Here is a 65,275-nt window from a genome sequence, read left to right on the forward strand (position 1 = left end):
ATTTCATCTCTGCCCAGTCCAGTTCCACAAATCGACTACTCAGTACTCAAGCTTCAAGTTCCAACTGAAGGCCACGGACGCGTGAATCTCCTTTGAGGTATGATAGTTCCCAGAATGGTACCGGGAGGATTCGGATGTCGACACTGCACAGCCTGCAGGTTCCTTGGTTTCTGTCAACGGAGAGAGCATCTCCAGGAATGAACATCACCGATGGCGGGCCTTTGTCCAGGAGAGATTAGTTGAGGTGCAAGGAAATAAGCGAGTATCACAACGGCATCTTCCTGATTATAGCGCGAGGAATGCTAAATTGTATGACTTATCCGATCTACCAGCATGCACTTGCTTCCGAAACGGACATTGTATCGCTATAGGACTGTCAGAGAGTATGGATATCCTAGAACAACAGAGCATCAATCGTCGTCTCCCAGAGACAGCAGACTACCACGCGCTCCTGATATCATATCGCCCCATGTCCCTGACAAAACCGTAACGGCGGTCATTACAACAATGGTCCTCCGAGCTTTCAATATCTGGCTTCGCCAAATTCGGCTACCCAGGCGTCATTTATGCACAAGGAATTCGTTGCAAACGCCAAATCTATGCCGTAGCTGGTACTAAGAGTGCGATTCGCGGAACCCATAGATCTGGCCAACGACGAGCATTATCAGAGTTGGGCTGAGTTTCAGAAGGCCGGAGAAGTCGTGGAAGAGATAAGAAGACACGGGACAGACGAATATATCATAGAGATGGGTCTTGGAAGCTCGGCTTCCCGATGAACCAACATGCTGTGCACGGGTGAAGAGCACTTCCGTCGCGGTACATCCTTCATTTAGCGGGCTGTGAAAACTGCTGAGGATATACATAGAGCAAGGAGGCTAGGCAGGATGCATCGGTGGTCCTGATTCAGGTACATTTGGTAAGTTATAACCTGTCCTATCGTATGCATGACCGTCGTTAACGTATCTTCAGACATGGAAATACCAGCTGTCGCAGTGGCACAGCATACGGCAGGGTCCAGAACTGAGCAGATCCGCAAAAAGATACTCGCCCATTCACTGTTGGCGTTTGTGTGACCGTCAGTTTGGTCATTAAGACTACGTCGTCAAAATACCTCTGTGGTGCAAGGGATTCTCCTCTGACTATGTCACGGGGGTGTCATGTACTAAATGCGGTGCAAAACAGCCGTATAGCTAGCCTATACAGTGCCGGTTACGTGGATGCTCGTGGTTGTGACGTTTTGATCACCCTGGTACGACAGTTTTTCTCCACGTATAGATTGTCTTTCGCAAAAACCTTTTGTAAATTTCCTACAGACTTCCTTAAGGGGTTGGCTCTGGATGAACTTGGATGCGTAAGGAGCAGCAACATTAAAAAAAATGGTACTATGGGGCCCACATACTAAGCTTTCGCTGACTTGGACGACTGACCTCGAGATTTATGGATAAGACACCACATTGACTTGACGTTTTGCAATCTCAATCTGATTGTCTGCTTTGAACTTCGTTGCCGTTTCATTAACCTTACCCGGACTGAATTTCTTAAAAATTATACATAGGACGCCAAGCTTCCATCAAGGCATACTTTGCGTTAGTGAGTTTTCTTATCAAATTTTATTGATTTCCGTTTGACTATTGTTCTGTTAATGGGGCCGTGGGGGTGGCTGAGTGCATGTTTTCAGGCTTTCGAGATGTATCATATAGTGACCAAATGCATATGCCTGACACTGACTAACCGATAACTACATCAACTTGTGAAGACGAAGGGTGGTACATTGGGAAGTGACGAGACTTAGAGCTCAAGTTGAATCCGAGCACCAAATGCATGCAGATAGGTGATGAGCCTGAGCGTAGTCTAGTGGTATCGGACGTGGAAATGCTGCAGATAGGTCACCACGGTCTGCTTGAAAGGAAACCATAGTCCAATACAAATACACACGCATGTAGTATGATATACGAAAGTACCAGTGAAAACCGCTCAGATCCCTAATCTTCAAAGGAAATTGCATCTACAGTATTTCAATCGTCCTGACGTCCATCAGGTCTCGGACAGAAGCCACATCTTTGACCTGCGCAATGATATCACCATCCGACGCGACCCTCTTGTATTCTCCGCCACGCTGCCGCGCGAGTAAAAATGCGCCAAAAGGCTGCCCAAGGCGAACAACCAACCGCAATGCTCGCGATTCTAGATCGTCCACCTCCTGTTTTAGGACAGAACGGCTAGGTGAGTCGTCAGATGGAGACGAGGGCGGCGTCCAATAATCCCCTTCGTTCTCCGTATCGTCTTGCAGATCTGTAAAGTCTGGTAGCTCGAGGAGAGACCGATCCCAGGGACGGACAAGGACAAAGGCTTGCTGAGTGGGCCTTGTCTGCGAGAACTGAACAATCGGCTGTGCAGTGGCGACCAACAGGTCACAAAGCCCGTCTGCCTTGACTTCATATCGAGTCTCCTGGGATGGATCGTAGCTTAGACCGACCTCTGTGACACGGAATGCCATGCAAGGCAGATGTAGTCTGCAGTTCGCGAAACGAGCAGCGCTCGTGTTATCAAGCCGGTCATAAAGTTTCAAAGCCAAATCCACAGCCATGGAATTTTCTCGCAGGGAAGAAATAGTTTTCTGAATCTGATCTTCGGGCAAGGATGGAAGGGTGCGTGGAGGAGTGGCGTAAGAAGTGATATAGGCCGGAAGACAGCTATTAAACTCGGAAGGTTGTCCGACCCAGTCGAGGACAGTGATGTCTCCCGACCGAGCCACGATCTCCTGCAGGAGCCGCCCGAGCGCATTCTGCTTCTTCTCGCCATACATGACGGGTAGGTGGACACCGAAGATACCAAACAATGAGTACGCGATGTCTTCTTGCAATGTGGTGACCCGAGATGACGCCCATTGAAGTCTCTGTCGAGCGTCGCTCATCCCAGGACGAAAGGAGATCAGAGCCCGTGCATCTATTCCCGTCGCATCCTGCAACTCCATCATGATTGCCGGGGACTCCTTGTGGTTGGAAGAGCGATCATCGAGATATAATGACCAATCATTCTGATAGAATAATACAACTTTCGGAGCGACGAACTCTTGAAAGGTCCATCCTCGCTGGTTCCAAACACTGCCTCGCCAAAGCACCGGGATCGGATGAAGGAGGCACATCGGATAGGTACACAATAGTGAGCGCTGAATGGCGGTACCAGACGAACATGGAGTTGACCGATTCTTGAACCTCGGTGTTGCTCCTCTTGTCGATGCAGCACGTGTCCATCCACGCCCAGCGATACCCAGAATTGCGAGCTACCACGCAGAACGACTGAAGTTTCGCGATCCCGCCAATTCCATTCACCTCGCGCACATCGGTATCCTGAATGTCGTGCAGCAGCACCTCCGTCTCTTCCCACCTGTGTGACAGCAAGACGCAGCGGAAGTATGCTGCTACCACTTGCTTGATGCGGTCCATTTCGAGGTCTGAATGCTCCATTGTGGATGCCAAAAGCGCCTTATACTCTGCACTCGTTTTGAAGGCGTATATTTGGGCTGCTCGATTGCACAAAATACCCGTGGAGGTATTAAGTAGACGCAACGGGGGTATATTCGAGTTCAATCCAAACTGTTCTTTGAATAGAGTCTTCTGCTTCCGATGGACAAACATACTGTTGACGCAGATCTACAGAACGAGATATGCATTTCGAGATCATGCAGGAGTTTTGACTTACCTCGTATCTGAACTTCGGGAGAATCGTCCAACTTGGACAACATGATTTTGAAGACCTCGATGGCTTCGTCGTAGCGTTGCGCGCCACGCAGCGCTGTATGCATCAGCTGGTATCCAATGTGAGATGAAGGATTGAGTTCGGTAGCCTATGCATGCATTGCCGAAGTCAACATGGGCCACGAAATCATGGATGCCATGTACCTTTTGCGCGTCGAGAAGCGCCTCCTCCCACAGCCTTTTCCCTAACTTTGCCCTGACTACATTTTGCAAAGACGACATCGGTTGCAGAATCCAGGTCGATCACCGCCGAGTACAAGTCAATCGCGCTGTCAAAATCACTTGCAGCGAGGGCAGCATCTCCGCCACTCAGAAGGGGCGCGCTGCATTTTCCCGTAAAAGCTAAGTGAAATGCGGGTGAGGATTGTAGCCTGCATGACATTGCAAACTCCAGACTTACCGTTGGACCATTCAAGGCAGATGGCCCTCGTTGTTTCGTCGATACTGTCCATCATGTATCGGTATGATCTCACAGCATCTTGAAGTTTGCCTGCCAGAAGGAGTGCATCGCAACGTTTCTGATGTGCAGTGAGCCACAAAGATTTGAGATCCCAGCCGAAGAGCTGAACAAGGCATTTGGTTATGAAAGCGTTTCAGGGTGTGTGTTGACGTACCACCACCAAATCCTCGTAAATTTCATGAATGTCCGATTTCGACGGTAAATTGCTGGAGTCAAGGGCGGCAGTGAAATGGACAGCGGCTTCGTCGTGACGTGCGCCACACAAGGCTTCGAGTCCAAATTGAACACGTGAATATGCCTAATATGCAAGTTGCAAAGATTAGCGTCGATGCAGATGACTCAGCGTGGCTGCGTGATGCCTACTTCCACGATACGACATGCGCGAGTGTCGGCATGTGGACAACCGGTAGTGAGTTCTTTGATGAGGAGGTTTGCCTCGTCATATTGATCTGCATTGAAGAGCGCGACGGCCTGAAATATGCGATGAAGCGGAGAGGGACGCGAGGCAAATGTAACATACTTTGATCAAGAGCAGAAAATGGAGGATTTGTAAATCTTGGTCCGTGTACATTGATGCAATATCAAATGCTGCCCTTGCATCCGGGACGCGACCTTTTCCGCAGAGGGCAATGCCCTTGGAGATATAGCCTGGCAACGAGGGCTCGATGTTGATGGACTGTGTCACCATCGAGTTAGCCATTCATAAGGGAGCGATGATTTGTTCAGCAAATCTTACATTCATTGCATCCCAAAGGGCACGGTCCCAGTCATGTTTTCGCGCCATAACAAATGAACGATGGGCGTAAGAAGTATGGTTGTTTGGATCGTTGTTGACATCTTGGGTTAGTAGATCTTCAGCAGTAGATAAGTCACCATCTATGCACGCTTTGCGGGCTGTCGTGATGGCTAGGATCTACACAAAACATGCTCGGATCGTGGTTTGTATGAGTGAAGGACAGAAACATGCCTTTGAGCGATGGGCATAGGAAGTAGTATGGTTGTTTGCATCCGTGGTGATATCTTGCGTGGGTAGTTCTTCGTCGGTAGATAAGTCTCCATCTATGTATGCATCGCGAGCTGTTGTGATGGCAATAGTCTGCAAGAAGCACGCTCGATTTGTGGTATATGAGTCAGGGACAGAAACATGCCTTTGGATGAGTACCCTGAGGTACTGCCCACTCTGAGATCATCTTATATTTACCTCCACTGAGGATGTGATTGCCGTCCACGGAAAAAGTGATGCATTGCGTGAGGTATGAGTGCTCAAAGACGGCAATGGTTCGTCGATCTGAGAGCTGCCAGAGACGAACATGGTTGTCATCAGATGCGGATGCGGCGAGTGTGCCAGCAGGATGAATGGCAATGGCATTGATGTGGTCAGTGTGGCCCGTCCAGGGATCACCGACCTGATTCCATGTTGTTGTATCCCATTCGCGTATGGTAGGATCGAGATCATTGCCGCTTGTGAGAAGGCGTGTGCCATCGGGCGTCCACAAGAGTGATAAGTTATCTCCTATGTGAGCCTTGAATGATGCGACGCGTTTCCTCGTGCCTGAATCGTAAATTTCGATATGTCTGTCTGTTGCGATGGCAAGAAGTTCTCCAGATGGTGAATACTGTGCGCAGTTGACAAATGCACCAGACTCGATTGGATTTCCTTGCTGCTGCCAGGTTTTAGTATTCCACAGTTTCGTCATTTTGCTGTCATATGAACCGGTGGCAAGCACTGTTCCATCAAGAGAAAAATCCAGCGAGGAGATACATTTGGAGTGTACTTCGATTTTGGCGAGTGATTCGCCAGTGTCTCCGTGCCAGGACGATGACCGTCTCCGCCTTCATCACCGCTTGCTATCAATTGTCCCATCTCGTGATACTGCCAATGCCGACACCACGTTGCGATGCCCTTCCATCGTCTTCAACACAACACCTGTCTTCATGTCCCATATACGAAGGGTTTTGTCATCCGAGCCCGTAACCATCCGTCGTTTATCGGGAAAAACTGCGACTACACTTATGCTGCCTCCGTGGCCATTGAACTCTTGCAGGGGTGTGGTGATTGAAATAATATTCGACATTTTACTGGATGTTGATGGTGTTGAGCACGGTCGAGATGGACATTGTGTCATTGTTTAAGCTATAGAGGGGCGTGTATTGTGCGTTTTATGGTGCTTCATTGCCTGGTTCCAATAGACGCCTAGGACCCTTAAGGCTGTTCACTTCCACACCTCCATTACTGTAATGCACCCTCAGATTGCCATACCCGCTGTCCTCGACGGTATGCCGTTCCAGCACTCCTGCAGTGCATACATGAGTCCCACTTTTGTCTTCAATGTTTGCAGAATGCATGTAGTACTTCACGGCGGTCTCAGTCCAACCCACGAATACCTCGACATCCTCTCCGAGCTTACGCGTCTCTTCGACGTACCTGTTATGTTTTATGATCAACTTGGCAATGGACGCTTTAGGCCACGCCTCTCCCAAAGAAGAATGGAAATGTGGACTTCCACACTGCGCAGCTCTTCGTTGACGAGCTACACAACCTCCACTTAAGCATCCATGACAACTATAACGTACTTGAACAGAGCTGGTGAGGGATGCTGGCATCAGAGTTTACAACGCGCCAACCAAAAGGCCTCGGGAAACTGGTGATTGCTGACTTGCCAGCGAGTATGGCGCTGTGGGTTAAGGCCGCAAATGAGTTGAGGAAGGGGTTGTCGCAGGAAGTACAGTATGCGTTGAATAAGCACGAGGCGGTGGATACAACAACGGATCCAGAGTATATTGCCGCGACGAACGAATTTTACAAGCGGCACTTGTATAGGCTCGACCCAATGCCTCAGTGCCTGATGGACAGGCTTGGGTGACGACATTGCTCATCAACGGAAGATACGATGAAGCACACGACATGATCGTGGAGCCCCTTTTTCAGCATATCCCGAAGGTACGGTGGGTACAATCCACGGACTCAGCACATGTCCCACAGCTGGAAGAGACATAAAGGTTTATGTAGGTGGTGTGCGCCTTCTTGCGTGACTGAAGCGACTGGAGGTATAGAGGTGGTGTAAAAGACATGAGGTGCACAGTGTATGATATAAGTCGATCATGAGCTTGTCATGAGCACAAGTAATATGAATGGATTGACATTGCAAGGCCTCCAAAGATGTGTGAGAACTATTATTAGGTGCAAACAGGACCAAAGTCTCAGAACAGATTCAACTGGTGAAATACATAGTCCCAACACAAATCAGTCCGTATCACCCCGAGCCATTGTACTGGTCCGGGTATCAAGTTGACCTGAACACTGATCGACAGAATTTAACCACGACGGTTATGATTTCTTTGCCATGCGTAGCTCCTCACAAATTTACGGATCCTGACATGGTTGCTGTCCAACGAGACGGTACAAACACAGAAGGTAGGGTTGGAAAATAAAAATGAAAATTTCTCAAGGGGCTCTCGCATTGGACGCCAGTTGCCCGGGACTCCGTCGTACGTTGATGTTGAAACAGACACCGCTGTCCCTGTGGCGAGCATTGCTAGCGTCAGGCTCATCTTATTCGGCTCATCACAAAACATCCAAACATTGGTGCCTGTAGAAACAAGGCAAGGACGCGAAAGTATACGAGGGATCCGTGAAGTACAGGGACGGTAGTATTGAACGGCGCTGGACGACGGATTGACCTGCACGGTAAGATTATGTCAGCGGATATCGTTGGTACAAAGTCACTGAGTTTATTCGCGTTTAGTCTATAGGCAGGGGCCCCAATACCCCGGGCTTCACAGATTTAAAGATTATTGGGGCAGACCATGTTGAATTTCAAACGGTAATGAAATGACACCCTGCATCTTGGCAAACCTTCAAAGTCATCATTCTGACTTAAATTTGTGATGCCTCACCCTGGCTTGGCCACGGCCCTTAGTTCCCTGTTCCTCCAGCACACTTTCCAGCATATCACAGTAGGGACATCACTAACCATTACTCCCCGCTTAGTGTCCCTGGCTATTTGACCATGTTCCTTAACTTGTGTCATCAGAGGTGATATTTGATGGGTATTATATCGTTTATTATGTCACAGCTAACATCATACCTTTTGTGCTACTGGTTCATGTGTGTCCATCTCGACCACGATGCTCCTGCCATAATCACCAGAGACGGCCCACCACCTTACCCTACTGAGCTCAGACGGGTTGAATAACCAATTTTGATCGATTTTCAACTTCCCAGCGAGGGAGTGTATGCTGAGCATAAGCCGAGATACCGCAACTGCACTGATCGCTAGCTGTGAGCTAAAGAATTACACTGCTTAGCAAACATTGATGAAACATGCGAGTGGAAAAATTCACTTTGACCAAGTTGCTGGCCCGTTGATCTGTAATCCCGGAGTATTAGGCGCCACGCAGGCCAAGAGAAAGATAGGTAACGTACGACAGGATCTTTGGTCAAACGAGCGCCGACTACGGAGAATGTGGCCGAGGCTGTGTTCTAATTAGCGCGCAGACGGGTGCATGAAATATTCATCATTCACCCATCGAGACGAAGAAGACAAGGCCACCACTGAATAATCGGTAAGTGGGCCGAGGATACTACTTACAGAATGGAACTCACTCTCGTACCAAACGTTGCATCAATTGATCCATCCGCAAGTCACGAGAGACCTTCAGAATTCGTGCGATCGTGAATCCAAACAAGATCATGTGGATGATGGTACTTGGAACGAAAACTGCCCATATTATCGATGGTGAAGGCGCAGAACATCCTGGAATGGTTGTTATCTGCCGCTGAAGCTGCAGAGATTCCGTGGTTGACCGCAGGAACGGGAGACTCAAGCCTGTCATTGTGATGGATGATACAACGCATGCTGCATAGCTGAAACATGCAACTGCTCGTGCAATGGCACTATGAGAGTACATGTACCACACACGGAGGAGGAGAATTCCTGTTATTGCAATGTTTTAGCCAATCTACGGTAACTTATATGAGACCACTAGGACCTTGGTTGACGCAGATTGCGAATATGGAAAGCTCAAATGCAGCGCGGATCCAATGAGTGCACCTTGAACAATGCAATGATTAGTTCATGTGCCATTTAGAAGGATAATTTTAGCCTTACGACTAAGAATCATTGATTGTGATGTGACTTGGTGAGCGCATTTAATGGTAAGAAACAAATTATCAAACCTGAGCTGGTATCCCGGTCCCAAACAGTGCTAAGACATTCGATCATTCATTGAAAAGTTGAAGCCAATAACCATAGTACTCACCAACATTCGTTGGTCTTCGATGTCCGAAACCAGATAAATGTCAGGACAACCCCTTGAGCGGCAACTGATTGTACTTACATCATGGCGACAAATGGAAGGTATCGGTTCTAAAGTAGCTCTGTCAGATAAGAGCTCACTTCACAGAAAGTACAGCCACAATGCTCACCAAGAAAAACAAAACACGGGATAAACTCCATGGACCGGACCAGAAATATTCAACCTGAGATGCAAAATTGATGGAGGGAAGTCCTGACAACGCTATGAGCCACCACACACCTCTTCTCCGAAGGTAGTCAGTAGATCGTAAACCAGAAGTGTGAAGCATGCTATTTCTAAATAATGAGCACTCTGGAATGCAAACAGCACACTCGTATTATCATCAATAAGATGAAACGGTGTACTAGTGGAGTTGTTCATGGTCGTGGGGCATCGAGAAGCTGTCCCATCTATCTTATGAGTATGAACCTTAGACGCCAAGCGATGCCGTTGACATGCCGATGCATTACTGGCACATTGCCATAGGAGATACGAGAAAGGAAACGAAATTTACTGATGGGCCAGTCACGCCGGTGACGATCAAATCGATCCTGTGCGTTGTTCAAAACCTTGTGAGATAAAAATAATGCTTATTGAGCGCCGATCAGGGAGCTGGTGAGGAGAGAATATCGTTATATAATGTAGGAAAGTATTTCGTCACATTGGATATGACCATGTAAAAGCACCGCAATCAGCATAACTTATTAACCGCAAACAAGAACTCACCTGGTCAGCGCTTACTGACACGTTCCACCTGTGTTCCCACTGGAGTTCACGCCTTCAGGTGGTTTTAAGATAGCCATTATGACCTGGAGATCCAGTAGAAACGGACTCGGCGCAATGCTAATGATAGTTCTCCAAAGAAGGGATCCCCGAGAGCCGAACCGAAGCTTTATCTTGTCCAGTCCTGTACTACCCTAAGTTTGAAAACACAGCGTTAGTTGACAGCTCCCATCTACTACTTAGTAAGTGCGGCACGCACCCTGTCTGGTTTAGGTAGTACTTGCGAAGTTGGCATGGACAGTGCGGCTGCGCCCTAGATAGCGATACCGACCTGCTCCTGGACCACAGTAGGCTCTAGAAGTTCGATTTCTCTGCATAGATGAGTGATTCATGAATGAGCAGAGCCATATACATCATCGTCAGTAGTAAGTATCATGATTGGTGTCAAGCATCGTGACTCAGGTCGGTGTTTGAAAATCACGGGTTCCGCGGGAGCATATCATATATAAGTATATCAGAGCACATCAACATCATGATATTGCTAATAGCTATACGCATGCCCGATCATCGAATCGATTATCTTCCATGTTATCAACACCTGATCAAAGCTTCGTTGTGGAGCTAACCGTATATGGCCAGCGCTCGAGTTTCCATGTGCAAACTTTGTGATATGTCTGGTCGTTGCTATAGTTGAGGACGTATCAGAACGTATCTAGCTGTGCCTTTAACGAGGTATGCTTTGGTCATTCTCACGTAGTATCAACGTGGCTTACAGCTAGGGTACTAGTACCTATTCCGATCCTTAGGCGCTTGTCAAACGGGTTACGGCTCGAGGAGTCGACATCGGTCACCGAGACCCTCAATCCGCTGGAACGATGACAATGATGATGGCAATTCACACGGATCTGTAAATGTGGAAGTAAGCAGGATATTGACTAGGCTGTCAGTTCGTGTTCGTTCATATTTGCTTTCCAGGCTGCATTCATGGCGCGAATATGCAAATGTTGACTACAGATGTTCATCTATGGTGTAAAAATTTGGGGTGAGTTCTTGCAAGTTGTTGAAATCCAGTGGAGTGCGACGTTCAACAACTCGTTCACAAAGTCTTCAAGTTACCGAAGAATGTTAGTATTTGTTCTTGTCCATACGTTATCTTTCGTCCAGCACACAACTTCAGGCTCGGTCCAGGTAACATCATTGATCAGTCGGTTATTCGTATGGAGTCTTGTAAAACTGAACAGCAACTCCATTATCTGGAATTTTCAGGTTTACTCGGTGTGTTTGAACAGGTAACTAGCGTGACGTACGGTGTTATCAAGAATCCAACTTTCTGAAAACATGAACATTCAGCTAATCATCGGCTTTCCCTATATGATGTCATTGATTTATATGAGCTAGTGCATTTGAGTCTTACATCTTAAGATACATCACTCTCATACCTTTTCTTTTACATACACAATTACTTCTCGTTACAATGTTGCCCCATACACGTTCACCTTTGAAATTTGATTCTCCGTCTTAACATATTAACACCTCTCCGCTCAAACAATATCTCTCATTCTTTTGATCCGAAACTGAGGTGAGTTTTCTTATTTACAGCCCTACGTACACTTTGCTGACTATTATCCTATCTAGTCTCTTTCTCGTTCCTAGTCCGAGCCTCTTCATTCGTGAGGTTGCGTCGAATTCATTACAACTTGAACTTGATACCGATGTCAGAAGCGCCTTCACTCCCTTCTCCGTCTGACGAACGGGCGTATATGTATGTATCTGTCTTCAAGGCGGGTTCTTGAGTGTCCCTTGGGATTCAATCGCGGCTGGCGATCAACTGGACGAACAAATGGTTTACCCCTCACTTCCTGCGTCACTCGAAGAACAGTAAGCGAGTCGTTTTCGTTTTCGACCTAGGAATTCACAAACATATGAAAGAATTCGCGCCTACTGCAACAAAGCAATTTTCACCTGACATGACGCAGACGGTGGCAGAGTCTTTGGAGTCTGGTGGAGTTACCCCTTCATCCGTTGACTTGGTAGTCCTGATCCACCTCAATTGGTGTCAGTGAGCCGTTCAGCGTCCGAGGTGATTCAAAACTTCTAATTCATCTTGCCTCAGTATCGGAGATCCCAGGATGCGTGTTGTGTCATCTCGTGATCGTCGTGACCTCCGTCCTAGGTTAGATGAGACTGTTGTTGAGGCACTCGTCCACGCTCTCGATGTAGGGAGATTCAAGAACTGGGTTGGGAGTAGGAGGACGAGAGACACCTGATGCTGTTCCGCGCAATCACAACCAACCGTACGAGTGAGCTTGAAGCGATTCTGCACCCCCATACCAAATGGCCCAGGGACTGGCCAAGGCTTGTCGCAATATTGCTAGAAAGAGAGAAACAGCCGCGCTGTAAGAAAAGCGCTCCTCTGTTTAGAATTGTTGATAAGTTTGAGATGCCAGAGGGGAGAAATTTGGTGCACAAGCAGGTCTTGAGAGTCGGTGGGATGAAGGGTGATATTTCAATAGGCTATCTGCATGCGTTCGAAGGAGTGACATGGCGATGTGCTGGAGTAGCTGTTCGATTCAGAAAAAAAATACAATGCAGGATAGATCTAGGAAGCACCGACTGCTCGATTAAATGCATCTTGCAAAAATCGAAGATAAGAGTGGGATGCATGTATGCACTGCAGGAGTGCTGGAACGACATACCGTTGAGGGCAGCGGGTATGGCAATTACAGTGATGGAGGCGTGGAAGCGAACAGCCTTAAGCGTCCTGGGCGTCTATTGAAACGCGGTGAAGCGCTATAAAACGCATCATACACGAACCTCTACAGCTTAGAGAAAGATACGGTCCGTCCAAAGTCCATCTCGACCGTGCTAAACACCATCAATATCCAGTAGAATGTCGAACATCAATTCAATCACCACTCCCCTGCGAGAGTTTAAAGGTCATCAAGAAGGCATAAATGCAGTTGCAGTTTTCCCCGATAAACGACGGATGGTTACGGGCTCGGGCGACAAGACGCTTCGTCTGTGGGACTTGAAGACAGGTGTTGTGTTGAAGAAGATGGAAGGGCATCGCAAACGTGTGCGGGCATTGGCAGTATCACGAGATGGACAATTGATAGCAAGCGGTGATGAAAGCGGAGAGGTCATCGTCTGGCACGGAGAAACTGGCGAATCACTCACCAAAATCGAAGCACACTCCTATTCGATCAACTCGCTAGATTTTTCTCCCGATGGAACAGTGCTTGCCACTGGTGCATATTGGGAAAAAACGACGAAACTGTGGAATACCGAAACCTGGGAGCTGCAAGGAAATCCAATCGAGTGTGATAATTTTGTCGAATGCGTACGGTATTCACCGTCTGGAGAACTTCTTGCCATCGCAACACTCGGCAATATCGAAATTTACAATTCAGGCACGAGGAAACGCGTCATATCATTCAAGGCTCACACATCATTGAACTTGTCACTCGCATGGACGCCCGATGGCACGCGCCTTCTCACAGGTGGCGATGAGGATGATCCTACCATACGTGAATGGGATACAACAACCTGGAAGCAGGTCGGGGATCCTTGGACAAGCCACACTGACCACATCAGTGCCATTGCCATTCATCCTGCTGGCACACTCCTCGCCACATCTAGTGACAGCCATGTTCGTCTCTGGCAGCTCTCAGATCGACGAACCATTGCCTTCTTCGAGCACTCATCCTACACCTTATGCGTCACTTTCTCCGTGGACGGCAACCACATCCTCAGCGGAGGCGTCGATAAGATGATCTCGGAGTGGGCAGTGGCTCAGGGTACTCGTCCAAAGGCATGTTTTCTCTCCTGACTCATATACCACAAATCGAGCGTGCGCCTTGCAGACTATCGCCATCCCAACAGTCCGCGATGCATACATAGATGGAGACTTATCTACTGACGAAGACCTGCTCATGCAAGATATCGATACCGATGGGAACAACCATACTCCCTACGTCCATCGCTCAAAGGCATGGTTCTGTCTTTGACTCATATATATCACAATTTGAGCATGTTTTGTGCAGATCCTAGGCATCACGACCTCCCGTATTGCATGTGTAAATGGCGACCTATCTACGGCCGAAGAACTACTCACCCAAGATATCAACACTGATCCCAACAACCATACTTCTTATGCCCATTGTTCATTCGTTATGGCGTGGAAACACGACTGGGACCGTGCTCTTCGGGATGCAATGAATGTGAGATTTGCTGACCCGTCACCGCTCCCTTATGAATGACTAATTGGATGGTGACAATGTCCATCAACATTGAGCCCTCGTTGATGGGCTATATCTCCAAGGGTATTGCCCTCTGCGGAAAAGGCCTCGTCCCAGATGTGAGGGCAGCATTTGATGTTGCATCGATGTACACGGACCAAGACTCACAAATCCTTCATTTTCTGCTCTTGATCAAAGTATGTTTGCAGTTGCCTTGCATACTCCCCGCTTCATCCCGTTTTTAGGCTATCACGCTCTTCAATGCAGATCAACATGACGAGGCAAACCTGCTCCTCAAAGAACTCACTACCGGTTGTCCACATGCCGACACTCTCGCACGTTGTGTTGTGCAAGTAAGTATCATCCATGCTTGGTCGTCAACAGTCATCTTTACAACTTGCACATCAGGCATATCTACACGTTCAACTCGGAATCAAAGCCTTGGGTGGTGCATGTCACAAAGAAGCCGCCGACCATTTCACTGCCGCTTTTGACTGCCGCGATTCATCATCGAAATTTAACATCCATGAAATATATCAGGATTTGGTGGTGGTACGTCAACACACGCCCGAACCACTTTCATAACAAAATCCCTTGTTTAGCTCTTCGGCTGGGATCTCAGATCGTTGTGGTCGACTGCACACCAGAAACGTTGCGATGCACTCCTTCGGGCGGGTAAACTTTAACATGCCGTGAGATCATATCAATACATGATGGACAATACCGACAAAACAACGAAGGCCAGCTGCCTTGAATGGTCCAAAGGCAAGTCTGGAGTTCTTAATGTTGCATGAGCTATAATTCTCGCCCCCATTTCACTCAGTGTTCATGGAAGAATGCAGTGCGCTCTGTCTTACAAGCGGAGACGCTGCCCTCGCTGCAAGCAAATATGACATGGCTATTGAGCTGTACTCGGCGGCGATCGACCTGGATTCTGGATCCTATGTTGCCTTCGCAAATCGCAGCAGGGCGAAGTTGGGAAAAATGCTATGGGAGGAGGCGCTTCTTGATGCGCAAAAGGTAGATGGCATCTATGATTTCGTAGCCCATGTTGACTTTGGCAATGCATGCATAGGCTACCGAACTCAATCCTTCATCTCACGTTGGATACGAGTTGATGCATACAGCGCTGCGTGGCGTGCAACGTTACGACGAAGCCATCAAGGCCTTCAAGATCATGTTGTCCAAGTTGGATGATTCTCCCGAAGCCCAGATGCGAGGTGAGCCATAGGAAACTCCTGCATGGTCTAGAAATGCCTATCTCGTTTTGCAGATCTGCGTCAGCAGTACGTTTGTACATCTGAAGCAGAAGACGCCATTCAAGGAGCAGTCTGGTCTGAACTCGAATATACTCCGCTGCGTCTACTTAATACCTCCACGGGTCTTTTGTGCGATCGGGCAGCCCAAATATACGCCTTCAAAACGAGTGCAGAGTATAAGGAGCTTTTGTCGTTCACAACGAAGCATTCAGACCTTGAAATGGACCGCATCAAGGAAGCGGTAGCAGCATACTTCCGCTGCGTCTTGCTATCACACAGGTGGGAAGAGACGGAGGTGCTGCTGCATGACATTCAGGATACCGATGTGCGCGAGTTGAAGGAACTTGGCGGGATCGTGAAATTGCAGTCGTTCTGCAAAGTCGCTCGTGATGCTGGGTATCGCTGGGCGTGGATGGACACGTGCTGCATCGACAAGAGGAGCAACACCGAGGTTCAAGAATCGGTGAACTCCATGTTCGTCTGGTACCGCCATTCAGCGCTCACTATTGTATACCTATCCGATGTGCCTCCTTCATCCGATCCCGGTGCTTTGGCGAGCAGTGTTTGGAACCTGCGAGGATGGACCTTTCAAGAGTTCGTCGCTCCGAAAGTTGTATTATTCTATCAGAATGATTGGTCATTATATCTGAATGATCGCTCTTCCAACCACAAAGAGTCCCCTGAAATCATGAAGGAGTTGGAGCATGCGACAGGAATAGATACACAGGCCCTGATTTTTTTTCGTCCTGGGATGAGCGACGCTCGACAGAGCCTTCAATGGGCGTCATCTCGGGTCACCACATTGCAAGAAGACATCGCGTACTCATTGTTTGGAATCTTCGGTGTCCACCTACCTGTAATCTACGGAGAGAAGAAGCAGAACGCGCTCAGGCGGCTCCTGCAGGAGATCGTGGCTCGGTCAGGAGACATCACTGTCCTCGACTGGGTCGGACAACCTTCCGAGTTTAATAGCTGTCTTCCGGCCTATATCACTTCTTACGCCACCCCTCCACGTGCCCTTCCATCTTTGTCCGAAGATCAAATTCAGACAAATATCTCTTCCCTGCGAGCTAATCCCATGGTTGTGGATTTGACCTCAGAACTTTACGACCGGCTTGACAACACGAGCACTGCTCGTTTCGCGAACTGCAGACTACATCTGCCTTGCATGGTATTCCGTGTCACACAAGTCCATCTGAGCTATAGTACATCGCAGGAGACTCAATATGGAGTCAAGGCAGACGGGCTTTATGACCTGCTGATCACCACCAAAAAGCCGATCGTCCAGTTCTTGCGGACAAGGCCCACTCAGCAAACCTTCATGCTTGTCCATCCCTGGGATCGGTCTCTCCTCGAGCTGCCAGACTGTGCAGATCTTCCAGACGATACAGATAGCGAAGGGGATGATTGGAAGCCGCCCTTGTCTCCGTCTGACGACTCACCTAGCGGTTCTATTGTAAATCAGGAGGTGGATAACCCAAATTCGCGAGCATTGTGGTTGGTTGTTTGCCTTGGGCAGCCTTTTGGGGCATTTTTACTAGCACGACAGCATGGTGGAGAATACAAGAGGGTCACATCGGATGGTGATATCATTGCGCAGGTCAAAGATGTGGCTTCTGTTTGAAACTTGATGGAAGTCAGGATGATAGAAATACTCTAGATGCGTGTTCTTCCCTGAAAATTAGAGATCCGAGCAGTTTTCATTGTTACTTTGTATATATCATACTACATGCATGTGTATTTGTACTAGGGGTTCGCTGTGCGAACTCATGACCTTACTCCGGACATTTTTTTATTCTTGGGAACTATACAGTCGGTTACAAGTCGGTTATGTTTTCTTCTGATAACAGTGTCGTTGTTTCCTCGAATATGTTTTGATTGTAAAGTTTATGGTATTTTTATTTACATAATGATTTTAGATAATTTCTTGCGTTGGCGTGATTGAACAAATGCATGCATGTCTGGTGACTGACATGTCGACAGATTATCGATTATCTTCCATATGATCTTGCTCCGCAAGGTAATTGGACTTTTTCAATGCAGACCGTGCAGACCTATCTGCATCACTTTTCTGTCCGATACCACTAGACTAATGCCCCATCATGCTCAGTACACCTACCTGCATGGGTGCTCGGGTTCAACTTATGCTGTTACCTCTTAATGTACCACCACCCTTCATCCTCTAGAATTCTTGGTGGTGACAAGTTGATGTGTGATCCGCAAATTGGGGTCAGGCAGGCTATGCATTCAAGTACAATCATTAGTAGCACGGCTCGAAAGCCTGACAAAATGCACTCGAGCACCTCCACGATCTCATTAATAGAAGAATAGTCAAACGAAAAGAAATAACATCCAATGAAAGAAAAACTCACAATGCCTGCAAAACTCAAATCATGCCTTGACGGAAGCTTGACCTTCAACGACTTGACCGTGATTTAAGATTCCTGGTCGAATTTTTCAGCCATGTCAGGGAATGCCAACACGGTGTAAGGAAGATGTATCCGGATTCCAGATAGCGCAGAGGATGATCCTCGCCCGCACCTGTGACTTCCACGTAAGGAGTCTAGTTGGAAGTGCTAATATCACCTCTAAAGTGACCCAAATACATCAGCCGCAAGCCTCCTTCAACATCTCCTCAATAAAGGGTTTATAACGGGAAATAGTAGTTGTATGTGGAAAGGCGGTATGGAACGTGGTTTAGGATGAAAGTGAGGTGAGTGATGTCTCTTGGCTGTCCAACTCGGCGCATCACTGATTTTGTTGATTCTCTCCACTGCGTATATCATATTCACATAGTTCTAAAAAACATCAACTCCCTGAGTGTCATTATCCATCAACCACGGAGCGTAATGTCGAATCAAAGATCAAGTAGTGATTCAGCGTGTTGATACGTTCGAAACACATACCCACTTTGGCGCTTCGAGCTTTACCTTCCATCTTTGCGGCCCAATTCGTCCTCGCCATCCCCTAACACAAACTAGTGCACAGTCGCATCAACCATGTGTACCAGTAGCGGCCACAGCTGTGTAGGACTATTAGACCTCGAAGATGCGTCAGTCCCCACTATCAGTGCTCTCCATGACTCGGCTAAATGTGTAGACCCGTATGGCTGTGGTGGATGCTGAAATGCGCTTTGTGATCTTCGTGACCTCCGTCCTGTGTTAGATGAGACCGTTGTGGAGACACTAGTCCACACTCTCGATAAGGGGAGGTTCCTGTTACGCACTCAAATAGATCTGTTAGGCAGAGCCCTAAGAGGGGCGTCGTCCGCTAACGTTCGTGACGTAACCGGAAGGATCCGGTATAGCAAGCGATACTGGTGACGACTAGTCGGCAGTGATCACAGTACGCGCGTGTCACGTGACTTGGTAGACGGATGTCTAAGAAGTCACTCAAGGTAAGGACTGTCTTGTCCGAACGATGAGGTCGATCGAGGTGGACTTAGTCGCGAGGAGCGACTAAGAAAAGATACTAGAGACTGAAGCTGAGGGGGCTTCAGAGGGAAGTATGTTCCAGGGAAGATTGAGTAGATTCAAGTTAGAGAATCTAGTACAGGGTGACCGACTACTTATACTAAGTGGAGAGGGTTAAGGGCAAGGTTACCGCACAGTAGGTAAGAGGTAAAGGGGATGCGAATATGGTATAGGTGCGTTGGCAACATAGCCGGATTAGTGATGGATGGTCGAATGTGGAATGAGACCGAGAAACGTTGGAACGGACCAACGGTAAGAATACAACGTGCGGGAATCCGCAGTCAGGGGAAACCGAAAGAGGAAGCCACATTGGTGGCACGAGTCAGACCGAGTCAGAGGTGTGGGACCACATTGGTGGTCGAATCAGAAGAGGAACGTGCAATGCACGTGCATAGTGGCGGATGATGCGAGGGACGGGAACGGTCCCGAGGATCCGGTCAACGGAAAGTCGGTAGAGGAGGAGGAGCCGGTAGGTGGTGAGGGCGAGGATGAGAGGAAAATGATAGGGGGGCCACGTGACCGATGTTACTTGTAACAGTTCCAGAGTTGAGGTTTAGAGTAAGAGGACGAGAGACGTGATGTTGTTCCTAGATTTGGATACGGGTGGTAATGAGGTCAAGTAAGGTAAACCCATTTTCTGCATCATTTTGGAATCTTGGGAAAGACGCATCCTTCAAATGTTTAAGTTAGGCAGAATTTGATTAAAGGATATCACCAACACTTCAATAATTTCCTCATCAAAAGCTAGCGCGATCACAACCGTACGTGTAAGCTGGAAGGGATTATCCAGCACCCCACCCAGTACCGAACGGCCCAAGGGTCTGGCTGCAGGAAAATATTGCGAGAAAAGAGCCGCGCTGGAAGAAAGCGCTCCTTCGTGTGACTGGAGGCGTGGAAACGAACAGCCAGGGGTCCTGGGCATCTATTGAAAGGAGGCACCATAAAACGCGTGATACACGCACCTCTGCTTAGACAAAGATACAGTCCGTCCAAAGTCCACCTCGAGACCATCAACATCCGGTAAAATGTCGGACATCATTCCAATTGCTACACCCCTATGAAAGTTCAAAGGCCATGAAAGAAGCGTAACGACAATCGCGGTTTTCCCTAATAAACGATGGATGGTTACGGGCTCGTACGACAACACGCTTCTTATGTGGGACTTGAAGACAGGTGTTGTGTTGAAGAAGATGGAAGGACATGACAATGTGGTGCAGGCATTGACTGTATCACGAGATGGACAATTGATAGCAAGCGGTGATAGAGGCGGAAAGGTCATCATCTGGCACGGAGAAACTGGCGAATCACTCACCAAAATCGAGGCCCACTCCCGTTATATCACCTCGCTGGATTTTTCTCCCGATGGAACAGTGCTTGCCACTTGTTCATATGACATAATGACGAAACTGTGGAATACCAAAACTTGGCAGCATCAAGGAGATCCAATAAAGTGTGGTGCATATGCCCGCTGCATACGGTATTCACCGTCTGGAGAACTTCTTGCCATCGCAACAAATTACATTATTGAAATTTACAATTCAGGCACGAGGAAATGCGTTGCAAAGTTCACGGGTCACACTTCATTCAACTTGTCACTCGCGTGGACGCCCGATGGCACACGCCTTCTCACAGGTGGCAAGGGTTCTGATCCTACCATACGTGAATGGGATACAACAACCTGGAAGCAGGTCGGTGATCCCTGGACGGGTCATTCTAATCATATCAATGCCATTGCCATTCATCCTGCTGGTATACTCATTGCATCCGCATCTAGTAATGAACATGTTCGTCTTTGGCAGCTCTCAGATCGACAAACCATTGCCATCCTCAAGTACTCATCCTGCATGGCATGCGTCACTTTCTCCGTGGACGGCAACCACATCCTCAGCGGACGTAAAGATAACACGATCTCGGAGTGGGCAGTACTTCAGGGTACTCATCCAAAGGCATGTCCTCGTCATTGACTCATATACCACAAATCGAGCGTGCTTCTTGCAGACTATTGCCATTACAACAGCCCGCGATGCATACATAGATGGTGACTTATCTACTGATGAAGAACTACCCACAGAAGATATTACCACCGATGCAAACAACCATACTCCCTCAGGCTATGCCCATCGTTCAAAGGCATGTTTCCGTCCTGGATTCATGTATATCACAATTCGAGCATGCTTCTTGCAGATCCTAGCCATCACGACCTCCCGTATTGCATGTGTAAATGGAGACTTATCCACCGCCGAAGAACTACTCACCCAAGATATCAACACCAATCCGAACAACCATACTTCCTACGCTCATCGTTCATTTGTTATGGCGCGAAAACACGATTGGGACCACGCCCTTTGGGATGCGATAAATGTCAGATTTGCTGACCCGTCACCGCTCCCTTATGAATGGCTAACTCAATGGCGACACAGTCCATCAACATTGAGCCCTCATTGACAGGCTACATCTACAAGGGTATTGCCCTCTGCGGAACAGGCCGCATCCCAGATGCGAGGGCAGCATTTGACGTTGCATCCATGTACACGGATGAAGATTCAGAAAACCTCCATTTGCTGCTGTTGATCAAAGTATGTTGCAGTTGCCTTGCATACTCTCCGCTTCATCGTGTTTTAGGCCATCACGCTCTTCAATGCAGATCAACATGACAAGGCAAACCTGCTCATCAAAGAACTCGCCACTGGTTGTCCGAATGCCGACACTGGCGCATGTCGTGTCGTGGAAGTAAGCATCGTGCAGCCACGCTGAGTCATCTGCATTGACGCTAATTTTTGTAACTTGCATATTAGGCATATCTTCGAGTTCAACTTGGACTTGAATCCTTGGATGGCACACGTCACGACGAAGCCGCTGTCCATTTTACTGCCGCTCTCGACTGCCGTGATTCATCATCGAAATCAGACATTCATGAAATTTACGAGGATTTGGTGGTGGTACGTCAACACACACCCGAAATGCTTTTATAACCAAATCCCTTGTTCAGCTCTTTGGCTGGGATCTCAAATCGTTGTGGTTGACTGCACACCAGAAACGTTGCGATGCACTCCTTCTGGCAGGTAAACTTCAAGACACTGTGAGATCATACCGATACATGATGGATGGTATCGACGAAACAACGAGGGCCATCTGCCTTGAATGGTCCAATGGTAAATCTGGAGTTTGCAATGACATGCAGGCTACAATCCTCACTCGCATTTCACTTAGCTTTTACGAAGAAATGCAGCGCACCCCTTCTTACCGGCGGGGATGCTGCCCTCGCTGCAAGCGATTTTGACAGGGCGATTGACTTGTACTCGGTGGTGATCGATCTGGATTCTGGATCCGATGTCGTCTTTGCAAAATGTAGTAAGGCAAAGTTGGGGAACAGGCTATGGGAGGAGGCGCTTCTCGACGCGCAAAAGGTACGATGGCATCCATGATTTCGTAGCCCATTTTGACTTCGGCAATGCATGCACAGGCTATCGAACTCAATCCTTCCTCTCACGTTGGATATGAGTTGACGCATACAGCGCTGCATGGCGCACAACGCTACGACGAAGCCATAGAGGCCTTCAAAATCATGTTGTCCAAGTTGGACGATTCTCCCGATGCTCAGATACGAGGTAAGCCATGGGAAACTTCTGCATGATCTCGAAATGCCTATCTCGTTCTGCAGATCTGCGTCAGCAGTATGTTTGTCCATCTGAAGCAGCAGATGCCATTCAAAGAGCAGTCTGGATCGAACTCGAATATGCCCCGTTGCGTCTACTCAATACTTCCACGGGTATTTTGTGCGATCGAGCAGCCCAAATATACGCCTTCAAAACGAGTGCAGAGTATAAGGAGCTTTTGGCATCCACAACGAGGCATTCAGACCTTCAAGTGGACTGCATCAAGCAAGTGGTAGCAGCATACTTCCGTTGTGTCCTGTTATCACACAGGTGGGAAGAGATGGAGGTGCTGCTGCACGACATTCAGGATAAAGATGTGCGCGAGTTGAAGGAATTTGGCGGGATCGCGAAATTGCAGTCGTTCTGCAAAGTCGCTCGCGATGCTGGGTATCGCTGGGCATGGATGGACACATGCTGCATCGACAAGAGGAGCAACACCGAGGTTCAAGAATCGGTGAACTCCATGTTCGTCTGGTACCGCCATTCAGCGCTTACCATCGTCTACCTATCCGATGTACCCTCTTCATCTGAACCCGGCGCATTAGCGAGGAGTGTCTGGAACCAGCGAGGATGGACCTTTCAAGAGTTCGTCGCTCCGAAAGTTGTATTATTCTATCAAAAGGATTGGTCATTATATCTGAATGATTGCTCTTCCAACCACAAAGAGTCCCCTGCAATCATGAAGGAGTTGGAGGATGCGACAGGAATAGATGCACGGGCCCTGATCTCCTTTCGTCCTGGGATGAGCGACGCTCGACAGAGACTTCAATGGGCGTCATCTCGCGTCACCACATTGCAAGAAGACGTCGCATACTCATTATTTGGGATCTTCAGTATCCACCTACCTGTAATCTATGGGGAGAAGAAGCAGAACGCGCTTGGGCGACTCTTGCAGGAGATCGTGGCTCGGTCAGGAGACATCACCGTCCTCGACTGGGTCGGACAACCTTCCGAGTTCAACAGCTGTCTTCCAGCCCATATCACTTCTTACGCCACTCCTCCACGCACCCTTCCATCCTTGTCCGAAGATGAGATCCAGACAACTATCTCTTCGTTGCGACCAAATCCCATGGCTGTGGAGCTTGCTTCAGAACTCTACCACCAGCTTGATAACACGAGCGCTGCTCGTTTTGCGAACTGCAGATTGCATCTGCCTTGCATAGTATTCCGTGTCACACAAGTCAGTCTGAGCTATAATACGTCCCAGGAGACTCGATATGAAGTCAAGGTAGACGGACTTAATGACCTGGTGATCACCACCCAAAAGCCGATCGTCCAGTCCTTGCGGATAAGGCCCACTCAGCAAACCTTCATGCTCGTCCGTCCCTGGGATCGGTCTCTCCTCGAGTTACAAGACGATGCAGAGAGCGAAGTGGGTGATTGGACGCCGCCCTCGTCTCCGTCTGACGACTCACCTAGCCGTTCTGTTGTAAATCAGGAGGTGGATAACCTAGATTCGCGAGCATTGCGGTTGGTTGTTCGCCTTGGGCAGCCTTTTGGGGCATTTTTACTGGCGCGGCAGCGTAGTGGAGAATACAAAAGGATCGGGTCGGATGGTGATATCATTGCGCAGGTCAAAGATGTGGCTTCTGTCCGAGACCTGATGGACGTCAGGACGATTGAAATACTGTAGATGCATTTTCCTGATTAGGGATCTGAGCGGTTTTCATTGGTACTTGTAAGCACGCTGGCTTACCTGAGTTCTCATAATCAGTACATATACCGTCGCTGATACTGAAACATAAGCTTTCAGTATTTCACCTTTTGGTGTAACGGTTGTGCGCGGCGGCGGTCTGACCATGTTACAGTACTTTCGTATATATCATACTGCATGCATGTGTATTGGACTATAGTTTCCTTTCAGAGCAGACCCTGGAGATGTATCAGATCTGCAACATTTCCACGTGCGATACCACTAGATTAATGTCTCATGCTCATCACCTACCTGCATGCATATTGGTGCTCGGATTCAACTTGCGCTCTAAGTCTCATGACTTCCCGATGTACCATTCTTCGTCTTCTAGAAGTGCGACAAGTTGATGTAGTTATCCGTACTAAGTCAGTGTCAGATGCATTTGATCATCACTAGTAGTAGTACTAATCTCGAAAGCCTGAAAACACGCACTCAGCCACCCCCATTAACGGAACAACAGTCAAACGGAAATCAATAAAATTCGATAAGAAAGAAAACTCACGAACGCAAATCATGCCTTGACAAAAGCTTGGCCGTCAACGTTTCAACTACTAAACCGTGATTTAAAATTCTTGGACAAACTTTTCAGCCTCTACGTCGCGGAATACCAACCCAGAAGATATATACAGATTCCATATCGCGGAGAGGATGATGCTCGTCTGGGATAGACCCAGTCCAGGTCTTAGTTGCACACGGTTTGGTATGGAGTAAAGAGGTTTTCTTACCCCACATAATACCGCCGCTCGTACAATGATGAAGGCAACATCTCATACATTTATTCAAATACAAGATGAGATATTCTCCACTACGTGGTTTACATTCAACCCACTACTACAGCTTTAAAATCTTAATCAAACACCACCACCTTGATCAACGAGTGCTATAAGAAATATCTGAAGCCTTTACGCAGCCCTAGAGCCTGCTCTTCGGCCTCAGCAGCTTCGTTGCACCGTGAAAGGTGCCTCCTGAATACCCAAAGCATCCCAATACACATGGTGGTTGTCAAGATGCATATGCCACATGAGTTCGCGTATGAAGGCCCCCAACGGGACGGCCAAAAGTACCTGCGACGCATCAGCGACACCAAAAAGTAAGAGTATGCCATGAACTAACGATGAACCGATATAACCAAGTGATGACATAGCATTGATTAATGCGATGGCCACAGCGCATTTCGACCGTGATTGGGAAAATGTGTTCATGACCCAGGTCAAAGACACAATATGTGCAACTGGGGCCTGAGCCATAAAGAATCTTCACAGAAAACGTCAAGGCTGTGGAATTGCAGAACGAGAAGATTCGTACAGAGACAGATATCGAACGGCCGCATTCATAGTAGAAATTGCGACCATGAACCCAACGATGGCGACAAATAGAGGACCAGCGGTATGCCAGAAGCGATCGCCGGTAGCATCGGAGTGCCTTGGCTATTGTTAATTCACTGATCAGGACTGGCAAGTAGATACTAACCTAGCCACAAGAAACAATGTTGCAGTTCCCAAAATCCACGGAGGTGCACAGAGCAAGAGGGTGATAGTCGAGTTGTAACCCATTGTAGCAGATAGTGTCGGAAAAAAAATGCGGAAAGATAAAGAAGCCTCCATCAGAATAAGAGCAGCACCGAGCCACCATACTCTCCAATCTGTAAGTGCATCAATAAGGCCAGACCAACCCTCCACGGGCGTGCCTTTGTGCTCATTCCTGACCGTAACTTCCTCCTCCATCCGTAGTCTGGCCAGGACCCGTTCATCAGGTAAAAGCCAAACACTCGACGATGACGGAAAGTCTGGCAAAATCCATATTGCAGACACTGCAACCACAACTGTCAAAATTCCTTCCACAAAGAAGAGCCACCTGCAGCACAGTCAGAGCAGTTCTACTTTGAGAGCATGCATATTTCGCCTCTGACCTCCAACCCGCAAAACCTAATGTACCATCTAGACTTGCCAAAATTCCCGACGCTGTAAGAGCACTGAAAGCATTACTAATTGGGCTACCGCAAGCCAGAAGTGCTGTGCGGTACCCCAGTTCATTTCGCTTGTACCTAGAGAATTTTCAGGATATATTGTTCGAAGGTATTGGGCAACTATACCATCGTGAAAGAAGGAAGATAGCTCCAGGAAAGAATGCCGCCTCAACAACTCCAACCATGAAGCGCAAGATAAGAATGTCATGATACCTAAAGCGACGTTAACTCCAGAGCGCCAAAAGTAATAGATACTAACGTTTGTGCTACGCCTTTTCATGACCCTCGTCAGGCAGTATTGATTAGGCGAATGATGCACGTACCGATAAACAGGGTGATAGCACCACATATTGCCATGCAGTTTGAGAGGTATAGCGATGGCCTTGTCATGCGAACTAAGAACATGTTGCTTTTGAATTCTCAGACGGGCCACAGAAAGGATAACGTGCTAGTACATACGAAGGAGTTTGTGTCAACAAATACCCCACGTAAAAGATGCTCATGAGTGTGTTAAACTGATTCCCCGTCATACCAAGGTCCTCCTCAAAACCACGCAACCTTGCTGCACTGTTTTGACCGAGAAGCAATTGAGCCACATTACTCCAATGGTGAGTTCGAAAGGCTACGTACGCTGCATTAGTACGGTCCATCTGTGCAATAAATTAATGCAATAGCGGAAACACTAGAAACACCAACTCACGCAGCTCATGATGTACATCAGAATCAGGAAGGCAAATCGAAGGTCTAACTTGCGGAGGAGCCTCGTCTCCACTGTCTGTCTGTTCTGTTCATCGTATTCAGAAAGTACCGGACTATCACTGCTTCTGTCAGAGGCACCGTAGTGGGAACTATTGTCTGTGCTGAGCAAAGGGCGATCTGACATTCCTATGGAGTATGGACAGAAGAGACCACAAATAGCAGATTCCCGCTAGCCCGTCAGCACACCGGAATCCGGATGCCTTCAGGTTCCGATTCATGACTACTTCGGAGCCTATGCGACTCTCGAACTAGTACATATACGGTGTCAATGAAAATAACCCATATTGATGGCGGCATCGGAAGCGAATACCATTTCTGGAACGTATGCTCGCCCTCGCTGACTAAGCCGCCCTGTCATTTATCATGGACATGGAGGCGAGGCAGAAAGGATGTCTACATGACTTCCAACTCGAGCAGATGACTATCATGATGACCTTTAGTATCATGAACAGTCAGAATTTTCATGATACGGTAACCCCTGCAGTAAAGGGGTATCACGTTATTTATTTTGAAATATTAATATTGGGAGGGACTCTGAGAGCCTTTGAATTCAACAAGCACAAACAACGCGTCGTTTGGAACCCTCATGTCCACAGCATACACCTTCCAGTCTCCGTCCGTCACGCTCGAAAAAGGCGCTTACCGGATGCGCGCACCACACAGCACGCGACCAGGTTCTTCTCTCAGCCAAAGCCTCATGACCGCCAAACAATCGCCATCCCATTCCCCAAACAGAAAGCTCGCGATCCTCGTCGCAGTACTAGCTTTCGCATCAGTAACATGCTTTTTCTTCGCGTATCATTTATTCACCACCAGGTTCGCTCCCTATGCACAACCGCACCCGCACCGCGCTGACGCCCTCCCAAAAGCAAACCCACCCGCTCCTGACACCAAATACCTCTCCTACTTCCCCCATAGCGGATTACACAACCAACGCATCGCACTCGAGAATGCCCTCGTACTCGCTAAAGCACTTAATCGCACTCTTCTTGTTCCTTTTCTAAGGCTTGGAAAACCAATTCGATACGTTTCATTTGAAAAACTAAGACGCTTCCTCGTGCTTGGGTCTAAAACTGGGCTTGAACACTGTCCACTGGTCCCTATCGGCATACCAGCCCCCGAAGAATGTTCAGGGTACGAAGAGTGGACTTCCGTCCCATGGGATCACTTCGTCGATCTACAAGGAATAGGAGAGAAAATCGGAGTAAGGATGATTCAATGGGACGGAAGCCCAGCAGCACAATATTTGAAAAAGTTTCATATCAATATCTTCGACGCGGATACGTTGACGTTGCAAGACTCCGGACCTTACGATTTTCGGTTCTTGGACACGCTTGATGATGTATCGCCTACGCGGGACAAGTATCTCTATTCCATCTACATTCCAACACTTGCTCAGGCGCCCGAGAGATTGGTGCAGATCGGAACGTTGTTCGGCTCGTCGAGGCTTAGGCTAAGACAGGATGCGAGTAAGAGCGTGCGGAAAGACGTAAGGAGCGGAATGGCGTTCACGAATTCACACCTGTCTCCTGTGGCCGATACGATATATGAAGCCTTAGGCACTGTCTATATTGGTGCCCATCTTCGTGTTGGGGACGGTCAGTTCGAACAACGAAGCACCGATAATGCAAGAACCATCTGGTGGAAACTCGTACACCTTGTTTGTGGACTAGATCTAGAAGAAACTCTGGCGCTCGAACAGCAGCTTAGTCCTTTCGACGAGGACCTCGATCCGCCGTTTATTCAACCGGATGTACCGAGTCTCAGGGTACCTCATCCGCCTTTGCCTCCTCTGCCACATACATTCAAACCCAAGATCCGATGTCGTGCACCTCTGCATACTTCAGCACCATTGCAAAGACTGAACGCTCCTCTGTACATTGCTACTGACTCCCCGAATCCTGCAGCAGACCCACTGTTTTCCATTTATCTTCAAACTTTCCCTTGTATATTCTTCCTGTCTGATTTTACATCCCGCTTGACTCCTCTCGACGCGTTAATCAATCCGTATGACCAGGTCTTGTTAAAGGGATTTTTGATGCCGGTGTTGGACGCGATGGTGTTAGCTAGAGCGAGAGAGGTCGTTATCACGGATGGAAGCACTTTTGGGGCGTTTGTGAAGGATGTGCTGTGGAGGCGGCATTGGGGATTTGAAATCGTGCAGAGGGGATGAGTATTAGTGCTAGAATGCACGTCGAACAAAACTGATCTAGTATTGTCCAGTCACGCACTTAGGTGCACGTCTCAGATATACCTTACCCCAAATCGTATCTCACCCGAATCCAACGTACTAGTGACTGGATAACTTCATGGTTCCTCGGTAATTTCAAGAAACAGAATATCAAGAGCATGACGCTACCCGCATAGATTGGTGCTACTGTTCTGATCAAAGATGCTCACCCCGGTCACCTTTCTTTGGCGCCGACGCCTGATCTCTGATAATACCTAGATTGGTACTAGTAGTACGAATCGGTCAAAGACTGTCTTCCTTCCATTCGAAGGTCGACTAAGGGGGTAAGCTAACATGAGGTTCCTGGACGGACGGATCCGTCGGAGATGTCACTAGCGCAGCGCTTTGCAAGGGGATAAGGACTGTATGTAATTGACGGTTGATTTGGGTATGAGTATGACATACGGGTACTTTTTGAACACCGCATCATGCATTGAACTACATAGCGGTCTTTAAATTTCACCCTCACATTTCTCAACTTATCTATATAATCAATCATCGATATCTCGCTTCACTGCTTATATTCTCACCATTGTCTTCACTCTGGACAGTCATTAGTACGCCCTTGTTGTTCGTGAGTCATGCACAGCCAGGGCGCACAAGTATCCTACTTTGTCGATAGTGCACAACGGACCCGGCTAGCGTGACTCCTTGTTGTCATGATTTGAACTTTGTGGAGTCATGGTCCTGCCGTTTGCTTTCCTCGCTTATATATAGGCACATTTGAATCTTGGTTCTGATTCACCCTTGAATTTGATACCAATGTCCACAGAGGCATGTTCACTCCCTCCTCCGTCCGATGAGCAAGCGTACATGTACGTATCTGCCCTTGAAGCCGGACACCTCATTGTTCCTTTGAGTCTAATGGTAGCTGATCAATCGGAGGATCCCATATCGTTTCCCTCACTCGCATTCCTACTGCGTCATTCGAAGAGCAATAAGCGAGTTGTTTTCGACCTAGGAATCCACAGGAACATCAAAGAATTTGCGCCTGCTGCAATATCAGTAGTGCCTGATGTGAAGCAGACCGCAGCAGAGTCTTTGGAGGCTGGTGGAGTCCCCCCTTCATCAGTTGACTTGGTAGTCCTGAGTCACCTCCATTGGGATCAGTGAGTAGCTCAGCGTCCGAGGTGGTATGAATTGCCTAACCTGTTCCCCAGCGTCGGAGATCCCTCCCCGTTTACGAGTGCTGAGTTTATCCTCGGGGAAGGATCGAAGCAAGCTTTTTTGGACCCTGGTTCCTGTCACAGTCCCATATCATTTTCATTCATTCGTCCACCAGAAGATCGTCTACGCTTCGTCACAGCTTCTGACCTAAACGTGGCAATCGGTCCCTACCCGCACGCAATGGACGTTTTCGGTGATGGCAGCATGTACATCGTTGATGCATCTGGTACTTCTTTACTGCATGCACAAGACTGGAAAAAAGTTACTTAGGCTTGTTTATTGCAGGGCACGCTGACGGGCATATCAACATCCTTGCGCGCACTTCCCCGGATGGCGCTTGGATCCTGTTAGGCGCAGATTCAGCTCACCACCCTGATTTGATCACTGGGAAGATGCAAATTGCGTGTCATGTCGATGCGAAAACGGGCGCGGTGACATGTTCCCACCAGTACAAGGAAGTCGCGGAGGAAAACATTCGCAGAATGAGGTCGTTGTTAGAGATCCCGAGGGTGCAGGTTCTGGTAGCACATGATATAGTTTGGTATGAAGAAAACAAGAGTAAAGAAGTTTTCTTACCACACACAATACCGCCACTCGTATAATGATGGATGCTATAGGAATCATGCCATGGTAGATGCCATGCATTTGTAAAGTACAAGCAATTGCATATATTCTCCACTACACGCAACGTAGTTGATAATCTGGAGGAGCGCAACTCGCATTAATGTATTTTGGTCGACTGTGTACATGTTAATAATCAGACCCGCTCCCATAATTTCACCCAACAAAGTATAACCGTTACTGAACCTGAGCAGCGACTCGAAGTGCTATAGGAGATATCTCAAACCCTTGGGCAGCCCCAGGGATTGCTCTTCAGCTTCAGCAGCTTCATTGCACCGGGAAAGGTGCACCCTAAATACCCATAACATCGCAATAGATACGATGCTTGCCAAGATACAAATGAGATACGAGTTCACGTATGAAGGTCCCCAACTAGATGGCCAGAAGTATCTGTGACGGCGTCAGCAGTAGCATATATCATGAGGTTACTGTAAACTGACGATGAAACGATCACGCCGCTTGATGCCATGGAGTTTATGAGTGCAATGGCTGCAGCGCGTTTAGACTGTGATTGGGAAAAGGTATTCATGATCCAGGTCAATGCGACAACATAGGCAACTGGGCCCTGAGTCATCAAGAATCTTATCGGTGCGCGTAAGTCACTAGAATCGCAGAACGTGGATGGAAGAGTTCGTACAAGGATATATATCGCAAAGTCGTATCCATGGTTGAAATTGCGAGTATAAATCCAGAGATGCTGACAAGTAGAGGACCAACAATGTGCCAGAATCGATCACCGGTTACATCGGAGTGCCTTGACTCAGTATTGTCAATTCACCTATCGGACCTGTGAAGCGAATACTGACCTGGCCACAACAAATGAGGTCGAAGTTCCCAAAATCCACGGAGGTGCACAGAGCAAGAGGCTCGTAGTCGCGTCGTAACCCATTGTAGCGGCTAGCGTCGGGAAGTAAATACTGAATGACATCGAGGAAACCATCACGCTAAGGGCAGCACCAACCCACCACACCCTCCAATCCATAAGAGCGTCGGCAAGACCAGAATAATCTCCTCCGGGTTCACTCTTGTGCTCATTTTTGGTCGCGACTTCCTCCTCCATCCGTTGCTTGGCCAGTATCTGTTCGTCAGGCAGAAGCCAGGCGCTCGGCGTTGAAGGAAAATCAGGTAAAATCCAGCCCGCAGACACCGCGACCACGATGGTCAACGCGCCTTCCACAAAAAAGAGCCACCTGCAGCAGGAAAATCAGAACAGTTTAACTTTTTGAAAGCACGCGCATCTCGACTCAGACCTCCAAGCCGTAAAACCTAGTGTACCGTCTAAGCATCCCAAGATCCCTGATGCGAAAAGAGCACCAAAAGCATTACTAATCGAGGCCCCGCAAGCAAGAAGTGCTGTACGCAACCCTAGTTCATTTTTCTTGTACCTGAAGAAATTTCAATATATGCTGTTCAGAGTCACTGGACAATTATACCATTGTGAAAGAAGAAATACAGCTCCGGGAAAGAATGCTGCCTCCACAAACCCAATAAAGAAGCGCAAAATAAGAGCCGCATGATATCTAGACCAGCGTTAAGAGAGGACAGCGGTAAAGATCTAGGTACCAACGTTTGTACCGCACCTTTCATGGCCCCTCATTAGCCAATGTCGATAAGGTGGACGTGTTACGTACCCATGAAGATTGTGAGAAAACCCCATATTGCCATGCAGCTCGAGAGGTATAGTGATGGCCTTTTCATGCGATGTAAGAGCATGTTGCTTTGGAATTATCAGATGGCGCAGAGTGATAAGGTGTCGAAACATACGAAGGAGCTTGCGTCAACAAATACCCCACATAAAGGATGCTGGTAAGTGTGTTAAATTGAGTCCCAACCATGCCAAGGTCCTCCTCGTAACCACGCAACCTCGCTGCACTTGCAAGTGGGCAGCTAAGTAACTCTACTCCACGCAATTTCGAAAGGTCACGTACGCTGCATTAGTACGGTCCATCTGTGAAGAGATTTTAGGTAGTTAAGGGAACACGAGGTACACCAACTCACATAGTTCATAATGTAAACCAGAACTAGGAAGGCTACCCGAAAGTCCAACTTACGGAGAAGCCTCTTCTCCACAAGTGAGCTGTCGATGTAATCCAAAACATTGTCATCACTGCTGCCAGAGAGATCGTATTGGGAACCGTAGTCGACCGCAGCAAGCAGGGGGCGGTATGACGCTCCTGATGATGATGGCTTCCATCTCTGCAACCAAGGATCGATATATGCGTAGAGTCTTCCGGGTTTAACCATGATAATATCGAGTTGGAGATTAATACCCGTACTTAAGCTTCCAAGTTGAACTTCGGAAAAATAACTTTACCACGTCATGACTTTACGGCAGTTAAGGGATGACGGTCGCTGAGTCCGCCGCGGCGCTGCCCCCGGAAGCAACTTTAATATCAAACGTCGATTACCGTAAGTTACTATGTAATATCTACGTTAGGGAAGTGCCAACGATTGCTTCCGACCTCGCTGCGTGCGAATCAGACCCTCTGCGAGTACTATGTATCTTGCATAGTACGCATCACGCTAACATGACTCTGCTTCACAACCTCAAGAGACAAAGGCTTCCCTTATCCATTGTCCCAGTTACTTCGCCGCTGGGTCCTCCGAGGCGGCGACGCCTTGATTCTCTCGTTTCTTGGACACACCTTCAAGTTTCCTCTGAGTACTTAAGCAGACTACTGTGTCATTCGTGATTCATTCCATTGTTGATACTGAAGTTGCTGATTGGTATCTCGAGGTCGGTGTCTTCTTTCTGTGCGACTGTAATTCTCGCCATCATGTACAGATCAGCGGGTCAACAGCAAGTCTTCTGCGCAATTCTCACATCAATCCGACCATAAAAGTCGATGCCATAAAACAAGTACCATCATCATCATGATAGAGCTCTCTATCGCCAATTTATGACTCGCCAAATAATATATTTTATTTGTGTGCCCTGGGGTCCATCCATCCATATTTAACTGACAGGATCCTACTATCAGTTGCCAACCATACCCTAGAGAAGATATCTAAAACCCTCAGGTAGCCCTAGAGCTTGCTCTTTGGCTTCCGCAACTTCATTACACCGGGAAAGGTGCTCCTTAAATACCCAGCACATCGCAATGGATACGATACCTGCCAAGATGCAGATGAGATACGAGTTCACATATGAAGGTCCCCAACTGGACGGCCAAAAGTATCTGCGACAGGGTCAGTACCAGCTACAGCACGAGGTTGATGTGAACTGACGATGAAGTAACGAAGCCAGTTGATGCCATTGTGCTTACTAGTGCTACGGCCGCAGCGCGTTTAGACTGTGATTGGGAAAAGGTATTCATGACCCAGGTCAAAGCGACAGCATAGGCCACTGGACTCTGAGTCATGAAGAATCTGCGTGGAGCCCGTAAGCCCCTGGAATCACAGAAGGAGGAAAGAAAGGTTCCCACAGTGACAAATATCGCATGCCCGTATTCATTGTAGAAATTGCAATAATATACCCAGCGATTCCAACGAGTAGAGGACCGACAATATGCCAGAAGCGATCACCAGTTACGTCGGAGTGCCTTGATTCACTATTGTTAATTCGCCTATCGGACCTGCTGAAGTAAATACTGACCTGGCCACGACAAATGAGGTTGCAGTTCCCACAATCCACGGAGGTGCGCAGAGAAAGAGGCTAGTCGTCGCGCTGTAACCCATTGTAGCGGATAACGTTGGGAAAAAATTGGTGAATGATGTCGAGGAAATGATCAAATGAAGAGTAACACCAAGCCACCATACCCTCCAATCCATAAGAGCCTCGGCAAGACCAGAGAAGTTCCTTTCGGGCTTGCCTTCGTACTCAATTCTAGTCACAACTTCTTCCTCCATCCGTTGCTTGGCCAGTGTTTGTTCTTCTGGCGAAAGCCAGAGGCTCGGCGTTGAAGGAAAATCGGGTAAGATCCAGATTGCAAACACTGCGATGGTGAAGGTCAAAGCGCCCTCCACGAAGAAGAGCCACCTGCAGCAGAAAAATCAGGACAAATTTACTTTTTGAAAAGCACGCGCATTTCGGCTCAGACCTCCAAGCCGGAAAACCTAGTACGCCGTCTAAGCTTGCTAAAATTCCTGACGCAATAAGAGCACTAAACGCATTACTGATGGAGTTGCCGCAAAAAAGAAACACCGTGCGCAACCCTAGTTCATTGCGCTTGTACCTAGGGAAATTCCAGTATAGCATAATGTTATGATGTATTGAGATATCATACCATCGTGACAGAATGAATATAGCTCCGGGAAAGAATGTCGCCTCCACAAATCCAATAAAGAAGCGCAAGATAACAGCCGCACGATATCTAGAGTGGTATTAACAATGGACAGGATTAAAAAATAGAGACCAACGTTTGTACCACACCTTTCATGATCCCTCGTCAGCCAATGTCGATCAAATGAAAGCTGTGCGACGTACTCATACACATGGTGATGGCAGCCCATGTCATCATACAGCTCGACAGGTATAGTGATGGCCTTTTCATGCGGTGTAAAATCATGTTACTTTCAAGTCACTTTTCAGATATGCGGCCGCAGGATGATAAGGTATTGGAACGTACGAAGGAGCCTGCGTTAACAAATAACCTACATAAAGGATACTGATAAGTGTATTAAATTGATTCCCAGTCATGCCAAGGTCCTCCTCGAAGCCTCGCAGCCTCGCCGCACTTGTAGATCACTAGGTGGTCAAGCCATTTGATGTTTTCGAAGGAACACTTACGCTACATTAGTACGGTCCATCTGCGCAGGGATTTGAGGTAGTTACAAACAGTAGGTGTACTCGCGACTCACGATGTTCATAATGTAAACCAGAACTAGGAAGGCTACTCGAAGGTCCAATTTGCGGAGAAGCCTCCTCTCCACGGTTGATCTGCCAATGTTATCTAGAGGAAGAGTTGGACCGTCATCACTGCTTCCGCTAGAGGTAGCATCGTAGCGGGGACTGCAGTCGACTGAACCAAGCAGGGGAAGATTTGACATTCCTGTGAATAAGAGAGATTCGGAGCTCCTAGATGTGTTAGCCTGCAGTTTTATGGTCGGTAACCGAGCAGTATAATGCAAACCCGCCGTGGTAAACACTAGACGAATCGGACAAATGGTAACAAAACAAACCCATAGATTTTACATAGAACATGATACAAATAACCAATGTAGTAGATAAGAAACCGCGGAGTCTGCGATAATCAAATGAGCAAAGCGGCCCGGGCATTACAATCCGAACAACCACGTGACCAAGTGCATACCAAGGCCGGCCGTTTCAGGAACGCCCTCATCTCACCCAAGTATTTTCTACTTCATCTGACGAGTTCTTTCTTTCCTGCATTTGTTGTTTCTTTTTCGTTTAATGTCTTCGAGTTTTTCTTTACGTCTTTTTTGTTCGTAGTTTGCAGGTCACTTAGGAAAAAGTGACCTGCAAAAAGACATAATTACTTATGTTTGCTTTTTTTCTTAATCTTCTCTTGCCGTCGCCTTTTTGAAAATTGACCGGGTTATGGTACTTTGTTGAATTATTAGTCTTTTTATATTCGTCCTGTTCGCCTCCACCCCACCCATTCCTTCACTCCTGACCTGTCTTTTTCGTTTGCCAATTATCAACTTAGGCATGTATCGCATGTATCTCACCTTGTATCTGCTGACGACCCATATTTCATTCTGTATTTATTAGGATTAGGATGCACACACTCGCTTGTTCGCCATTGTGCATGATCATGCACACTCCTTCGTTCTCCGTTTCAAGCAACCACCGTCACTCTCGCTCGTGCCATGAAACGTGCCGTTCACACTCACTATTTTTTTGATCTTATCAGTACCGGTCTCTACGTCACCTTGGAACAGTTCTTCACGGATGGAGGAAATTCTTCCTTCAACAAATGGCAGATTTATCTCTGATTATCCCTCTCCCAACCAGCTATTCGCTCCTCAAACTCATCGACGAGATTGATCTTTTATCTACCCGTGCATCCATCCCATTCCGTGAACCACCAAACTGGATCAGCACACATTCATTAACTTCGCATTCAAGCGTGTACCGTCACCGCCCCTTTGTCACCGCTTTCGTTCCTACTGCCTCCGTTCCTGTCTAAGTCACTGATCGTTTTTTCCTCGTACAGCAACTCCCAGGTCCCTCCTCTTTTGTACAAGTGCCCCTTTCTTCCCTTCTTTGTACATCCTCCCACTTTCTTTGTACGACTGCCCTCATCGCCACATACCTCGATCGTGTTTTATGACAAGGAATCAGGTACGACGCATGTACTTTTGGTCGTATTTGTACTAATCAGTGTGCACATGAATCAGAAAAAAGGTTTTACTGATAATCAGAGCGGATTCAAACAAGATTAAAAAAAAACTTTACTAACCTTGAGAGAAAATTAATGTCTGTTATGATGGCAACCTCAGTGAGTGCTGTTCAAGCCTGTGTTAGAACAATGGAGTGATTTCATAATCCCTCTAGATGCTGTATTTCGAAGATCACACCAGCTAGCCATGGTGGCACGTTGCCAAACTTAATCACGAACAGTTCGATCTTTTGCGGCGTTCGAATATTCTGCGCGCTAATCGCTGCTTTGCGACTTTATTTAACAACTTCCATGTTGATTTCATCGATAAGGCCTGGATACACGTTCCCTTGCTAATTAATTCATCGTGAAAGTTTGGAATACTGCTTTGGCAATCTAGGCGCTGGATGGTGGTATATCAAGCACGAATGCAATCGTTATATATCCACCAAGTTCCCCGACTCGCTCACACTCATCCTCTAATAGTATGACCCAAGTCTCGAATGATCCCAGTTGGTGGCCAGTCATCAATGGAAATCTTATTAGCAGCTATTTTATAGGTTTGTTCAGAGCCAGCTGCATGATGACCGTAATGACTCGATTAACTTTTGGCTGCGGTTTTGCAGTTGCCTCCTTTGCTGGGGTAATGTATGATTGGGGTGAGCAACATAACGCATGAAAAGATCACTAACATGAGATTTTTAGGACTTACGTTCGGACAAGAGGTAGGTCGACACCTTTGCAGGAGCAGTCACCTCGCTGATAACAGTTTTATAGGTCGAACTGGTCTGGGTGAGCGCACTCCCACATCAAAAGAACGATATGGAAATAACACAACTAATTTACGGCAGAGGCAGCGTTGGTCCCTGATGACCGTTCTGTATTTTGTTGTATGTATAGTAGTTTGTGTTTCAAGTGTGGTTAGCAAGTTGTACTGACGTGAACATATTTAAGGCACGTTATGTTGCAGTAGGGCACGCTGTGTAGGTTTCGACGTTCAAGCCATTGGTATTATGCTTATCAATCATTTCTCACCATCAGGATCAACATATTGTGTATGTCTCCTCGCATAGACTCTGTTTCTTTCTTGTGACGGGCGGCATACAGTCAGTGTTCCAACAATTTCGGTGACAGATGCAGTGAGTATTCCACATCAATGCCTTCCATTCCCGTCAGAACGACTGAACTCCCATGTAGGGGTGAGTGACATTCTCGAACAACTCGTTGGTTCAATATAACGACACCCACAGTTGTGAGTTTTTTGACCCTGCGAATCCCCAAAGCTGAGAACTAATCGAGTTACTGGATTCAACGTCAGGCCTCATCATATTCAATGCACTTGATTGGACGGACGAGGTTGTAAATATAATACTGGGCGGTGAGCATTACACCTCCATGATTTGACTTGACTGAGACACCATGCAAGTCATCATGATTACTCGGTTGCATGCCATGTATCAGCGATCTAGAAAGGTGCTGATATTTCTCGTTGTCATTTTTCTGGCCACCAGAATCGCCAATGTAGTGATGGGCGCAATAATGACGATGGATACTTCAGGAGGTAAGCTTTCATTATGTATGAAATATTTAAGTGCATCAGGCTCATTGACAAGTACCAGAGGAATTCGTTCTCTCAGGCACCTATCTGTGTCTGACTGAGTATGCGGGAGATTCCCCATTTTTGTCTTGCATGACTTGGGTACTTGCCACTGTATGGGAGGTCATTGCACTGTGTCTCGCAGTCTGGATTGCTGTGAAGCACTTCCGTGAACTGCGACAGCACTCGTCAGGAGGTATTATCGGGGATTGTTTTACGGTGTTGCTGCAAACTCACGTTAGTTACTTTGTGAGGTGAGCTCATAATTTAAATGCGGTTGTCTTCGCCCACTCACGTTCTTCACGTGCTAGCTTTTTTGCTGTTGCCTGCTTCCGTATTGGTTTATTCTCTCCAACGCTCATAGCGGTATGCTGACCTGTCACCAACCTCTACATGTGACCATGATTCATCATTTCTATAGAATGCATTTTCACTGGACGTTCAAATTTACTATGGTTTTACTCAAATCTTCGTCATTGCGCAGCTGTCTGTGCTAGGACCACGCCTCATTCTTGGCGTTCGAGAATACCACGCCAAGCTCGTGGCCGACTCTGATACAGCAACCGCTATGACTTCAATTGCTTTCGAAGAAAGAGTCCACGTGGAAACTAACAGTAGTGTGTAACATGGGAGTTGTTCAATATGATTGACACTTGTCGGGTATTAGTCTGCAGAATGCACGAAATTCCTTTGTATTTATTTCAAGTTTCGTCGTGGTCTTTTTAAATATTTACTACAAGCGAGCCGTTTACCTTCGGACGTTTACTTTGATAATGCCGTATTTGAAGGGCGACTCACTGAGCAGAAACATGGATGAGAAGAGGTGCGTCAGTAAACTACAACTGTTTGATGCAAAGCACTGTGGGCTTTCCATAGATTACTGTGTCATTCATGATTCGTGGTGATGCATTGTCAACACTGAAATTGATTCGTGTCTGCCACTGTCTGGAGGTTAGTGTGTTCTTTCTGCGCGAAAGAATACCATTATCATGAACCGGTCAACAGTTAGCCTTCTGCGCAATTATCACATCGATCCGACAACAAAAGTCAAAACAAGTACGATGGAGCTCTCCGTCATCAATTTAGAACTCACTAAATAAGATATCCCGAATATATTATTTGTGTGCTCTGGTATACATTATACATTCTCACTAACGGAATCCTATCCATGCGTTAGAGGAGATATCTAAAACCCTCGGGTAGTCCTAGAACTTGCTCTTCGGCTTCAGCAGCTTCGTTACACCGGGAAAGGTGTTCCCTAAATACCCAGAACATCGCAATGGACACGACGCTTGTCAAGATGCAAATAAGACACGAGTTCACGTATGAAGGACCCCAACTGGACGGCCAAAAGTATCTGTGACGGCGTCAGTACCAGCTAGAGCACGAGGTCGCTTTGAACTGACGGTGAAGTAGCGTTGCCAACTGATGCCATGGTGTTTATTAGTGCGATGGCTGCAGCGCGTTTAGACTGTGATTGGGAAAAGGTATTCATGGCCCAGGTCAAAGCGACAGCATAGGCGATTGAGCTCTGAGCCATAAGGAAACTGTGTGGAGCACGTGAACCCGTGTAATCACAGGAGGAAAGAAAGGTTCCCACAGTGACAGATATCGCATGCCCGTATTCATTGTAGAAATTGCAATGATAAACCCAGCGATGCCGACCAGTAGAGGACCGGCAATATGCCAGAAGCGATCACCAGTTACGTCGGAGTGCCTTAATTCACTATTGTTAATTCACCTATCGGACCTGCGTGAAATAAACACCGACCTGGCCACAACAAACGAGGTCGCAGTCCCCAAAATCCACGGAGGTGCGCAGAGAAAGAGGCTAGTCGTCGCGCTGTAACCCATTGTAGCGGATAGTGTCGGAAAAAAATTGCTGAATGATATCGAGGAAATGATCAAATGAAGAGCAACACCAAGCCACCATACTCTCCAATCCATAAGAGCCTCGGCAAGACCAGATAAGTTCTCTTCGGGTTTCCCTTTGTGCTCAATTTTAGCCACAACTTCTTCCTCCATCCGTTGTTTGGCCAGTATCTGTTCATCGGGCAAAAGCCAGACGCTCGGCGTTGAAGGAAAATCGGGTAAAATCCAGATTGCACACACTGCAGTGGCGATGGTCAAAGCGCCCTCCACAAAGAAGAGCCACCTGCAGCGGAAAAATCAGAACGATTTGACTTTTGAAAGTATGCGCATTTCAGCTCAGACCTCCAAGCCGTAAAACCTAATACACCGTCTAGGCTTGCTAAAATTCCTGACGCAATAAGAGCACTAAAAGCATAGCTGATGGAGGTGCCACAAAAAAGAAATGCTGTGCGTAACCCTAGTTCATCGCGCTTGTACCTAGAAGAACTTCAGTGCCTGCGGTTAGTATGTATTGAAATGTTATACCATCGTGAAAGAAGAAATATAGCTCCAGGAAAGAATGCCGCCTCTACAAATCCAATAAAGAAGCGCAAAATAAGAGCGGCATGATATCTAGAGTAGCGTTAACAGTGGACAGCATTAAGAGGTCTAGATACCAACGTTTGTACCGCACCTTTCATGATCCCTCATCAGCCAATGTCGATCAAGTGAAAGCCGTGTGACGTACTCATACACATGGTAATAGCAGCCCATGTTATCATACAGCCCGAGAGGTATAATGATGGCCTTTTCATGTGGTGTAAGACCATGTTGCTTTCAAATGATTAGATATGCCACAGGACGATAAGGTGTTAGTACATACGAAGGAGCCTGCGTGAATAGATACCCCACAAAGAAGATGCTGGTGAGTGTATTAAATTGATTCCCCGTCATTCCAAGGTCCTCTTCGAAGCCACGCAGTCTCGCTGCACTTGTAGGTGGTTAAGCCATTTTATCCTAAATGTTTTCGAAAGCCCACTTACGCTATATTAGTACGGTCCATCTGCGCAGGCGTTTTAGGCAGTCACGGGAAAAGTAAGTGCGCTGACGACTCACGATGTTCATAATGTAAACCAGAACTAGAAAGGCTACCCGAAGGTCTAACTTACGGAGAAGCCTCTTCTCCACAATTGGTCTATCAATGTCATCTAGAGGCAAAGTCAAACCGTCATCGGTGCTTCCGCTAGGGGCGGCATCGTAGCGGGAACTGCAGTCGACTGAACCAAGCAGGGGAAGATTTGACATTCCCGTGAATGAGAGAGATTTGGAGCTCCCAGATGCTGTTAGCTCGCAGTTTCGTATGTCGGTAGCCGAGTAATACAGGACCCTGTGCCGTGGTAGAAATGTCAAGCCTTTTCCGGATCCATATTCGGAGCCTAACCGCTCCCAAGTTGATATGACCTTATTCGACCTTTCACAGCACCAGTGATGTGACTAGTCTGACGGACTCTGACCTGCCAGATCAAGCCAGTGTCAGGATCATGATCATGATGGACCTGCAATTGAATAGCCCTTTGACAAGTTAGGCTGCGAGTTGTGAGGTCAATCGCATGCGGGAATTGAAATCTGGCGTATTTATTAGATGCATCATAGCTGTGCATGCAACATGCAGACAATTGGCAGAATGAGGGAAAGAGCCGATCCACCGGTCTGCCAACTGCAGTACTGCGACAAAAGGGCATCCTAACGCTTCATCCCGGAGTCCGTGTCATTACACCTGCTCGTTGAGTATATATATATAATGGAACATATGGAAAAGCGAATGGAAAGTGTGTGTTGACTAAGCATTAATTTTGTCTTAAAAAGTGTCGTTGGTCGTACCGAAGGCCACATCTAGTTCGCGTTCAGTCTTTTCCATTCTCTCTCGCAGGGGCCGTTGCAATTAATTGCCCATACTTTGAAGTCTGATCTGTCCATGGGTCGTCAGATACAAACTACCAACTTAACAACAAGTCTTCTACATGCCCTCTCTCGAATCCTTCGACTAGTTGAAAAATCAGACATGGTCATCATTGTTAAACTGAGCTCTTCATCGTCAGTTTATGACCAGCGTGACAACAGGTTCGCACTAAACGCACCAACACATGTGTGACCGTCCACCCAAACTGGTATTTTTTCAGGCAACTTTGCAACTTTTGGCCCACTCATCGTTCCTTCCCATGGTCCCTTGAGACTGAAAAGCTGTTCCAATGGGTGAATCGTGATGCATCGATGCTGGGTCGTATATCATATATCAAGCTTTCCAATCATTCTCATCTCACGCCATCCTCCCTTCGCGTCGAGTTTGTTCGGGGCCTTAACTGAAAACCCTCTCCTGTTCGTTGCGCCTCCCGATATGGTCAATTGCCAATTGGCAAGATTCACAAGTGATCGAGGACTGGAGCGCGATATCACATTTGTCATGCTAGGATTATACGGGTGTGTTTTTTCTACGTGCCACCTCCACTGAAGCTCACAGAGATCGATATATCGAAAGATGGAGTTACATAAATTCCTGCCAGGTCGAAAGTGCTCTACTTCGCCGCCAGCTTCCATTTCGATGGCGAATGGTGAGCACATGTATGGTATTTGAGTTTGACGCGTTTCTTCAGGTTCCCTATTTGATCGGTCGGACGTGCTTCCTCGTGACTCTTATACTCTCGTTAGTGCGTCTACGACAATACTCGGTGCTATCAACCATTGCAGACGTGTTTAAATCTCTGGCGGTAGGGCGTTCGCTTGTCATATGACTTCTTTCTTTTGATATTCCTCCCAGTTCTCAGGTAATATCGTTGTAGTTTGTACATCCACGAACCTTGTCATCCGTTTCCTGATGAACCATTCACCTTCTGATGTTTACTTTGATAATGCCGTACTTGAAGGGTGACTCGCTGTGCAGAAATATGAATAAGAAGAGGTGCATCAGCAAACTACAACTTTTTACTAATGCAAAGCACTGGGCTTTCCATAGATTACTGTGTCATTCGTGATTCGTTGTGATCCATTGTCAACACTGAAGCTGCTGGTTCATGTCTGCCACTGTCCAGAGGTGAGTGTCTTCTTTCTGCGCGAAAGAATACCGTTATCATGCACAGGTCAACAGCCAGTTTTCTGCGCGATTATCACACCGATCCGATAATAAAAGTCAAAACAAGTACAATGGAGCTCTCCGTCATTAATTTATTACTCACTGAATAAGATATCTTATTTGTGAGCCCTGGTACACATTTATATATTCTCACTGACGGGATCCTATTAGTCGTCAACCATGCGCTAGAGGAGATATCTAAAGCCCTCGGGTAATCCTAGAACTTGCTCTTCGGCTTGAGCAGCTTTGTTACACCGGGAAAGGTGTTCCCTAAATACCCAGAACATCGCAATGGACACGACACTTGCCAAGATGCAAATGAGATACGAGTTGACGTATGAAGGACCCCAACTGGACGGCCAAAAGTATCTGCGACATCGTCAGTACCAGCTACAGCACGAGGTCGCTGTGAACTGACGGTGAAGTAACGTTGCCAGCTGATGCCATGGTGTTTATTAGTGCAATGGCTGCAGCGCGTTTAGACTGTGATTGGGAAAAGGTATTCATGGCCCAGGTCAAAGAGACAGCAAAGGCCACTGGACTCTGAGCCATGAGGAATCTGCGTGGAGCACGTGAACCTGTGTAATCACAGAAGGAGGAAAGAAAGGCTTCCCACAGTGACAGATATCGCATGCCCGTATTCATTGTAGAAATTGCAATGATAAACCCAGCCATGCCGACGAGTAGAGGGCCGGCAATATGCCAGAAGCGATCACCAGTTATGTCGGAATGCCTTGATTCACTATTGTCAATTCACCTATCGGACCTATGTGAGGTAAATACTGACCTGGCCACGACAAACGAGGTCGCAGTCCCCAAAATCCACGGAGGTGCGCAGAGAAAGAGGCTTGTCGTCGTGCTGTAACCCATTGTAGCGGATAGTGTCGGAAAAAAATAGGCGAATGATGCCGAGGAATCGACCAAATTAAGAGTAACACCAAGCCACCATACCCTCCAATCCATAAGAGCCTCGGCAAGGCCAGAGGAGTTCTCTTCAGGCTTGCCTTCGTGCACAATTTTAGCCACAACTTCTTCTTCCATCCGTTGTTTGGCCAGTATCTGTTCATCGGGCAAAAGCCAGACGCTCGGCGTTGAAGGAAAATCGGGTAAAATCCAGATTGCACACACTGCAGTGGCGATGGTCAAAGCGCCCTCCACGAAGAAGAGCCACCTGCAGCAGAAAAGTCAGGACAAATTTACTTTTTGAAAAGCACGCGCATTTCAGCTCAGACCTCCAAGCCGTAAAACCTAATACACCGTCTAGGCTTGCTAAAATTCCTGACGCAATAAGAGCACTAAAAGCATAACTGACGGAGAGGCCGCAATAAAGAAATGCTGTGCGTAACCCTAGTTCATCGCGCTTGTACCTAGAGGAAATTCAGTACATGCTGTTGAGATGTATTGGGATATTATACCATCGTGAAAGAAGAAATACAGCTCCGGGAAAGAATGCCGCCTCTACAAATCCAATAAAGAAGCGCAAAATAAGAGCGGCATGATATCTAGAGTAGCGTTAACAGTGGACAGCATTAAGAGGTCTAGATACCAACGTTTGTACCGCACCTTTCATGATCCCTCATCAGCCAATGTCGATCAAGTGAAAGTCGTGTGACGTACTCATACACATGGTAATAGCAGCCCATGTTATCATACAGCCCGAGAGGTATAATGATGGCCTTTTCATGTGGTGTAAGATCATGTTGCTTGCAAATTATTAGATATGCCGCAGGACGACAAGGTGTTAGTACATACGAAGGAGCCTGCGTGAATAGATACCCCACAAAAAGGATGCTGGTGAGTGTATTAAATTGATTCCCCGTCATTCCAAGGTCCTCTTCGAAGTCACGCAGCCTCGCTGCACTTGTAGGTGGTTAAGCCATTTTATCCCAGATGTTTTCGAAGGCCCACTTACGCTATATTAGTACGGTCCATCTGCGCAGGCGTTTTAGGCAGTCACGAGACAATAAGTGCGCTGACGACTCACGATGTTCATAATGTAAACCAGAACTAGAAAGGCTACCCGAAGGTCTAACTTACGGAGAAGCCTCTTCTCCACAATTGGTCTATCAATGTCATCTAGAGGCAAAGTCAAACCGTCATCGGTGCTTCCGCTAGGGGCGGCATCGTAGCGGGAACTGCAGTCGACTGAACCAAGCAGGGGAAGTTTTGACATTGCTGTGAATGAGAGAGATTTGAAGCGCCCTGGTGCTGTTAGCTCGCAGTTTTGTATGTCGGTAGCCGAGTAATACAGGACCCTGTGCCGTGGTAGGACTAGTAGAAGTGTCAAGCCTCTTCCGGTTGAATATGATCGTAGCCTAACCGCTCCCAAGTTGATATGAACTTATTCGACCTTTAACGGCACCAGTGATGACACAGCGGGGAAACTGACATCATGATTTCATCACCTTTTGCCGCCAGTGAAATTACATTCGAAAGGTAATCCAGAGTGCTCTGAAACGCTCTAGGCTAGGTGTGGAATGGTCCAGCCAGCTGCCAGGTCCAGATCTGCTTTTGATTGAAATCTTGCAAGAGATAAAATGTTGAAACCCCCGATGTGTCACTAGTTTGACCTGCATCGGGCGAGTGTCAGATGGCCCTGCAATTGAATGGTCCTTTGACAAGTTAGGTTGCAAGTTGTGAGCGTCAATCGCATGCGGGAATTGAAGTCTGGCGCATTGATTGGATGCACTAGTATGCATGGAACATGTAGGCAATTGGAATGATGTACGAAAGAGCCTATCCAGGTCTGGACTCTGCCTACTTCAAAACTGCGACAAAAGGGCGTTCTAATGCTTCATCCCGGAGTCCGTGTCATTGCACTTTGGAAAAGCGAATGGAAAGTGTGTGTTGACTAAGCATTAAAACTTCTTATAAGTCACGGTGTCGTTGATGGTAGTGTAGGCCGCCGGCATCTAGTTCGCGTTCAGTCTTTCCACCCAGACCGAGGCTCGTTTCTCTCTCGCAGGGGCCATTGCAATTAATTGCCCATACTTTGAAGTCTGATCTGTCCATGTGTCGTCAGATACAAATCACCAACTTAACAATTGAAGTCTTCTAGATGCTCTGTGGCACGTCTCTCGAATCCTTTGTCATGATGTTTGAGCTCAGAGCGCTCATGACTAACGTGACAACAGGGACAGCAAAGTTCACACTAAACGCACCAACATGTGTGCATGTGACCCCCAAACTGGTATTTTTTTCAGGGAACTTTGCAACTTTTCAAAGGCCCCACTCATCGTTACTTCCCATGGACCCTTGAGACTGAAAAGCTGTTTCAATGGGTGATGCCGGGACATATATCAAGACTCATCAAGCTTTCCAATCGTTATCATCTCACGCCATCCTCCCTTCCGACAACAGCGTTGAGTGTGTTCGGGGCCTTAAGTGAAAACCTTTCCTGTTCGTTGCGCCTCCCGATATGGTCAACTGGCAAGATTCACAAGTGATCGAGGACTGGAGCGCAGTTCTCGTCGATATTACATTTGTCATGCTAGGATTATACGGGTGTGTTTCTCCTTCATGCCTCCACTGAAGCTCACACAGAGATCGATATATCGAAAGATGGAGTTACATAAATTCCTGCCAGGTTGAAAGTGCTCTACTTCGTCGCCAGCTTCCATTTCGATGGCGAATGGTGAGTACATTTATCGTGTCGTCTATGATTGAGTTTGACGCGTTTCTTCAGGTTCCCTATTTGATCGGTCGGACGTGCTTTCTCGTGACTCTTATACTCTCGTCAGTGTGTCTACGACAATACTCGGTGCTAGTACTCATCCAGTTTCAGCTCCGTGACCAGCGTCGCCATCCCGTCCCATATGGACTGCTATTGTAAGCATCAGAGCAACCACTGCATTCGTTTCCCTTACACTTGTCAACCATTGCAGACGTGTTGAAATTCCTGGCGGTAGGGCGTTCGCTTGTCATATGACTTCCTTCTTTTGATATTCGTCCCAGTTCTCGTGTAATATCGTTGTGGTTTGTACATCCATGAACCTTGTCATCCGGACGTGAGTCTCCCTCCTGTTCTTGGTGGTTACCTGGTCTCATACCACGTTCAAGATGGACTGTTTGGAAGACCAACCGTTTTGTCTGTCTGTTCATGGGGCTCATAATTGTAGGACACTGGTTCATGATGATTCTTAGTATGCATCCCACATCCGTATACACGCCAGCAACCTGACCTCTCACCCCTCCACAAAAACAGACTCAAAAGAAACAAAAATCTCATCATCACCTCCAACTTCCGAATTCTGCGGATTCATGATTGTGAATCCCAGATATTCAGCTGCTACGTCCCTGTACAGTGAGTCCCGGCTGGTCTCGTATCAAAGCACAGTACTTAAGATTCATGACAGCTACGATACTAGACTTTGTACTCTTGAAACTGGCGATCTTCGGCTATTGGCGCTCCTCGTCATTGTCTCTCGTCACGATCATCCGTACCCAAGGCATCATCCTGTATTTCATCGTGTTTTTTGCTAGTGTCCTTCCGGCCGTGCGTTCTTTTCTTTGTCGTGTCGTGCTTGTGCTGAAGTATGTCTAGATCTTTTCTTGGCTGAACCTCAATTGTGAGTGGCGACCACGTGTCCTGAGGCGATGTTGATTGATTGATGGGGTGATATAAGATGTCATGAATTTGTTCTTTGCTTGGCCTGGTACGTCCATATCGAGATTCGATCTTTTTTTGGTGCTCACTGACGGGGAACTGTAGCGACTTGTGTCATGTACGACACCCCTCCCCTCCTCACGCCGACATTTACTCACACTTTTGCATAGGACGATAGCATCAAGCTACGCAGTGATTCCAACATTCCCCACGCCTCAGAGTACAAGCCACAGGTAAGCCATCCGATCCATTCTATCCATGACCACCCTCACGCGGTACTCGTCAGGGCTCCCGTGAATGCGACGGTGGAGAAATCAAACGTGCGGATTGTGAATGCTGTTTTGTCTGAGTGACCACGGCGGGCGGTTTTTCGGCTTAGTTTGGTTATGAAGAGATAGTGTTGGATTCGATCGGGTGGGAAGGTGTTGTAGTACTTACTGCGTTGCAAGTCTTGTACTACCCAAGTCCAACCTTTAAACATGGTTCATGCAACGTTCACAGCACCTTCAAGTTCTTGCTGCGGCGTCGCCAAAACCGATATTCCACTCAAATAAATCAAATAAGAAAAAAGGCAAGGAAAGTCTAAGCAAATACGATGTATGTATGTATGTATATAGCCAACCATAAGACGAGTTGAAGTGAGGTATGATATGATACATGCGTCGACGGAGCGTGAGGGTGCGCGTACTATGCTGGGGATGTGTTGGAGCTTGGGGTCCGAGCTATAAATATATGAGGGAAGGAATGAGGCGGTGGCTAGGTGGCTACGGAATGAACGTCCGCTGTGTATAGTAATAGATGGAATAAACGATCAAGGGAACGTCGTTGTACTCGATTAATGTAACAAGCGCAGGAATCCAATGTCCAGTATAGAGAGAAAGAGAAAAGGAAAAGGGAGTCCTAGTCCAAGCAATAAGAGATACGACGGCCCTAAGAACGATCAACGTGAGGGGCAATCCGAGCGTGCTCCGCTTTACCTCCTAGGCGCGGGGAGATAAGGGAGATCCAAGGTCCTTGATAGCTCGACTCACTGACAACGCGAAGGGCTCTTTTGTCTCTGTCCATTCCCCTGCCCTAGGCTATTTCCTTGTCCATCACTCCCAGCCCACAAGTGGGGGTACTCGCATCCGCCCATTCCTAAAGATGAAGACGGAGACTCGGCGAGCGCTACGATAGGGATCGTGAATCTCTTCCTTGGTGGACCCATGGGCTTCATCGGTGCATCCAACGGCTTGACCTCCATCGTTCCTAAGTCTATCGGAGAGGGCACTGATGATGCGCGGCGTGGGTAGAAATTTGATATTGGGCCGGCAGAGGCAGGCATCGATTTATCGCGCGTAGGTTCACGCATAGAGTTGTGCATATGGGGATAATAGGAATGCTCAGCAGGAGCATCATCCACGTCCGAGTTCAGGATAAAGGCTTCTTCTGGATAGTCGCATTCCAGGTTTGGACTGGTAGTATTGCTATTGGCAGGAGACCCTGGTGGGCTACTTGAGGCGAGAGAGGCAGTTGTGAGAGAGGGAGTGGAGAATTCAGTATCTGATGCGAAGAGGGAGCAGTCTGTGTCTGAGTTATAGCATGATTCTGGTTCTGAGAAGGGGTCCTGGGTTGAACCAGCAGTTGTGCTGTCCAAAAGAGGGATGAAAGCAAAGCGTTTTCGGGGAGGGAGGTTACTCTTTATTATGGGGAGAGGAGAGGGAGTTGTGCGTGATGGAGGGAGAGGAGGAGGTGGGACTGGTATGTTATGTGGTTTAAGCTCTGCTGATTGGATCGGTCTACAGCGTTGCTTTGACGGGGACGCGAATAAGATTGAATTTGGGTGAAGGTCGAGCGCTGGATAACCTGTTGTTGGTGGTGGTGAAGCCGGTGAAGCCGATACTGTTGTTGGATTTAGTGGGAGGAGTGGGATTGGTACGTTGCGAAGAAATACGCCAGAGTAAGGCCTAGATGAAAGTGGGTCGTGACTCTGCTGGGCACGAGGCAGGGAACGTTGAATCATCTTGAGCTCAAGTACGTCCCTATAAACCCCCAAAGGTCAGTATATGAAATTAACAAAGTCGTGTGACTGACTCGTATGAGAGACGTTGTGAGATTTCAGTGGGTGTTCTATCCCACTCATCAGCTTGAAAGACTTGTTCAGTTCCAAATGCGACATGTTTCTTGCAAGTGCCATCGTCCGTGTCAGATTCTACGGGGGTGGCAGAGCCAGAATGCGAAGGAGATTTTAAACAAGATTTCATGCGAGGTAGAGAAGGTCTACAAGTTGAAGGATCGTCGCAGCTGTCGTCAACCTCGCTCATAGTAAAATAGTATTTGAACATCCCATAAACTATAACTTTTCTTCTTTCAAGCCTATCGGGCATGCACGGAAACGGATGATCCCGTGATTTGATCCGTGGTGGGCCACTGGCCAAGCCACAACCAGACCACTTGGCCAGACCACCAGACCACTCCAGACCACCAGAACCCTGAATCCAAGCATTTATTTTGACACTCCAAGCCTCAGGCCTCAACGTTGGCCCGCTGCACATGGGTAATTACCCATGTACTGCTCTAACACCTCACCTTCATTCTTATTAAATTGCCATTGGTTTCTATTTCAGGATCACCGCATGCACCACAACGAGTCACCCACACCTCCCAACGGCTCACAATGCCCACAATATTGATCTCCCGAACACGACCGAAACCAAAACCTTCTCATTCAAAGTTTCATCACTCTGTATCCATTCAAAAATAGAAATAGACCATGGCTTCGAAATTTGAATTGCTTGCATGCCTTGGACCGTTGTGGCCATCGTAGGCTACCTTTCGGTACCGCTTTATCAGCAAGTTGGGTGGGACGCGCTAGTACTCCATGTTCTAGTGCACGCCTGGTTCGGGTACTACCTATACTTGGATCCTGACGACACAGCTCGCCAACCGTTGCAATTTACTTCCGGTGCGTCGCAAACACATCTCTCAATTCAGACTACTCAACTTGGACCCACCCACAATTATCTTTTTGATTCCGATTCAGTCCAACGTCCTTGACAAGGCCAGCGAGGATGCCACACTCCGCACGTCATATCATCAACAACCAGGTGGGGTTCTACTTCTACCGTAGTTACGTTCTACACTTCTACAACGGTGGCGTGTTATACTTCTTGCCAGTGTGATCTTCCACGCTTCTACAACGGTGGCGCCTCATACTTTTACCACAGTTACGTGTGGCGCCTCATACTTCTACTAATGTGATATTCCGTCCTTCTCTCACTAGCATACTATCCGTAAGTAGCTTGCTCTTTACATCCACCACCATTGGTCACCGGTTCACCGGTGTCACCCTCCATCAGATCGGAAACTCCTGATGTCATCATCATGCAATGTCAACAGATGACGCTTGGGATCCTGAATAATACCAATGTGTGGATGGATTTGAAGATGAGAATACAGAACTAAGATTGTTGAAGCTGAAGCTAGCTATCGTAGCGCGCAACAACAGCGATACAAAGCGCCGGTAAGACAGCGCATATCTATCACCTTGCTATCACCGCGGTACTTGCAATAACACATCCTATAAACAGCCAAGTAAGTCCGTTTTATCTAGTTGCCATCAAGCGCCTTACATCTAAATGATTTCATATCTGGGTTGGAAGTTGATACGGTGTTGTTGATATTTTCTGAGCATAGCTGCGGCTGGGATTTGACCTAATTATGGAGTGCCCGTTATGCAGCGACGACAACGACCACGATAACTGCTAATAATATCGATCCCCGACTACAGGACGAAGGTCACCGAGTCGGAGTAACGCTTGAACCCCGATTTCAACGCCGATGCCGACGGGGATGTATAGCCGCTTAGCACTCAGGACTTGGTCGTTGATCACCGGCACCCAGCAGGGCATCCGGATCTATCATACCCCGCACGTCCACATCCGAAGAGCAGAATCCAGACGTCATACTTACACGCGATATTTTTCCCCAGATCGGATACTGTACTAGATCGGAGACCTCCTCGGATGTGACGCGAAAGAACGTGAACGACTGCGTGCAAGAACCTAGCAACAGCGCTTATTATTACACCTGAAACACGGTCAGAAAGTTCCATGTATGGACAGATGCGATGTATATCCCGAGACATTTATGAGTGTATCGATTTTGAATTTGGGCAGCATCTGTCACGGACTGTTATGTGATCACCAGCTGAGTGACTTGGTGTCCGCTTACTGGTAACTGATGATATTGGGGACTTGACAGAATCAGTATCGATAATGAATATGATTCATATCCAGGTCGGAACTTCCAAGTGGGTTTCGTCTAAACTTGAACATGGCACACTGAAACCTATTTTCCAGAGGGTCACCGTGCAACAGCTAATAAAATGATGTCATGGTTATTGAGCTGGGAGGTCCGGCCGGGCCCGACGGATTCAGGATTCCGAGGAGCGACCACTGGAAACTCGGTCGTTAGTCGGGAAATCTGAGTCCGAGTCACTTGGCAGGGCAAAAAGCCCAAGGAGATCGCCCGGAACTATCGCACCCTGCACGTCTACATCCGAAGAGCAGAGTCTGGACGTCATAATCATATTTACATCCCATATACTTTTCAAGATCGGAAATACGTCAGGTGTTCATGCGAGACCCCGTGGATTGTGGTGAATGGAGGTGCGGAGCAAGCTTCATGACTTACTGACGTAGTAACTATAATAACAGTCAGTTGATATGGTCATGCCTCCATGCATCCCCAGGGGGCTTTTATCAATTGGTTGAACGTTAGAAATCTAATGCACCCTCTGTCAGAAAGTTTGTGAGGTTTCTTTTCTCTGACCTGCATGTGTCTAATGGTATCAGACGGAGAATTTGTACAAATAGGTCTCCATAGTCTGCTCTAAAAGGAAACTGTAGTCCAATACACAGTATGATGTATACGAAATGCCAATGAAAACCACTCGGATCCCCAATCTCAGGAGCAAAATGAATCTACAGTATTTCTATCGTCCTGACGTCCATCAAGTCCTGAACAGAAACCACATCTTTGACTTGCGCAATGATATCACGATCCGACGCGACCCTCTTGTGTTCTCCGCCGCGCTGCCGCACTAGTAAAAATGCGCCAAAAGGCTGCCCAAGACGAACAAGTAACCGTAATGCCCGCAATTCTGGATCATCCACCCCCTGTTTGACAAGAGAATGACTAGGTGAGTCATCCGACGGAGAAGGCGGCATCCAATCATCCTCTTCGATCTCTGTATTGTCTTGAAGATCTACAAAGTCTGATAACTCGAGGAGAGACCGATCCCAGGGACGGACGAGCATGAAGGTTTGCTGAGAGGGCCTTGTCCGCAAGAACTGGACGATCGGGTTTTTGGTGGTGATCAGCAGGTCTTCAAGCCCGTCTGCCTTGACTTCAGATCGAGTCTCCTGGGATGTACTATAGCTCAGACTGACATTTGTGACACGGAATATCATGCAAGGCAGATGCAGTCTGCAGTTCGAGAAACGAGCAGCGCTCGTGTTATCAAGCCGGTCGTAAAGTTCCGAAGCCAAATCCACAACCATGGGATTTTGTCGCAGGGAAGAGATGGTTGTCTGAATCTGATCTTCGGATAAAGATGGAAGGGCACCCGGAGGAGTGGCATAAGAAGTGATATAGGCCGGAACCTATGCTAGCAATGCGGATGAGACTGGGTCTATCCCGGACGAGCATCATCCTCTCCGCGATCTAGAACCTGGATACATCTTCCGGGTTGCTATTCCCCGACGTTGCTGAAAAAATCGTTCAGGAATCTTAAATCACGGTCCAATCATTGAAGGCCAAGCTTCCGTTTAGGTAGGATTTACGTTTCGCAGGCATCGTGATTTTTCTTTCTTATTCGATTTTCTTTCTTTTCGTTTGACTGTTCTTCTGTTAATAGGATCGTGGAGGTGGGTGGGTGTATTTTTTCAGGCTTTCGAGACGTGCTACTAATGATTGGACTTGAATGCATAGCCTGCCAGACAGCAATTTGCGGATCATGATTCAACTTGTCGCGGTCCCACTCACAAAGAGTTCTAAAGGACAAAGGGTAGTACATTGGGAAGTGTCGAGACTTGGAGCATGAGTTGAACTGGGGCACTCATGCATGTCAGTGTGATGAGGTGATCGGGCATTAGTCTAGTGGTATCGGACGGCGAAGAGGTGCAGCCATGGTCACTTTGAAAGGAAACTGTAGATACATACACATGTAGTATGATACATAGAAATGAAAACTGCCCGGATCCCTAATCTTTGGGGAAAAACATGCATCTACAGTATTTCTATCGGCCTGACGTCCATCAAGTCTCGGACAGAAGTCACGTCTTTGACTTGCGCAATGATATCACGATCCGACGCGACCCTTTGATATTCTCCCCCACGTTGCCGCGCTAGCAAAAATGCTCCAAAAGGCTGCCCAAGGCGAACAACCAACCGCAATACTCGCGATTCTAGATCATCCACCTCCCGTTTTACAACAGAACGGCTAGGTAAGTCGTCAGATGGAGACGAGGGCGGCGTCCAATAATCCCCTTCGTTCTCCGAATCGTCTTGCAGATCTGTAAAGTCTGGTAGCTCAAGGAGAGACCGATCCCAGGGACGGACAAGGATAAAAGTTTGTTGAGTGGGCCTTGTCGGCGAGAATTGAACAATCGGCTGTGCAGTGGTGACCAACAGGTCACAAAGCCCGTCTGCCTTGACTTCATATCGAGTCTCCTGGGATGAATCGTAGCTTAGACCGACCTCTGTGACACGGAATACAACGCAAGGCAGATGCAATCTGCAGTTCGCGAAACGAGCAGCACTCGTGTTATCAAGCCGGTTGTAAAGTTCCGAAGCAAACTCCACAACCATGGGATTTTGCCGCAATGAAGAGATAGTTGTCTGGATCTCATCTTCGGACAAGGATAGAAGGGTGCGTGGAGGAGTGGCGTAAGAAGTAATATAGGCCGGAAGACAGCTGTTGAACTCGGAAGCTTGTCCAATCCAGTCGAGGACGGTGATGTCTCCCGACCGAGCCACGATCTCCTGTAGGAGTCGCCCGAGCGCGTTCTGCTTCTTCTCGCCATACATGACAGGTAGGTGGACACCGAAGATACCAAACAATGAGTACGCGACGTCTTCTTGCAATGTCGTGACACGAGATGACGCCCATTGAAGTCTCTGTCGAGCGTCGCTCATCCCAGGACGAAAGGATATCAAGGTCCGTGCATCTATTCCTGTCGCATCCTGCAACTCCTTCATGATTGCAGGGGACTCTTTGTGGTTGGAAGAGCGATCGTCGAGATACAATGACCAATCTTTCTGATAGAATATTACAACTTTCGGAGCGACGAACTCTTGAAAGGTCCATCCTCGTTTGTTCCAAACACTTCTCGCCAGTTCACCGGGTTCAGACGAAGAGGGTACATCGGATAGGTAGACAATAGTGAGCGCTGAATGGCGGTACCAGACGAACATGGAGTTGACCGATTCTTGAAGCTCGGTGTTGCTCTTCTTGTCGATGCAACATGTGTCCATCCAAGCCCAGCGATATCCAGCATCACGGGCGACATTGCAGAATGACTGCAGTTTTGCGATCCCGGCAAGTCCATTCAACTCGCGCACATCTTTATCTTGGATGTCGTGCAGTAGCGCCTCCATCTCCTCCCACCTGTGTGATAGCAGGACGCAACGGAAGTACGTTGCCACTACATCTTTGATGCGCTCTGCTCGAAGATTCGAATCCTTCGTTGGAAATGAGACAAGCTCGTTGTACTCTGGACTCTTTTTGAAGGCGTTTATTTGTGCCACTCTATCGCACAAAAGACCCCTGGAGGTATTAAGCAGACGCAGCGGGGCAAATTCGAGTTCCATCCAAACTGCTCTTTGAATGGCGTCTTCTGCTTCCGATGGAGAGACATACTGCTGACGCAGATCTACAGAACGAGATAGGCATTTTCGAGATCATACAGAAGTTTCCCATGGCTTACCTCGTATCTGAGCTTCGGGAGAATCGTCCAGCTTGGACAACATGATTTTGAATGCCTCAATGGCTTCGTCGTAACGTTGTGCGCCACGCAGCGCTGTATGCGTCAACTCATATCCAACGTGGGATGAAGGATTGAGTTCGGTAGCCTATGTATGCATCGCAGAAGTTAACATGGGGTACGAAATCATAGGTGCCACGTACCTTTTGCGCATCGAGAAACGCCTCCTCCCATAGCATTTTCCCCAACTTCGCCCTGCTGCGATTTGCGAAGACGACGTGGGTTCCAGAATCCAGGTCTATCACCGCCGAGTACAAGTCAATCGCCCTGTCAAAATCGCTTGCAGCGAGGGCAGCATCTCCGCCGGTAAGAAGGGGCGCGCTGCATTTTTCCGTAAACGCTAAGTGAAATGCAGGTGAGGATTGTAGCCTGCATGACATTTCAAACTCCAGACTCACCGTTGAACCATTCAAGGCAGATGGCATTCGTTATTTCATCGATACTGTCCATCATGTATCGGTATGATCTCACGGCATCCTGAAGTTTACCTGCCAGAAGGAGTGCATCGCAACATCTCTGGTGTGCAGTCAACCACAAATATTTGAGATCCCAGCCGAAGAGCTGAACAAGGGACTTGGTTATGAAAACCTTTCGGCTGTGTGTTGACGTACCACCACCAAATCCTCGTATATTTCATCAATGTTCGATTTCGATGATGGATCACGGCAGTCGAGAGCGGCAGTGAAATGGTCGGCGGCTTCTTCGTGACATACGCCACCCAAGGCTTTGATTCCGAGTTGAACGTGTAGATATGCCTGATGTACGAGTTGTAAAGATGAGTGTTGATTACCAAGCATAGATGATACTTACTTGCACGACACGACATGCGAGAGTGTCGGCATGTGGACAACCGGTAGTGAGTTCTTTGAGGAGCAGGTTTGCCTCGTCCTGTTGATCCGCATTGAACAACGCGATTACCTAAAATATGCGATGATGCGTGGAGGACGTCAGGCAAATATAACATACCTTGATCAAGAGCAGGAAATGAAGGGTTTGTGAATCTTGGTCCGTGTACATTGATGCAACATCAAATGCTGCCCTCGCATCTGGGACATGGCCTTGTCTGCAGAGAGCGATACCCTTAGAGATATAGCCTGTCAACGAGGGCTGAATGCTAATGGACTATGTCACCGTCGAGTAAGTCTTTTGAAAGGGGGCAGTGACGGGTCAGCAAATCCCACATTCATTGCATCCCGAAGGGCATGGTCCCAGTCGTGTTTCCGCGCCATAACGAATGAACGATGAGCATAGGAAGTATGGTTGTTCGGATTGGTATTGATATCTTGAGTCAGTAGTTCTTCGGCGGTAGATAAGTCTCCGTTTACACATGCAATACGGGCGGTTGTGATGGTTAGGATCTAAACGAAACATGTTCGTATCATGGTATATATGAGTGAAGGATAGAAACATGCCTTTGAGCAATGGACGTAGGAAGTATGGTCGTTTGCACCGGTGGTAATATCTTGCGTGGGTGGTTCTTCGTCAGTAGATAAATCTCCATCTAAGTATGCATCGCGGGCTGTTCTGATGGTGATAGTCTGCCAGAAGCATGCTCGATTTGTGGTATATGAGTCAGGGACAGAAACATGCCTTTGTATGAATACCCTGAGGTACTGCCCACTCTGAGATCATCTTATCGCTGCCTCCGCTGAGGATGTGGTTGCCGTCCACGGAGAAAGTGACGCATAACGTGTAGGATGAGTGTTGGAACATGGCAACGGTTCGTCGATCTGAGAGCCGCCAGAGACGAACATGGTTGTCATCACATGCGGAGGCGAGGAGCGTGCCAGTAGGATGAATGGCAATGGCATTGATTTGATTAGTGTGGCCCGTCCAGGGATCCCCGACCTGCTTCCATGTTGTTGTATTCCATTCGCGTATAGTAGGATCAGAACTATCGCCGCCTGTTAGAAGGCGTGTGCCATCGGGCGTCCAGGTGAGTGACAAGTTGTATGATGTGTGACCCTTGAAGGATGCGACGCGTTTCCTCGTGCCTGAATGGCAAATTTGAATATCACGGTTTGTTGCGATGGCAAGAAGTTCTCCAGACGGTGAATACCGTACGCAGCGGACATGACCACACTCGATTGGCTCTCCTTGCAGTTGCCAGGTTTTGGTATTCCACAGTTTCGTCATTTTGTCGTAAGGTAGACCAGTGGCCAGCACTGTGCCGTCGGGAGAAAAATCCAGCGAGACGATATAATCGGAGTGTGCTTCGATTTTCGTGAATAATTCCCCAGTTTCTCCGTGCCAGACGATGACCTCTCCATCGTAACCACCACTTGCTATCAATTGCCCATCTCGTGATACTGCCAATGCCGACACACAATTGCGATGCCCCTGCATCTTCTTCAACACAACACCTGTCTTCAATTCCCACAGACAAAGTGTCTTATCGTCCGAGCTCGTAACCATCCATTGTTTATTGGGGAAAACTGCGATTGCCGTTACGCTTTTTTCATGACCTTTGAACTGTCGTAGGGGTGTACCAATTGGAATGATGTTCGACATGTTACTAGACGTTGATGGTCTCGAGGTAGATTTTGGACGGACTGTATCTTTGTCTAAGCTGTAGAGGTGCGTGTATCATGCTTCACTGTGCTTCAACCTGCATAGACGCACAGGACGCTTAAGGCTGTTTGTTTCCACGCCCCTATCACCGTCCGAATCACTGTCCTTGGCAGTGTGTGGGGACGTCACTGGGTATATTGAGAGATAATGAGCAGACACTGAGAAGGAAGATGAGTAGATATGATCAGAGCTTCCTTCGCCACACCGTCAATGGAGGGACGGCCCGATGAGGACTAATAGTGTCTGGCGCTTATCAGTTCGATCTCAGGCTGGTCTATCACTTTTCCTGCTCTTCCACCACAATGCGGGCTATGAGCAAGATGCGAGGTGGGTCTAGTCATTAAGTACCTCCATCTTAGTAACTATCCTCGCTGCCTTGTTGCTTGTACAGTCAATGAAATTCGCTATGACCATCCGTACCATCAGACTCCTTTCTATGCATTAGGGACAAGTACGATCAAGAAGCCCAGTCGGACAAACACTACACTATACTTGCTCGAAATAAATCAAACGAAAATTCCCGCTTTGCAGAGTACCCACTTCTGACTCTGTAGTTTTGTTGCGTATTCGTCTGAACCGTTGGCACAACATATTTGACGATTAGTGTAAATACATGCTTGCCGTTCATACCATGCTCGATCTCATCAACCGTAATCGCAGGTGTGTTTGAGAATCTGATATCATGATGTGACGCGATCCTCTTGAATTCTCCATTGCGCTGCCGCGCTAGCAAAACTCTCCAAGGCGAACACAATTGTGCGACGGAGATTCGGGCACAGACCAATGTTCTACGCTGTGCGCATCGTCGGTAGGGTCGTGTAGCTCAAGAAGATCGTGACTCCATGGACGGACAAAATGCAGCCTCTGTCAGAAAGTTTGTGGGGTTTCTTTTCTCTAACCTGCATGTGTCTAGTGGTATCGTATCGGACGGAGAAGTTGTACATATAGGTCTCCATGGTCTGCTCTAAAAGTAAACTGTAGTCGACTGTCCAATACACACGCATGCAGTATGATATATACGAATGCCAATGAAAACCGCTCGGATCCCTAATCCTCGGAGGAAAATGAATCTACAGTATTTCTATTGTCCTGACGTCCATCAAGCCCCGAACAGAAGTCATATCTTTGACTTGCGCAATGATATCACGATCTGACGCGACCCTCTTGTATTCTCCGCCGCGCTGCCGTACTAGTAAAAATGCGCCAAAAGGCTGCCCAAGACGAACAAGTAACCGTAATGCTCGCGATTCTGGATCATCCACCCCTTGTTTTACAAGAGAATGGCTAGGTGAGTCATCCGACGGAGAAGAAGGCGGCGTCCAATAATCCCCTTCGCTCTCTGTATCGTCTTGCAGATCCGCAAAGTCTGGTAGCTCGAGGAGAAACCGATCCCAGGGACGGACAAGCACCAAGGTTTGCTGGTTGGGCCTTGTCCGCGAGAACTGAACAATCGGCTCTGCAGTGGTGATCAGCAGGTCGTCAAGCCCGTCTGCCTTGACTTCATATCGAGTCTCCTGGGATGGACCGTAGCTCAGACTGACTTCTGTAACGCGGAATGCCATGCAAGGCAGACGCAATCTGCAGTTCGCGAAACGAGCGACGCTCATGTTATCGTTATCAAGCCGGTCGTAAAGTTCCGAAGCCAAACCCACAACCATGGGATTCTTTCGCAGGGAAGAGATAGTTGTCTGAATCTGATCTTCGGACAAAGATGGAAGGGTACGTGGAAGAGTGGCGTAAGAGGTAATATAGGCCGGAAGACAGCTGTTGAACTCGGAAGATTGTCCGACCCAGTCGAGGATGGTGATGTCTCCCGAACGAGCCACGATCTCCTGTAGGAGTCGCCCGAGCGCGTTCTGCCTTTTCTCGCCATAAATGACAGGTAGGTGGACACCGAAGATACCAAATAATGAGTACGCGACGTCTTCTTGCAATGTGGTGTCTCGAGATGATGCCCATTGAAGTCTCTGTCGAGCGTCGCTCATCCCAGGACGAAAGGAGATCAGGGCCCGTGCTTCTATTCCCATTCCATCCTCCAACTCCTGCATGATTACGGGGGACTCTTTGTGGTTGGGGGTGCGATCGTCGAGATATAATGACCAATCCTTTTGATAGAAGATAACAACTTTCGAAGCGACGAATTCTTGGAAGGTCCATCCTCGCTTGTTCCAAACACTCCTCGCCAGAGCACCGGGTTGGGATGAAGGAGGAACATCGGATAGGTAGACGATGGTAAGCGCTGAATGACGATACCAGACGAACATGGAGTTGACCGATTCTTGAAGCTCGGTGTTGCTCCTCTTGTCGATGCAACATGTGTCCATCCAAGCCCAGCGATATCCGGCATCACGGGCGACATTGCAGAACGACTGCAGTTTTGCGATCCCGGCAAGTCCATTCAGCTCACGCACATCTTTATCTTGGATGTCGTGCAGTAGCGCCTCCATCTCCTCCCACCTGTGTGATAGCAGGACGCAACGGAAGTACGTTGCCACTACATCTTTGATGCGCTCTGCTCGAAGATTCGAATCCTTCGTTGGAAATGAGACAAGCTCGTTGTACTCTGGACTCGTTTTGAAGGCGTTTATTTGTGCCACTCTATCGCACAAAAGACCCGTGGAGGTATTCAGTAGACGTAGGGGGGCATTTTCGAGTTCAATCCGAACAACTCTTTGAATGGCGTCTTCTGCTTCCGATGGAGAGACATACTGCTGACGCAGATCTACAGAACAAGATAGGCATTTCGAGATCATACAAAAGTTTCCCATGGCTTACCTTGTATCTGAGCTTCAGGAGAATCGTCCAACTTGGACAACATGATTTTGAAGGCCTCGATGGCTTCGTCGTAACGTTGCGCCCCACGCAGCGCTGTATGCGTCAACTCGTATCCAACATGAGACGAAGGATTGAGTTCGGTGACCTATGCATTACCGAAGTGAACATAGGCTATGGAAACGTACATGCCATCGTACCTTTTGCGCGTCGAGAAGCGCCTCCTCCCATAACATTTTCCCCAACTTCGCCCTGCTGCGATTTGCGAAGACGACATGGGATCCAGAATCCAGGTCGATCGCCGCCGAGTACAGGTCGATAGCCATGTCATACTTACTTGCAGCGAGGGCAGCATCTCCGCTGGCAAGACAGAGCGCGCTGCATTCTTCCATGAATGCTGAGTGAAATGGGGGCGAGAATTGTAGCTCGTGCGACATTAAGAACTCCAGACTTGCCTTTGGACCATTCAAGGCAGCTGGCCTTCGTCGTGTTTTCGATATTGTCCATCATGTATTGGTATGATCTCACGGCATCTTGAAGTGCACCTGCCCCAAGGAATGCATCACAACGTTTCTGGTGTGCATTAAACCACAACGATCTGAGATCCCAGCCGAAGAGCTGAACAAGGGAGTTGGTTATGAAAAGGATTTTGAATGTGTATTCACGCACCACTACCAAGTCCTCGCACATAACATGAATGGGTGAACTCCATGAGAGAGTGCTGGAGTTGAGAGCAGCGTTAAAGTGGTCAGCGGCTTCTTCGTAATATGTGCTATCTAAAGCCTTGATTCCGAGTTGAACACGCAGATATGCCTAATGTGTGAGTTGCAAAGATTAGTGTTGATAGCTGAGTGTGACAGATACTTACTTGCACGATCTGACATGCGTGAGTGTCGGCATTCGGACAACCAGTAGCGAGTTCTTTGAGGAGCAGGATTGCTTCGTCATGTTGATCTGCATTAAAGAGCACGATGGCCTAAAATACGCGATGAAGCGGAGAGCATGGGAGACAAATATAACATACTTTGATCAAGAGCAAGAAATGGAGGATTTGTGAATCTTGGTCCGTGTACATGGATGCGACATCAAATGCTACCCTCGCATCCGGGACACAGCCTGTTCCGCAGAGGGCAATACCCTTGGAAATGTAGCCTATCAATGAGGGATGAATGCTGATGGACTATGTCACCGTCGAGTTAGCCACTCGTAAAAGGGCGATGATGGGTTAGTTAATCACACCTTAATTGCGTCCTGAAGGGCGCGGTCCCAGTTGTGTTTTCGCGCCATAACGAATGAGCGATGGGCGTAAGAAGTATGGTTGTTCGGATTAGCATTGATATCTTGCGTGAGTAGTTCTTCGGCAGTAGATAAGTCCCCATCTATGCATGCAACACGGGATTTCGTGATGGCTAGGATCTGGACGAAACATGCTCGAATCGAATTATGACATATGAGTCAAAGACGGAAACATGCCTTTGAATGAATACCCGGAGGTACTGCCCACTCCGAGATCATCTTATCGCCACCGCCGCTGAGGATATGGTTGCCGTCTATGGAAAAAGTGATGCATCGCACGAGGAATGAGTGTTGGAATATGACAACGGTTTGTCGATCTGAGAGCCGCCAGAGACGAACACAGTTGTCATCAAATGTGAAGGCGACGAGTGTGCCAGCAGGATGAATGGCAATGGCACTGATATTCTGATAGTGGGCCATCCTCGGAGGATCACCGATCTGCCTCCAGGTTGCTGTATCCCATTCACGTATAGTAGCATCGCCCGCACAGCCACCTGTGAGAAGGCGCCTGCCATCGGGCGTCCATGTAAGTGACTCGGACGAGTTACATGTTCTCAGGCTGTCACGGTGAGCCGTGAAGGATGCGACGAGTGTCCTGGCGCCTGAATTGTAAATTTCGATATTGCCTCTTGTTGCGATGGCAAGAAGCTCTCCAGACGGCGAATACCGTATGCAACTGACAAAAGTATCACCACACTGAATTGGATTTCCTTGCAACTGCCCGGTTTTTGTATTCCACAGTTTCACCGTGTCGTTATGACCTATAGTGGCCAGTACTGTTCCATCGGGAGAGAAATCCAGCGAGGAGATCCCTCCGAAGTGGGCTTTGAATTTGATGGGTTGTATGAACCATTTGCCAGTTTCTGCATGCTGGACGATGACCTGTCCTCCTGCATCGCCGCTTGCTATCAATTGCCCATCTCGTGATACAGCTAAACTCAGCACTCCAAGTCCATTGTGATGCCCGTACATCTTGTTCAACACAACACCTGTTTGCAAGTCCCACAGACAAAGCGTCTTGTCGTTCGAGCCTGCAACCATACGTCGTTTATCGGGAAAAACTACGATTGCCATCACGCCATCTTCATGACCTTTGAACTCTCGCAGGGGTTTGGTGATTGGAATGAGGGTCGACATTTTACTGCAGGTGGATGGTGTTGAGCACAGTCGAGGTGGACTTTAGAGGGATCCTGTCATTCTCTAAGCACGCGTATTGTGCGTTTTGTGGTGCATTCACTGCCTCGTTTCATTAGACGCTCAGGACACTTATGTAACTCCCGCAAACCTTTGAATGTCGTGCGAAATGTGAAGCTCACCAAGAATGTATTAGGTAAGCTTTCGAATTTGAGCGTCTCTTACAATGTGGCTGTGTTCTTAGGTGACCAGCTGAGTAAACCAAAATGACACAGTGAGTACGAACGTATGACCTGAGCTCAAAAGACTCGCTTCGGACATGTCGACTCTTTTAGATCTTCCAGCACCGGTTGCACCAATTATCACATGATTCTACGCTCACCCCAACGCTGGCCACGGTCGTTGATCAACGTTCCTAGTTGCCTCGAACGAACGACTAAATGACCGCCAGTACGGTCTCGACATATCCTTTTGAACCAACTCCCCCATGGACAACTGTAAACCCTAGGCCGTTATTATCTCAGTTTCGCACGCATTGCGGTATCGAAGTGTTGCCTCCATTACCATCGCCTCGAAACGAGCTGTTCAACGACAATTATGTTGTCAGCACCCACATCTTACCTGCTAGTTGTCCAAGACTCACTCCAAACATCCCATTGCCTGTGGTCCCTAAATTCTCGCCGAATGCCGCAGAACGGCAACGAGATAT

The 65,275-nt window shown here is 47.8% G+C and overlaps 13 protein-coding genes across 13 annotated transcripts in view; 6 read left to right on the forward strand and 7 right to left on the reverse strand.

Annotated features, from left to right (window-relative positions):
* Positions 1-8,239: 8,239 nt before the first annotated feature.
* F5147DRAFT_688527 (uncharacterized protein) lies at positions 8,240-9,983 on the reverse strand. Its single transcript, XM_041436919.1, is given in 12 exon segments — positions 8,240-8,505; positions 8,563-8,588; positions 8,645-8,694; positions 8,745-8,773; positions 8,825-9,155; positions 9,211-9,272; positions 9,381-9,382; positions 9,398-9,426; positions 9,481-9,494; positions 9,559-9,587; positions 9,647-9,700; positions 9,757-9,983. 12 exon segments carry the CDS (start codon positions 9,895-9,897, stop codon positions 8,301-8,303), a joined length of 972 nt encoding a protein of 323 aa, XP_041294105.1. The 5' UTR covers positions 9,898-9,983; the 3' UTR covers positions 8,240-8,300.
* Positions 9,984-12,098: 2,115 nt separating this feature from the next.
* Positions 12,099-12,284, forward strand: F5147DRAFT_553872 (uncharacterized protein; the record flags this gene model as incomplete). Its single annotated transcript, XM_041430460.1, has 1 exon — positions 12,099-12,284. A coding segment is annotated over one exon (186 nt), but the record flags the coding sequence as incomplete, so codon positions are not given.
* A 13,048-nt stretch (positions 12,285-25,332) lies between these two features.
* On the reverse strand, positions 25,333-27,497 carry F5147DRAFT_688570 (MFS general substrate transporter). The gene is made up of 11 exons (XM_041436920.1): positions 27,225-27,497; positions 27,155-27,174; positions 26,984-27,091; positions 26,848-26,933; positions 26,784-26,796; positions 26,651-26,737; positions 26,468-26,602; positions 26,029-26,412; positions 25,864-25,980; positions 25,672-25,812; positions 25,333-25,622 (listed from the first exon to the last, which is right to left on the reverse strand). The coding sequence occupies exons 1-11, from the start codon at positions 27,405-27,407 to the stop codon at positions 25,439-25,441; spliced, it is 1,458 nt and encodes a 485-aa protein (XP_041294107.1). The 5' UTR covers positions 27,408-27,497; the 3' UTR covers positions 25,333-25,438.
* A 149-nt stretch (positions 27,498-27,646) lies between these two features.
* F5147DRAFT_796370 (uncharacterized protein) lies at positions 27,647-29,604 on the forward strand (the record flags this gene model as incomplete). Its single annotated transcript, XM_041443170.1, has 2 exons — positions 27,647-27,734; positions 27,880-29,604. 2 exons carry the CDS (start codon positions 27,647-27,649, stop codon positions 29,454-29,456), a joined length of 1,665 nt encoding a protein of 554 aa, XP_041294108.1. The 3' UTR covers positions 29,457-29,604.
* A 659-nt stretch (positions 29,605-30,263) lies between these two features.
* On the forward strand, positions 30,264-31,378 carry F5147DRAFT_688576 (beta-lactamase-like protein). Its single transcript, XM_041436921.1, has 3 exons — positions 30,264-30,622; positions 30,674-30,906; positions 30,966-31,378. Exons 1-3 carry the CDS (start codon positions 30,276-30,278, stop codon positions 31,280-31,282), a joined length of 897 nt encoding a protein of 298 aa, XP_041294109.1. The 5' UTR covers positions 30,264-30,275; the 3' UTR covers positions 31,283-31,378.
* F5147DRAFT_688580 (MFS general substrate transporter) lies at positions 31,379-33,656 on the reverse strand. The gene is made up of 11 exons (XM_041436922.1): positions 33,300-33,656; positions 33,230-33,249; positions 33,066-33,173; positions 32,933-33,018; positions 32,869-32,881; positions 32,735-32,821; positions 32,552-32,686; positions 32,108-32,491; positions 31,939-32,055; positions 31,742-31,882; positions 31,379-31,691 (listed from the first exon to the last, which is right to left on the reverse strand). The coding sequence occupies exons 1-11, from the start codon at positions 33,543-33,545 to the stop codon at positions 31,508-31,510; spliced, it is 1,521 nt and encodes a 506-aa protein (XP_041294110.1). The 5' UTR covers positions 33,546-33,656; the 3' UTR covers positions 31,379-31,507.
* A 489-nt stretch (positions 33,657-34,145) lies between these two features.
* On the reverse strand, positions 34,146-36,401 carry F5147DRAFT_126922 (MFS general substrate transporter). Its single transcript, XM_041428169.1, has 11 exons — positions 36,102-36,401; positions 36,031-36,050; positions 35,870-35,977; positions 35,728-35,813; positions 35,661-35,673; positions 35,528-35,614; positions 35,342-35,476; positions 34,897-35,280; positions 34,727-34,843; positions 34,530-34,670; positions 34,146-34,480 (listed from the first exon to the last, which is right to left on the reverse strand). The coding sequence occupies exons 1-11, from the start codon at positions 36,288-36,290 to the stop codon at positions 34,297-34,299; spliced, it is 1,464 nt and encodes a 487-aa protein (XP_041294111.1). The 5' UTR covers positions 36,291-36,401; the 3' UTR covers positions 34,146-34,296.
* A 3,904-nt stretch (positions 36,402-40,305) lies between these two features.
* F5147DRAFT_836128 (MFS general substrate transporter) lies at positions 40,306-42,338 on the reverse strand (the record flags this gene model as incomplete). The annotated part of the gene is made up of 11 exons (XM_041443988.1): positions 40,306-40,539; positions 40,589-40,729; positions 40,783-40,899; positions 40,954-41,337; positions 41,397-41,531; positions 41,580-41,666; positions 41,715-41,727; positions 41,782-41,867; positions 41,917-42,024; positions 42,077-42,096; positions 42,150-42,338. 11 exons carry the CDS (start codon positions 42,336-42,338, stop codon positions 40,356-40,358), a joined length of 1,464 nt encoding a protein of 487 aa, XP_041294112.1. The 3' UTR covers positions 40,306-40,355.
* Positions 42,339-43,119: 781 nt separating this feature from the next.
* F5147DRAFT_127151 (uncharacterized protein) lies at positions 43,120-44,269 on the forward strand. The gene is made up of 5 exons (XM_041428170.1): positions 43,120-43,154; positions 43,214-43,511; positions 43,570-43,798; positions 43,849-44,121; positions 44,176-44,269. The coding sequence occupies exons 2-4, from the start codon at positions 43,297-43,299 to the stop codon at positions 43,957-43,959; spliced, it is 555 nt and encodes a 184-aa protein (XP_041294113.1). The 5' UTR covers positions 43,120-43,154; positions 43,214-43,296; the 3' UTR covers positions 43,960-44,121; positions 44,176-44,269.
* Positions 44,270-44,277: 8 nt separating this feature from the next.
* Positions 44,278-46,613, reverse strand: F5147DRAFT_836129 (MFS general substrate transporter). The gene is made up of 10 exons (XM_041443989.1): positions 46,145-46,613; positions 46,073-46,092; positions 45,913-46,020; positions 45,778-45,863; positions 45,711-45,723; positions 45,576-45,662; positions 45,393-45,527; positions 44,948-45,331; positions 44,579-44,893; positions 44,278-44,529 (listed from the first exon to the last, which is right to left on the reverse strand). The coding sequence occupies exons 1-10, from the start codon at positions 46,331-46,333 to the stop codon at positions 44,346-44,348; spliced, it is 1,521 nt and encodes a 506-aa protein (XP_041294114.1). The 5' UTR covers positions 46,334-46,613; the 3' UTR covers positions 44,278-44,345.
* Positions 46,614-47,408: 795 nt separating this feature from the next.
* On the forward strand, positions 47,409-49,456 carry F5147DRAFT_127162 (uncharacterized protein). The gene is made up of 14 exons (XM_041428171.1): positions 47,409-47,664; positions 47,722-47,794; positions 47,846-47,895; positions 47,945-47,988; positions 48,045-48,064; positions 48,115-48,167; positions 48,220-48,302; positions 48,365-48,463; positions 48,516-48,655; positions 48,704-48,728; positions 48,786-48,815; positions 48,872-48,884; positions 48,937-48,999; positions 49,053-49,456. The coding sequence occupies exons 1-14, from the start codon at positions 47,579-47,581 to the stop codon at positions 49,117-49,119; spliced, it is 846 nt and encodes a 281-aa protein (XP_041294115.1). The 5' UTR covers positions 47,409-47,578; the 3' UTR covers positions 49,120-49,456.
* Positions 49,457-49,793: 337 nt separating this feature from the next.
* F5147DRAFT_574588 (uncharacterized protein) lies at positions 49,794-51,069 on the reverse strand (the record flags this gene model as incomplete). Its single annotated transcript, XM_041431232.1, has 2 exons — positions 49,794-50,787; positions 50,840-51,069. The coding sequence occupies 2 exons, from the start codon at positions 51,067-51,069 to the stop codon at positions 49,794-49,796; spliced, it is 1,224 nt and encodes a 407-aa protein (XP_041294116.1).
* Positions 51,070-64,843: 13,774 nt separating this feature from the next.
* F5147DRAFT_127333 (Alpha/Beta hydrolase protein) overlaps positions 64,844-65,275 on the forward strand; it is a 1,980-nt gene continuing 1,548 nt past the window's right edge. The window contains exon 1 of the mRNA XM_041428172.1: positions 64,844-65,275. This exon is cut by the window's right edge and continues 178 nt beyond it. Within this exon, the coding sequence (XP_041294117.1) occupies positions 65,007-65,275 (269 nt within the window). The 5' untranslated portion in view covers positions 64,844-65,006.

This window comes from Suillus discolor (genome assembly GCF_016758755.1).
Source record: "Suillus discolor strain FC423 chromosome Unknown F5147scaffold_20, whole genome shotgun sequence".
NCBI lineage: Eukaryota > Fungi > Basidiomycota > Agaricomycetes > Boletales > Suillaceae > Suillus > Suillus discolor.

Bases quoted from the DNA above. Each gene is read 5' to 3' on its own strand.
- F5147DRAFT_688527 (XM_041436919.1), bottom strand. From the start codon at position 9,897: ATGAACAACTCCACTAGTACACCGTTTCATCTTATTGATGATAATACG. The intron at 9,156-9,210 runs GTCCTAGTGGTC...TTGCAATAACAG, and splicing joins CGCAATCTGCGTCAACCAAG to GAATTCTCCTCCTCCGTGTG. The intron at 8,506-8,562 runs GTGAATTTTTCC...GTAATTCTTTAG, and splicing joins GGGCCAGCAACTTGGTCAAA to CTCACAGCTAGCGATCAGTG.
- F5147DRAFT_688570 (XM_041436920.1), bottom strand. From the start codon at position 27,407: ATGTCAGATCGCCCTTTGCTCAGCACAGACAATAGTTCCCACTACGGT. The intron at 27,092-27,154 runs GTACGTAGCCTT...CGGTCAAAACAG, and splicing joins ATGGACCGTACTAATGCAGC to TGCAGCAAGGTTGCGTGGTT. The intron at 25,981-26,028 runs GTTAGTATCTAC...ACAATAGCCAAG, and splicing joins ACATTGTTTCTTGTGGCTAG to GCACTCCGATGCTACCGGCG.
- F5147DRAFT_688576 (XM_041436921.1), top strand. From the start codon at position 30,276: ATGTCCACAGAGGCATGTTCACTCCCTCCTCCGTCCGATGAGCAAGCG. The intron at 30,623-30,673 runs GTGAGTAGCTCA...CCTGTTCCCCAG, and splicing joins AGTCACCTCCATTGGGATCA to CGTCGGAGATCCCTCCCCGT. The intron at 30,907-30,965 runs GTACTTCTTTAC...TGTTTATTGCAG, and splicing joins GTACATCGTTGATGCATCTG to GGCACGCTGACGGGCATATC.
- F5147DRAFT_688580 (XM_041436922.1), bottom strand. From the start codon at position 33,545: ATGGTTAAACCCGGAAGACTCTACGCATATATCGATCCTTGGTTGCAG. The intron at 33,019-33,065 runs GTATGTTTCGAC...ATAATTCCAAAG, and splicing joins TTGTTGACGCAAGCTCCTTC to CAACATGCTCTTACATCGCA. The intron at 32,056-32,107 runs GTCAGTATTCGC...TACTGAGTCAAG, and splicing joins ACCTCATTTGTTGTGGCCAG to GCACTCCGATGTAACCGGTG.
- F5147DRAFT_126922 (XM_041428169.1), bottom strand. From the start codon at position 36,290: ATGTCAAATCTTCCCCTGCTTGGTTCAGTCGACTGCAGTCCCCGCTAC. The intron at 34,671-34,726 runs GTGGGAACCTTT...GGCTCCACGCAG, and splicing joins GGCATGCGATATTTGTCACT to ATTCTTCATGACTCAGAGTC. The intron at 34,481-34,529 runs GTCAGTTCACAT...ACCCTGTCGCAG, and splicing joins ACTGGCTTCGTTACTTCATC to ATACTTTTGGCCGTCCAGTT.
- F5147DRAFT_127151 (XM_041428170.1), top strand. From the start codon at position 43,297: ATGCATCGATGCTGGGTCGTATATCATATATCAAGCTTTCCAATCATT. The intron at 43,512-43,569 runs GTGTGTTTTTTC...ATATATCGAAAG, and splicing joins GTCATGCTAGGATTATACGG to ATGGAGTTACATAAATTCCT. The intron at 43,799-43,848 runs GTAGGGCGTTCG...TATTCCTCCCAG, and splicing joins ACGTGTTTAAATCTCTGGCG to TTCTCAGGTAATATCGTTGT.
- F5147DRAFT_836129 (XM_041443989.1), bottom strand. From the start codon at position 46,333: ATGTCAAAACTTCCCCTGCTTGGTTCAGTCGACTGCAGTTCCCGCTAC. The intron at 46,093-46,144 runs GTGAGTCGTCAG...ACGCCTGCGCAG, and splicing joins TGGTTTACATTATGAACATC to ATGGACCGTACTAATATAGC. The intron at 46,021-46,072 runs GTAAGTGGGCCT...ACCACCTACAAG, and splicing joins ATGGACCGTACTAATATAGC to TGCAGCGAGGCTGCGTGACT.
- F5147DRAFT_127162 (XM_041428171.1), top strand. From the start codon at position 47,579: ATGGTCAACTGGCAAGATTCACAAGTGATCGAGGACTGGAGCGCAGTT. The intron at 48,168-48,219 runs GTGAGTCTCCCT...ACCACGTTCAAG, and splicing joins ATGAACCTTGTCATCCGGAC to ATGGACTGTTTGGAAGACCA. The intron at 48,656-48,703 runs GTGCGTTCTTTT...AAGTATGTCTAG, and splicing joins TTGCTAGTGTCCTTCCGGCC to ATCTTTTCTTGGCTGAACCT.